This window comes from Phyllostomus hastatus, unplaced genomic scaffold (genome assembly GCF_019186645.2).
Source record: "Phyllostomus hastatus isolate PE091 unplaced genomic scaffold, TTU_PhHast_1.1 phas_scaffold_501, whole genome shotgun sequence".
In the NCBI taxonomy this organism is placed as follows: Eukaryota; Metazoa; Chordata; class Mammalia; order Chiroptera; family Phyllostomidae; genus Phyllostomus; species Phyllostomus hastatus.
Window position 1 is genome coordinate 16,961,467 of NW_025334033.1, and position 72,089 is coordinate 17,033,555.

The 72,089-nt window shown below is 37.4% G+C and overlaps 1 protein-coding gene across 2 annotated transcripts; it reads right to left on the reverse strand.

The window, feature by feature from the left end:
* Positions 1-2,311: 2,311 nt before the first annotated feature.
* Positions 2,312-49,074, reverse strand: SPPL2A (signal peptide peptidase like 2A). 2 transcript variants are annotated; one of them, XM_045823634.1, is made up of 16 exons: positions 48,870-49,074; positions 32,730-32,849; positions 32,217-32,399; positions 31,699-31,788; positions 31,116-31,252; positions 27,806-27,957; positions 24,227-24,323; positions 23,707-23,808; positions 22,693-22,774; positions 22,095-22,169; positions 17,293-17,349; positions 17,046-17,099; positions 16,521-16,623; positions 13,602-13,682; positions 12,013-12,173; positions 2,312-3,565 (listed from the first exon to the last, which is right to left on the reverse strand). In XM_045823634.1, exons 1-16 carry the CDS (start codon positions 48,939-48,941, stop codon positions 3,491-3,493), a joined length of 1,641 nt encoding a protein of 546 aa, XP_045679590.1. In that variant the 5' UTR covers positions 48,942-49,074; the 3' UTR covers positions 2,312-3,490. The 2 variants fall into 2 exon arrangements, with proteins under 2 accessions (XP_045679590.1, XP_045679591.1); XM_045823635.1 differs by lacking the exon at positions 17,046-17,099.
* Between the last annotated feature and the right edge of the window lie 23,015 nt (positions 49,075-72,089).

Sequence of the window (72,089 nt, forward strand, 5' to 3'; positions counted from 1 at the left end):
GCCCCTTAACTGCCATTAATACAAGACTATTTTAAAATTTTAATTTAAGAAATCACTTTTTCCCCAATGATCATTTTTGCTAATACAAAAGCTGCCCTTAAGAAACTTCAAACAAGCAAATTCACATACATGGTCTCCAACACAATGTGGCCTGTGCATTACTGTCAGATATTTCGTCCACTCCAAAAGCTCAGTAATCCAAATCATGGATACTACACAATTTATTTCAAATTCCAAAGGGCTGAGTAATTTGATTCAGAGCCCTTGAATTTATAAAATATTTTTCTTTCAGGAAGTATAACGTGATTTATAATCAGTGTTTTTATTTTATTTGCGTTACCCCAACCTGTTTGGAATTATACTCTAGGATAAATAGGTCACTGAAAATAAATTTTTTAAATTGTAGTGTTTGTTGTTTGTCATCACCTTGAATAAATTCAACTCTTTTCCTTGTTAATGGGAAACTACACAGCCTTTCAAACTAGTACATCACACCATTCTGAAATGCAATCTTTAATGTTTTTGAATCTCATTGGTTGAGAATAGCCTAAAATTTAGAGACCAAGCTTAAATAAAATAGTTGAAACATTTTTTTAGGCAAACATAAGCAACGTTTGCTTATATCTAAGGCAAAAATTGAAAGAACAAAAAGGAACTAGAAAGCTCATTTGTTTTTACTATAAAATGTACCAATTCACCAAAATCTCTATGGGCACTAAAATTTCATAAGAGCCAACAGTGGATGGGTTAATTTTTTTTCAAAAGAGAAATAAATCCTGGATTGTACTAATAAGGTATTGCTAATCTAAAAAAGAAATACAAGCTGGAAGAAAATGTAATGTATTAGGATAGCAAGGTATTTCCTTACAAACCTCTATTAAACTGAAATAAAAATATCATCTACATTGCAATTTGAGATATTTAGTGATTTCTGTCTTATACAAAAATGTTCATAGAGAATTTCTAAGTAGTCATTTTTCACTAAGTAATAATACAATATATCTTATTTTTGTTTTTAAATGTTTTTAAGGCATATTTAGGAATAAAACAACTTCTCTTCTCTTTAAAGTTATTGGTGGTAGGAAGGCAAGAGAGGAAGAAATGATACAACCTTTTAAAGCCAAATTTTCCTCTTCCCTTTCCTTTATTTTGATTCCCAAAAAAAACATTTCTGTACTTTACTGTAATTTCTCTAAGCATTTTCAGCTCAGTTGGTAGAAGAATCATTTAAGAACAATGTAAAAATCAACAATGAGGATAGAGAAACTTAAGGAATTTCATTATTTATTTGTATTTAATCAATAAGATTTTAATAGTAAACTAGAACAAGGTTTTACCTCCTCAGTAACTAATGGTTGGATAAAATAGAGAATCAAAATTTCAGATTTCTACTTGTAAAATTTTCTTTAACATTCTTTATAAACTATGGTTGAGACTTTTGAATATCACAAAGCTAGGATAAGAATGCAGATCATTTTACTAAAAAAGCTATATTTTGGCAAACATTTTATTGATATTATAAATAAAAATATAGTTGGATCTTTAAAATGGCACTTAATCTGTTCTCTCTATCAGAGTCTGCCAAATAAATTAGATTCTTTGGGAAAAAATTCAAACTTGATATTCAGGAGACAAAATTAGGATTAACCTCCACTTGCCAGATACTTACTTGTCACTTACCAACTGATCCACAGTGTGCTAAGTGGAAAGAGGGCTGTTGACGGAGCTTCTCTATCTACAATTTACTCAGTGGAAAGTTAACAATTAAAGAAAAGTATCTAACTCCCTCAAATGCTAAATTTAGTTCAAATACCAAAGCTCTGATCCATTTGAAAAGGCAATAAATAGCTTTATCTTTTAATCAGTTGAACTGGCCTTAGAATGAAAATAGAGTTGTTCACATATCCTGAATATTACTTACAGAGAACGCAGAAATCTGCTGCCTTTGCAATTACTTGTCATTTGGAAATTTCTTAAGAGAAAGTAAAAGAAAATGAAAAGGTAATTTGACCTCTCACTCCCAGGAAAATGTTCAAGGTCACATCTGAGATTTAGCAAAGAATGAGAAAGATGTTTTTTCAAGTTGGAAGGTACCAGTGATTAACTGGTTTAACCCATTGATTTTCAACCAATGTGCTGCAAAAGGCACACTGGTGTGCCATGAGAATTTTTAAAACATGCAATACTGACTATTTAGTCAGGGGCACTGACCCCTTTTCCCTTAGATTGTCAAATTAAAAAATGACAACAGCCAACACAAAATAGCTGTCCAGTGTGAGTGAATCAAAGCTATACCTATTTTTTTGTCAGATCAGCAGCAAATATATTTTTTGGTGTGCTGCAGAATTTTAGTAATTAGTTTCTGTGTGTCAGGAGATGAAAAAGGTTGAAACTGCTGGTCTAACCCACTCATTTTGCAGATGAGAAAACTGAGACACCAGTGTCTTGTGCTAAGACCATTTACTCACACTCTGGTAATGTAATTTAATCGACACTAACGCCCAGTCTCTTGTCTTTTTCTGCAATGTTTTCCTCTGAAACACGCCTGGTATATTGGTATTCTGTTATCCACCAAAATATCAAAAAGTTAACAGTGGTTTCCTTTGAAGAAAGGAGTAGGAATCAAGATGGTGGCCAAGAGGACTGTTAGGGGTGTTACACTCAATGAGTCATATGTATCAGTATATAATTTTGTACTAAATACCAAGTCGAAACAGCAACAGAACCAAACTTCAGAGATCAGAGATTCTATAGTGAAACTGAATGTTAACACAGAAATTTAAGTTATACCTTCAAAGAAAAAACAGTCCACTGAAAACTGAGGATGCCAGTTTTTGTGTCCTTTTAATGACTAGTTCTATATGTTATGTTTCTCTCTACCTAGAAAAATATTCTAATATAATACATAGAAATTTGAAGCAATTTGGGTTCTCAAGTTTAAAAAAGAACCGGAAATTTTTTAAACTTATGCTATAAAAATATGCACTGATATATATTTCCAAATTATATTTTTCTAACCTTTGCAGTGATAAAAGTCCAAAATTTCATTGTTGAACTGTGTTCTTGCATAATCTTAAATATTCATTTCTATAGAGGATAAAATTTGCATAATTCTTTTCAGTAAAATCTGTTCAGAAATTCACTTTGACAGAAATACTTTTATCTATCATTAGAGTTGAAAAGAAATTGATTTCAGTAAGAAAATCCAGGGATGGATCAATACTTTTTCTAAAAAAATATACTGTGTATAATACATTTTGAAAGTTATACAGACCATATCCTTTTATTTAATGTGAAGGCACAACTTTAACATAGTTAAAAGCAAATGTATTTTAATTACTTATGATATAATTGTCAGTACCAGCTCTTAAAAATGTGTATTTGCAAGTATGTCATTGGAGATTCTTTCAGATTGTCAATTCAAAAGTCCATTTAAGATGTCAAACACTCTTTGCAGAAAATCAGCAGACACGGATGGCAGGTCCACTTGTTACTGTGGGAGAATCTGCTGACCGGCTGCCTCAGGGTTTTCTTCACTTGTTGCGTAGTCTGGGTGGTCCATCATCTAGGCAAAAGAAGAAGTGTTAGGAAATGGAAATTTTTCAATTTGCCCTCAATATTCATTAGTGTAGCAAAAGGATTCTCAATTTTTTAAAATGACAGAGTGCTCTATGGAACTGAGCACTCCTTTCGGAGCATGTACTGGTTCAGCATCCATACTCTTGGGGACATGGTCAAAGTGAGACTGAACCTTTCAGAAAGCCTCCTCATTGGATTGAGTGCCAATCTGATGAGCGTCTTCTCTGGGTCTTCCACTATTTCCATTTCCTTGCATGAACACTGCCCTTCACGGCAGTGGGAGCTCCACCACAAAAGGAAGATACTCCTGGTGCTTATTCCAGGGTACTATTCCAGCCAGTGTACACTCCTGGAAGTGACAAAACGATGAGTGCCCCCACACGTCACTGTGAGAATACCCGCTGGCTTGGGGACAGTGTGACCTGAATGACATCTTGAAAGGACCTTAAGATAATTTTAAAATATGTGACATTTTGGAAACATTGCATGACAAAAATTTCTACTCAAAACAAATAACTTGAAGGTACTTAATGGTCAAATGATATCTGAGAACAAAATCAGGAACACATATGCTCTAGGCTAACTTTAGAGGAATTACCACTTTTCTCAAATGATCACTTTGGCTCTGCCCATATTCTCATGGAAAGCTTTCTGTATTTGGGAAAGAAGATAGAGCTTCAATGTTTTCAGTGTTTTCCCCTGTTAATCAGATAAAATTACTTAAAAACAGAAAAATATACCTAATGTCTTTGTGAATATTGTCAAAGATTTTCAGATAAATGATTCAATTTCAGTATTGTGATGGACTTTTTGCCTCTTTTTTTAATCAAGAATTAGAAGACCAGCAAGATAAATATTCTATTTTTGTAAACCGATTCTAAAAGTTTTCATGTTTTTTTGGAAGTAGAGGCAGAGTAATAATTTCTAATAATGGGGTCTCAGCACTTGCTAGATAAGAATAAATCAGAACTGAGTCTTTCAGCTGACAACTGTTTCAAGTAATAGAGACGGCTTTGAAGACCCAGACCTGCTGATGCTCTATGAGTCATCACAGATCCCCAAACAATCAGTTTTGAGGCCCTTTATTTGCCAAACATACCCCCTAGATGAAGGTAGTTACGTGTTCATAGCACTTGGAAGAGGGGAAAAAAACCAAATCAAGGCAGGCAGCATATTTATTAAGCATTTCGCTACATGAAATATAAGATGAAGTTGTTAAAGAGTTGATTTTAGTTACTATTTGAATAAAGGAGGGAAAGGAGAAGCATGGAAGACATATTTAGCCCCTCCTTTCTTCTAGTAACTTAGAAGCTCTGGGTGAAAGAGGTCACCTCAGAGCAGCCTCAGCACAATGGATGGTGGGGGAACCCTCTTTCTTCACCAAGAACTGTTTACCCTGGCAACTGTAATCTAATGAAATAGTAGCCTGCATACTCTAAGAGAGAACATGCTGCTTCTTTCTGAATGTGCAGGTACTTCATTAGCACTTTAATCAAATCCATAAAGACAGAAATATATTAGTTAAAACAAATTAAAACACACTTTCAGCCCTGGCCGGTGTGGCTCAGTGTGTTGGAGCATCATCCTATAACCAAAAGGCTGAAGGTTTAATACCTGGTCAGGGCACATGCCTGGGTTGCAGGTTCAGTCCCCAGTCGGGGCACACTCTGAGAGTCGATCAGTGTTTCTCTCCCTCCCTTTCCCTCTCTAGAGTCAACAAGCATGTCCTGGACTGGGAAAACCCCCCCCCCCAAAAGAAATCAACTTATTGAGAAGTAAACATCTCTGCTCTATATTCACTTTTTTTTACTGACTTTTTTGGTAAAAACAATATAGAAACCTATGATTCACTGACAGCTCTGTTTATTTATAATTGAACCAATCTCTAGAAAGTCTAATGAAACGCTCATCACAGTGGGGTAACTGGAGAGCTGTTGACACAAAAGTGGCGTTGTTCTAAGTGTCTCTACTCTGGCTTGTCAGTCACAGCTTGTGACTTCTAAAAATAATTAGAAGCTCTAGTGACATTTAACAGAGACAAACCCACTGTTTACAGAATATCAATAAACTAAAAACTTACTTCCCACCCAGAGTAAAACTGTTCATTGGAGATGTTTGCATAAACTAACTTTACCAATTTAGGATTAGAAAGAAACAAAAATCCCCTAAAACAATGATTCCTTTTAATTGTTTTATGTGCCAAAGTAATTATGCCACTGCTTGATTTTTCTTTCTAGAGAAAATACACCTTTATTTACACTAATTAGAACTAAGACTTTGAGGAAAATTAAATAAACGGAACCAAATACTGTATTCTGGAAGCATTCTAGAAAAAAAGTTCATAGAAAACACTGAGTTAAATAGCTTCAAGCTATGGAGAATATACAGTAAGTCTTTCCAAACTAGTATTATTTTAGTGAAGTCCTATAGAAATGCTACTTCTTTTGATCAGAGAAATTCATGGAATGAAGTTTTAAAAGACTCTGTAAAATGCCAAAGTATTGTATTTCCATGAAGTGTCTTAAGTTTCAGCAACAAACAAGGTGCAATCTGATCGTTGAAAATAACATGAAAAGGCTGCTGGGGCCGCCCAGGATGCCTGGACGTCTCCCGTGGGGAGTCCTGCTTTCTGCTGCTTGTACCCCACCCTCATATCAGACGTTAGAGAGAGCCAGATGATTAACACCATAAACATGCATGCTGTCACCTTTGATTCAGACTTTCTTTTATCTCACATGTGTTATTTGATTATTTGAAAACAGTAGCAAAGACTTTTGGCACTTGGAAAAAATGATTATGTAAAAAGATTGTAGACATGTAAGTCTGTCTAATGTTTTTAAAGTGCCTATTACAATACCGTATAAGAATTTTGGTAATTTTATGAGGGCTGCTGAAGTACAATCAGGAAGCTTGTAGACACACACACACACACACACACACACACACACAAGACTAAAGGTCAGTGGATTAAGGGTTGAATATCACGGCCGTCTTACCTGAAGAATTTCAATAGCACCGACTGAGAGCTCACAGTGTATAAAAACACTGTTGTCAGCACTGTGGGCTCCTAACACTTGGGCATTAATAACTTAATGAGGCAGGCATACTCAAATATCTATGCTACAAGGCAATGTTAATGTGTTTAAAGTACAAAGTCTAAAAAAATTATGGGGAAAGGTAAAATTAATTTCAACTGGAAAACTCATATATCTGCTTGGAGAATGCAGCTTTTGAGTTGGGAGTTACATAAGGGATATTCTGGAAACAGAAACTGGCAATGCGATAAAGATAATGAAAGCAGGGGGAGAGGAAGGAAAGGATTTTTATTACGCTGTTATCCTAAGAGATAAGCCAGTCACTGCCCAAGGGTGGTCTTCAGGGCTGACCCTCAGCTGTCCTACACTGGGTCCACACCTAATTTCCTCCCTGTTTTACCAGGCTTGTTGAGGTTCCTTGTTCCACTTTCCAAGCATCTGCTTAACTTTATCTGATTTCAATATCCAGCTGCCTCACCAAGTCTTGGGCTAACTCACCACCATGGATTATATGATCTCCTACCTGCCTGTAGACTCAACCTCATTTTATGGACAAGGAGACAATTTAAAGAGATTGAGTAATTTGCCAGAACTGATGCCAAAGCCTATAGTATATTGTCTATATATACCTTATAATATACCACAAATGACAATATTCAAGTTAAATTCATTTTGACTTTGAAAGTTAGACAAAAGCAATGAGAGATTTTCTTTTTTCAAAAACCTTAACTGGGGAATAATTTTGTGAAGGCATTGCATTCTTTAACTTTCAAAAATGCTAGTTTTATAGAAAAACAGATTCTCTCTTGACAGCAGTTTACAATATTCTGCCACTAGCTTCATTAAAATTTCAGCAAATATTCATCCTTCATATTTAAAGAATCTAGTACACAGTGGGAAAATGAAAGCATTTAATAGATTTTTTTCCCTCTGAGGTTGTGATAGCTATCACATCCTTTTATAAACATCAAAGGAACCAGATTTAACAAAGACCCAAAGTTTTAATATCCAAACCAGGAAAATGTAAATCTAGTAAATTATCTGCAAAATAACAGCCAAACCACCAAATAAACCAAAACAAAACCCCCAATTCTTACAAATAATAATAGCAAATACATTTATCATGTTTATGTTGCACCAGGCACCATTCTAAGCATTTTGCTTATATTACAACAACCCTCTTAAGCACGATGATTTGTATCCCATTTTACACTGGAGGAAACTGAGACACTAAGAAGCTGAGTAACTTGCCTAAGGTCACACAGCTAATAATTAACAAAGTCAGAGTTACTACATAGTCAGACTGGCAGTGGGCTCCACTTTTTATTACTGTGTTACTTTATATTCTGAATGTCTTCACCTAATAAAATTATGACACCACATTACAAAAGTGAGAAGTGTATAGCCAAAGTTGTCCTATGTTTTCAGATACTTCTTAATGGACTTTCCTACAACTGATTGCCTAATTTAGCTACTATGTCATGTGATCAGAGCCCTGGAGCCTGTCGTTCTGGAGCATTTACTACTGCTTTGCATTCAGCAGGAACGATCTTTCCCTTTCTAGGCAGCTGCTGTGAAGCAGAATCATACTTTTTTTTTCAAGATCATAATGTTTCAGAATGAAACAGCTGTGGCTGGAGGGGCTCAGCGCACTGAGCTCCAACCTGTGACCCAAAAGGTCACATATGCCTGGGTTGCTGGCTAGGCCCCTGGTTGGGGGCTTGTGAGAGGCAACTGATCGATGTATCTCTTGTACACTGATGTTCCTCTCCCTTATTTTTTCCTTTCCTTCTCCTCTCCTAAAAAGTAAATAAATAAAGTCTTTAAAAAAAAAGAATGAAACTCAAGATGGTGAGAGCAAAGCACTTGTTCAAAGGCAATATAAAGGCATCTGTTAGTTGAATTCTTTCCTTACCTACCACCCCTGTTCTTTTCAATAAATATGGAGAGAGGATGAAAGGTGCTAGAATAAACCTTAGAAAAAAGGAGCTGTAGAATACTTCCAAAGAGACACAATGTTATTACAGCTTTGCATACAACATCTCTAAGCATTCAACTATTTATAGTATGAGCTGGCATAAAAAGATCTGGAAGCTCCACATAAACTGTTCAAAGTAGCTTCCTCTTCAGAGTGGGTGCAGGGACAGAAGTGTTAGAAAAGGGAATTCCATGTTTACTTTACACACTTCTGTACTGCTTGTTCAAAAAATGCAAACATGTATCACTTTGTAATTAAAACACAAAAAAGAAAAATAATCAAAGTAAAAGCAGGGTTAGGGTCTATATAAAACTTTTTGTTCAGTAACTGCCAGTAACACTAACCTACAAGTCATTTATTTAGAATAAAGATGATCAGAAGTACTCTAACGAACATCTTTTCACAAAAATTTCCTCCAATTTTTATTATCTGGACAATCCGCCAAAGAGAAATTACTGTGCCAATAGGAAATGGTAAAATAAAGTATGGTACATGCATATGTACAGCCAATAAAATGGTTTTTACAAGAAACTTAACATGAAATAACACTAACATGCAATGTTGGATAGAATGATTTAGAGTGTGGTTTCATGCAATCACCAGCCCATTTATCTAGGAAGACATACAAGGAAATGCACTTAAATCTTAAGAGTGGCTATCTTTAGCTGGTGGGATTTATGGGTAAACTTAATTTTATTTTTCTACAAGTTCAAATTTTTCTATAAAAGCACATATTTTTATAATAAAATACCTTAAAAATGTACAGGGTGCAGCAAAGTATATTTACAGTTGTTCAAGTGGAAAATAATGCAATAATTAATAAACAGTAATATAAAAATAAATTGTGTTTTGCATACAACTATAAACCTATTTTTGTACCACCCTGTATTAAAGGGAAAGGAAAAATTTTATAAATAAAAATAAAATGACATGATAAAACTAACTAAAAATATATTTAATTCTGTAAGATATCACATGTGCTCCAATAGTCCCAAATTTAAATTCTAACCCAGGATATTTAATGCTAACCCTAAACAAAATTTCCCCGTGTTGCTTATCTTCCTTGTCCTTAGGTTATAATCGGTTAATCAGATAGGTGCTCTAATTGTAGAAACCTGTTGCTCACAATTCTTGTTGAGGCCCGTTTTCTCCCTCAACACTCTCACTCACTCACTGAGTGTGCTCGTGTCACACCCAAGTTTCCATTTCTAGCTAGTTCTGTCTCCTCAACATAAGGGGACATTTATTCAACTACCTATTATCTCCCTCTTTCTTGGTATTTTGAAATGTTCAAAATTGAATTCATAGCCAACATTTAACTTACCCAACAATGAATTTATCATATTCCTCCTCAAACCTGTTGTACCCCTTTATCTCAGTGAATAATATCACCACCCACCCACTCAGTTACTCAAGCCAGAAACCTTGGACTCCACTTCCGTCTCCCCTCTCTACATTGAATCTATTATCACATCCCATTAAACATGACTCTTAATTTCTCTTGACCTTGTCCATGTTTCTCAGTCTCACACTACCTTCCTAATTCTGGGTTCTATCACCTCTCATTGTGAGAGTTGCCTCAAGTTTTGCTCCCTCCTTTAATCTATTTTCTACGTTTCTTAAAACCCTTAAAGGGTCCCTAATGTTTTTAAGATACAATCCAAACTCTTTACCGTGGCTGACAAGACCCTACAGGCTCTTACCCTTGCTTCCTTGTCCAGTTTTCACTGCCTACAGCTCCCCTAGGCTTCCTCAACATTGCAGACATCCTAAACCTCATTCGGCTCCCAGACCAGGGGCCATGCTCTCTTCCCTCTGACCTTTGAAGACATGGTTCCCTCAATGTGGAACACATGGCTCAGTGAAAGTCTCAACATAAATTTAACATTCTTTCAAAAGCCTTCCCCAAATCACCTTGATTGTAATGAACCCACAAGCACTGGGGTCCCTGCTCTGGCTTTCATGGCCACCTACCATAACTAGTACATTTATCACACTTTGTTGTTGCTGACTCTATCTGCACTCCCACTACACTCCAACTTTTAAGAGGCCATGAGACTAGATCTGTTTCTAACTTGTTCATATTTTATCACCAGCTCCTAAAATAATATCTGGGTCATAGAACTACTCTATAAACATCTGCTAAGTGAAGAAATGTAAAACTATTTTTTAAATGATGGCAAAGAGCACTCCTTGGGATGTGGCCTTCAAAGGCTGGTATAGTAGTAGAGTATGTGATGTAGGACACACTTTATTTTTTTGAATCTCTTACAAAACTTTATACGGGAGTCCTCTTAATGGAAAAGTTGCAAGCTGTCTCACTAGTTTAGTCATGAACCTCGTGAACATAAACTAATTCCATGTGTATAAATACATATTGAGATAATGGCATTATGAGGTAAGCAGGGATGATATTGTTATTTTTATCCAAATCTTAGAGAAATTATAAGATTTACCCCAATGAATTCTAGACCAGTGCTTTTCCCAGTTATAGTAGTCTTAACTTAACGTGTTAATCACCTCTTGTTAAATAAAGATGATACTACAACAGACCAACCACAAGATGGATATGAACTTTGAACGGTTTATCTACTAACAATTACAGCCATCCACCCAAAGTACCTCTGTTTTGTTCATGTGACCACTGGCACGCATGAATGAGGGTGGATGGAGGATGGCAGTTTGTTGTAACAGGGCAAAGCAGAGCTAACTGCCTCGTGAAGGGATCAATGCCATGACCCTGACCTCAAAGGCTAGGGTTTCTCAACCCTCTTTCATTTCAATGCAAACAAACTTTACTGGAATACCAAGCGCTTTCAGGAAAAAAAAAAAAAAAAAAAAAGGAAAGGGGTTTAACTTTAATGGAGAAACAAACATAACTGAGTCTGGTATTAAGATTTTCTGTTTTGTAATTTTATAGAAAGGTCAATCTTGATCCATTTAAATCTGAAACAAGTGCCCTATTTATTTCATTTAGGCCCATTTATTTGCTGAAGAAGTTATATTTTTCATTAGCAAAACCTTAGGACCCTCACTATAAGTAGCTAATGTCAGTCTCAAAATTCAGTAAACACAGAATTTTATATTTCATGAAGTCTACTTTTGTGTGGATTTTGAAAAGTCACGCTGAAATGTGTTTTGCTTTTCTCTGATGCCCTCCCACTCCTTCCTGGTAGTTTTGTCTTGCGTCACCAGGATTCTGGCATCAGATTGCAGTGGTGGAGAGAACTGATGATGCAGCAGGTGGACAGGAAGGGGGCAGTAGTGGAAAAAACTTAAAGGACATTCTGAGATCCAAGATAAATTTTTGGCACATAAAAGCTTTGAGATATATATAGTCAGTTTCTAGAGTCAGATATATAAAGTCAGTCAGTGAATCATTTCATAAGATAACTTGGTAGCTCAAATATAAGCACGCACCTGATAGCTGTTACCTTTCCAGAACTTTTTCATTTCCTTACGTCTCCAAGCAACAACTGAGGCAGTAATGAGCGTGCAGGGCACTAAATAGAGGAGAGCAGGTTGCCCCTTTTTCATCAGCACCAGAACAACAAACGTGAGTATCATGCCCACAGCGTAAGCTGCAAAAAAGAGCACCAAGTATCAGTCATTCCTGAATGCTTCCAAAGAAATATCCCCTCAGGCCACGAGGTTATTTAATCAAGAGCAATAAAATCATTTTGTTGACTTATCGATATTTAAGGGCTCGCAAGTACAAAAATATGCTGAAGTACTGGTTTTTAAATAAAACATGTTGGAGTACTGGTTTTCAAATAAAAATACGCTGGAGTACTGGTTTTCAAGTATCTGAGGACAATTCTCCCCTATGACTCCTTTCATAATTTCATTATGTTCCTAAGAAAGTAATTAGGAAAGATGTTCTATGGAGCTTTTGAAAAATTTGGAAAGTGGTTGGTATTTCAATTATAATTATCCTAGTCATCAACTATGGGTCAAGATAATTTAAGAAAGTCTCATGTATCTGTCACCATTAAGGTTTCTGAGTTGTTCCACATTTTAGGTAACAAAAAATTTGTACCTGTAGGTGCTAATGGTTGCATTGGAAAATCTTCCTAATATTGATTATATATTTCATGGACTTATTCAACAAAAGCATAACAAATATCATTTGATCTTTTCTTAATGACTCATGGTCTCATTATGAACAATTTAGTCTACCTCCTCATTTTACAGATGAGGCCATGGAGAACCAGGAGAATTAAGTGAGTTGTCCAAAGTGACACAGCAGAATTGACAGACAGTCCTATTCTATGCTTTTTCATTGAGGATTCTTTTAATGATCCACACTAACTGCTGCTAGACTCTTAATGCCCTTACAAAGTAAATACTGAATGGCTTCAGATTGCTTTTCTTTTTTCATCTCTTCATTCACTTAGCTATTCTTTCCTATTGTCAGGGTACCTATTTTTAGCAACACTCTACTATAAACCTACACTTTTAATTTACTAGCTTTAATTCTACTGTGCAATTGAAAACTTAGGTAGAACAGTATCTAAATGGTTCTGGTGCAGGTTATTTACCTAAAAGAAATTTGGTTTTTGGACTTTGAGTTATTTATTTGATATGTTCAGTAGTATTTATTAGCTTCCTTCCTGCTCTTGTCTGTTCTCAATAGAAACAGAAGGATAACTAACAACTACCTCTATTGTCCTGGGTGAGATGTTATTGTACCATAAATTCATTTATATATAGTTATCCATGCAGTATTTTTTAAAAAATCTAGCATTATGCTATGTATTAACTACTTGTGTGCCAGGTGCTCTAACAAGCATTTTATGTATAGAACCTAATGTTCTTCTTTCACATATAATTTCCTAAACTTCAAAAACTTTGTGATGTAGGGAGTAAAGTATAATTATTTCTTTTTTGATGGAAAAGTTGTCTTCTAAATTAATGGTAAAGAATTAGAATTCAGAGTTCCTTGTTTTTAGATCTTTTCCCTTTCCTAAGGGTTATACAACATAATAAGAAAAAAATAAAAAATTTACCAATTGTGGAGGAGACATAGTATATAGAAGAAGAAGAACCAGTCTGCTCATCAAATCTTCTACAGTATGCAATCAATAGGCCTTAACAGAAAAAACATTCCATGTTATTCTCTTAAACCCACAACAGCAACTACCTGTGGCAGCAGTACATGTTGTATTGTATTTAACCTTCACTTTTTGCATCATGAGAAAATTAGAGTACCTCAAATTGTGGATACAATTCTATATGCTAATTTTTTAGCATAATGCCATATTTTAAACATTTTCTCCATACATTAAACCATCTTTTTTTTTTTTCTTTTTTCAATATGTGTGGTTGCCTCTTGCATGTCCCCTCCTGGGGACCTGGCCCACAACCCAGGCATGTGCCCTGATTGGGAATCGAGCTGGCGACCCTTTGGTTCGCAGCCTGCACTCAATCACTAAACTACACCAGACAGGGGTAAATGGTCTTTAACAACATGATTTTTATTAGCTGCTTACTATTCCATGTTATGAAGAAATTTTTTTGCCCTGGCTAGCGTAGCTCAGTGGATTGAGTGCAGGCTGCGAACCAAAGTATCGCAGGTTCGATTCCCAGCCAGGGCACATGCCTGGGTTGCAGGCCATGCCCCCAGCAACTGCACATTGATGTTTCTCTCTCTCTCTCTGTCTTTCTCCCTCCCTTCCCTCTCTAAAAAATAAATAAATAAATCTTAAAAAAAATTTTTTTTTTATATTTCTGTAGTACCAGTTGTAATATCTCCTCTTTCATTTATAATTTCATTGATTTGGGTCCTGTCTCTTTTTACGTGGTTTGTTTAGCTAATAGTTTGTCAATTTCATGTTTTTAAAGAACCAACTCTTACTTTTGCTAATTTTTCTATTGTTTTCATGTTCTCTTTGATTTATTTCTGTCCTAATCTTTATTATTTTCTGCCTTCTGTTAACTTTTTAGTTTGTTCTTCCTTTTCTAGTTTCTTTATGTGTAACGTTAGGTCACTTATCTGTGATCTATTTTCTTGATGTAAATGCTTATCACTATAAACTTCCCTCTTAGAACTGTTTTTATAGCATCCCATAGGTTTTGGAATGCTGTGGTTCTCTGCTTGTCTCAAGATACTTTTTAACTTCTCTTTGATTCACTGGTTGTTTAGGAGTGCACTGTTTAATTTCCATGCATTTACAAATGTTCCAGGTTTTTTCCTTTTATTAATTTCCAGTTTCATACCATTAGGGTCAAAAGATATTTTTGTCATTATTTCATTTCTTCTTAAAAATTGGTAAGATTTGTTGTGTGGTCTAACATATACTCTAGAAAATGTTCCATGTACACTTGAAATGTAAGTATACGTGTTCTGCTGTTACTGGTTGTAATGTTCTGTGTCTGTTCGATTCATTTAGTTTTTAAATGTACCATCTAGAAAAATGTATTAAAAGAACATCAGGAAGGCAATTTCAAATTGTGATCAAAGTCTCCCTTTCTAGTAGAATAAAATGAGTTGGAGCTTTAATATAAAGAGCTCGAATAAAAATTTCATATAAGCTCTCATTTGTAAAAAATGCAAGTATGCAAAAATAACCCATTTTATTACCTCTTTTAAAAACCTTGTTGACCTCTACAAAGAAGTTGTTTCAGATTATATTTACTAATTAAACACTGTTATGAATCAGTTAGAATGATATTTAACTATTTAAGAATCATCAAATAACTACTATTTTTATTAGTTGTTTGAAGTAACTAATGTATTATTTTTATCAGTAGTTTGGTCCCTACATAACGAATCAAATAAGTTCCTTGATAGTTCCTTGTTATTTTTACTATATTTCCTGTTTAATCACATTTCTACATGTTTAAAAAATGTTACTTCCTTTCCCCAAATTATAATTTAGCTTTTAGAATTAAGTCATGTATTGTCCAAAACTTTACTCTTTGGAAAAATATTTGAGATGTTTTGACATTTACCTCAAGAATGCAATATTTATATATCCCCCCGCCCCCAATTCAGTGCTAAGTGCTACATACAGGATTTTATACAGTACTTGGTGTGACACTGGTAAAATTGTGGATAAATCTAAATAAAGGTGTTTAAGAAATCTTAAGGTTTCTCAATAGAATGCTCTTCCTACTTTATCAGTTATGTGAATGGAAGAGACTCACTGAAATAAGACTATTGCTATGCTGGACTTTGCCACAGTGACTCAAAAGGCAACACACTGTTAAATTTTCTCTCTGCCTGGCTTTACTATGTAAATGAAAAGTTGTTTTTCTTCTTCAGAGGAGGCGGCAGTACTCTTTACCGATGCACAGGCAGGTGATATACCCAGGGAGACAGTAAGTGAGGAAGGACAAAGTGTCAGCTGATTGAGAAATATTAATTACTTCTAAACTATATTATTAATGGGCTAGGATTAAGTCTAATCTACAGGTAACCCAGTGAAGAAAATAACATGGAACTGCAGTAACTGTCAGAGAAGACATGTTAGGAGAAGGATCTACCACACACTGTATATTGTTTTGTGTAAAAGGGCTCTGTCAGGTGGTGTTTACGATGTTCCCCCTCTAAACCACTTCCCCTAAAACACAATTATTCTTTTAAAATAGAAGTGACAAGAACTGTAATACATTGATTATTATTAAATTCAACTTTTGAAAGGGGTTTTGATATATATTATACTTTCTTAAGGAAGGTCAAACTGATCCTAATTGCTTCCTCTTAAGACACATTTGAGCCGTGGAAGATATACTTTGGTTGTAACACACTGGGCTTTGTCTTCTAATATTCAAAAAGCTTTTTCCTTTCTTTGTCACTAATCCCAGCTCTAGTGATAGCCAGAAATACTTCAAACAGAGTAGGTAACTTTTAACAGATACTATACATTTGACAAATTTCAATGATCAGTATATTTTTACTGAAATTGTTACAAACAATTGCTTACCTGGTACAATAATGTCTCCAAAACCCAATATGGAAACAGGCATGAGGCATACACTCATTACTGAAAAATAGGCCAGCTTTGGTACTTTGATGACTACTGGTAACTGTAAATATTTAAAAAAAAAGGGGGACACCAATAAACATCATAGGAATCTTTACCTGTATCTTCTAGAAAGGGAAGGATTAATATTAGAATAATTGTTTTAACATTTTAAAATTGACATTTAGAAGAACTTGAAATAAGAGAATATAAACTAAACACATATAGACTGAGTACACAGAAAACTTGAAAAAAAAGTTTTGGAAAAATAAAACACATGTAGGGGTAACTATTAATGCTAGTATCCCCACATCTAACCTTTTTTCCCTTTTTAGCAAAAATAGGACTCAGGCTTTGAAACGGATATTTTTTTGGGGGGGAGAGTGCAATCTGGATTTTTTCCCCAAAGAAGAATCTTGTCTCAGAGGGTATAATTTAAAGTCCAATGAATATATCCTTACTTAGCCAATGAAATACAATCCTTACTTTCTCATGGGGAGCTGAGGGCTGAGCAGTGGCTTCCACCAAGTTTCCATCATTCTAGGATGAAACCCAAGTCAATAGGTGTTTAATAGTTTAGAATAACTAAGAAAAGGGCTATATTTTGTGAGAAAAACGTTTTACAATACCTTAACATGCACTACATGACCAATGACTTACACAGGGAGGCAAATAATTAACTGGACACACATACACACACTGGCAGCCATTTCTGTTTAACGGCCATCGCTACCTTTTCGTTATTCCCAAAGGGTCCAGCGGCAAGTTCAACCATGATACTCTCGCCATTCTAGAATAGAGAAGAAAGAGGAGAGGAATTGTCCAATCATTTAAAGGAAACAATCTGCCCATATTTAAGAATGATTTGGCCCCATGGCTTATGGCCTACTATAAACTGATAAAAAATGTGCCATAAACTGCTTTTTTCCTAAAACGGTCTGTGTAGATAGCAAGAACTGGAGTCATCTAAAACAGAATCCACCTAGCACACTGTTCCACTCTACGAGAACTCAGCAATTTTCAGAAACTGACAGATAAACCACACACAGCTTATTCAAGTGAAGCTTTGAGCACTGATCTGTATTGACAATATCTAGCATTTCTAATGGGCTATAAATGTTTGTGCTTTTAGTTATGTCATAAGCTGCGTGTCCTTAGTCACTTTCAGCAATAACAATTAATAGGGACACAAGATATACTAAGTTTTCCAATATTTAGATTTGTAATACATCTGGGTAACTTTATTTGAATAAATATACATCTGACCTCTGGCTACTCACCACAATGACAAAACAATGAAGTCAAACCTGAGGAGACCCAGCCCTAAGGAACTCGAGAAGCTTCTACAGACTAACTCCTGTCCAATGTCAGCCCTGCCTGCTGTTCTGTCCCAATCAAAATATTAACCTTAGCTGAATTTCCTCCCTTGTGTCTGGCTCAGGCTTTTTTATGTGGGCTGTGAGGGGTTCACTAAAAAGTTCCTTCCTGACCACAGCTAAGTCTGTTGTGGAAAGGGGAAACATTTTCAGGTAGCAAGCTTCACATCATGATAAATATAGCACCGGGACAGGTAGTGGGAAGATAAATAAATGCTGAATTTTAGGAAAATTTGATTTACTAACTAATATTTTACATGTGGGTGGGGTGCATAAGGGAAATCACTGGAGTGTTTTTAAGAGGACTTCACTGACACCTGAGCTAAGTAGAAAGAAGGATGCAATCACTGGCTACAGAAATCTTTTCATGTTAAGCTTCAGGTTACTGAAGGGTTAAGTTACAGAAGTTTAGGAAAATAAATATTGAATACAGTTCTTTACAGAGAACTCCCATCATGTGATTCAATTTTCAGATGAAGACTTTGGTTTGTTTTCTAATTGTTATTTAAAACATTTAACTAAAGACCATCACTGATATTATCTCATACATTCAAAGATATCTGAGTAACTATTATTTGCAAAATACTACACCAAAACAATAGTGGGTGAAATAAAAATGAAGATAAGCTCTAACTGCCTGTACTCATAGCCACTGGCCCTGCCAACTCCAAAAGTTACTAATACCATGGTCAAGAACATGTTTAGAATGTCTGATGCTTTTTAAAATTTTCTTTTGGAGAGAGGGAAGGGAGAGAGAAAGACAGGGAGAGAAACATTGATGTGAGAGAGAACTGTCAACTGATTGCCTTCTATAAGCGCCCCAACAGGGAGTTGAGCCAGTGACTTTTTGGTTTGCAGGAAAGATGCCCAACCAACTGAGCCATATCAGCCAGGACTAGAATGTCTAATATTTAAATCTTGACATTTTCCATAAAATGGAGCAAAAATAGCCTCTCAAGAAATGGTGTTGGGAGATGTGGACAGATACATGCAAAAAAATGAAACTTAATCACCAACTTACACCATACACAAAAACAAATCCAAGGTAGATAAAAGACTTAAATATAAGTCCTAACACCATAGAAGTCCTAGAGGAAAACATTGGCAGGAAAATCTCAGACATTCCATGCAGCAACATCTTCACAGATATGTCCCCTAAAGCAAGGGACATAAAGGAAAAAATAAACAAATGGGACTACATCAAATTAAAAAACTTCTGCATGGCTAAAGAAAACAGCATTAAAATGAAAAGAGAGTCAACCATATAGGAAAACATATTTGCCAATTACACCTCAGACAAGGGCTTGATCTCCAAAATATATAAAGAACTCACACAACTCCACTCCAGGAAGACAAAAAACCCAAATATAAAATGGGCAAAAGACTTGAACAGACACTTCTCCAAGGAGGACATACAGAGGGTCCAGAGATACATGAAAAGATGCTCAGCATCACTAGCCATCAAAGATGGCTAAAAACCACAATGAGATACCACTTCACACCAGTCAGAATGGCCATCATAAACAAAGCAACAAACAAGTGTTGGAGAGGTTGTGGAGAAAAGGGGACCCTGGTGCACTGTTGGTGGGACTGCAGACTGGTACAACCACTATGGAAAGCAGTATGGAACTTCCTCAGAAAACTAAAAATGGAACTGCCATCTGACCCAGCAATTCTACTGCTGGGATTATACCCTAAGAGCCCTGAAACACCAATCCAAAAGAACCTACGCACCCAATGTTCACAGCAGCACAATTTACAATAGCCAAGTGCTGGAAGCAACCTAAGTGCCCATCAGCAAATAAGTGGATCAAAAAACTATGGTACATTTACACAATGGAATTCTATGCAGCAGAGAGAAAGAAGGAGCTCCTACCCTTTGCAACAGCATGGATGGAACTGGAAAGCATTATGCTAAGTGAAATAAGCCAGGTGGTGAGGGAAAATACCATATGATCTCACCTTTAACTGGAACATAATCAACAAAAGAAAAAAGCAAACAAAATATAACCAGAGACATTGAAATTAAGAACAATCTAACAATAGCCAGAGGGGAGGGGGGAGGGGACAGTGGGAAGAAGGGTTTTCAGGAACTACTATAAAGGACACACGGACAAAATCAAGGGGGAGGGTGGAAGCAAGGGAGAGAGGTGGGTTCAGAGGGGGTGGGGGGTGAGGAGAAAATGGAGACAACTGTAACTGAACAAACAATAAAATAATTTAAATTAAAAAAATAAAAAAATCTCGACATTTTCGATGAGAACCACAAAAATCAGAAATTATGTATCTGATTTTCACTTTGAGTTACCTACTAAAAGTAAGGTCTATACCCTCAATAAAAACAAACCAGAATGCGAAGACTGAGTTAAAGTAAACCTGTAACAGAGAACAGAACAAAGAGCACTTCAATTTCTTCTACCTGATCAGATTGCTGGAAGTCCATTCCTAGTCAGTGGGAACTAAGATGGAAAAACAGAAGATGCCTAATTCCCTAAGTGCAAAAGGAAGAAAGAGAGCTCAAAGACATCTTTATTATTATCCTACACCTTTAAGATTTTAAAATGTTTTTATGGGTAAGAATTAGAAATTGTTTGCTGGCAGACATGTTTGGCATTTAAAAAGTGAATCCAGTGTTAAAACAGAATGGAAAAATTATTTTAAAACAACAATTTAGCTACCGTTTATAGCTGAAGCCCCTGTAAACTATGTGTCACATGCCATGATAGTCTGTTGACCTATGACAATTGCTATGCAGAGAGAATGCTTTACTTTCATTATGAGATCTCTGATGGAGTGACTCACAGAAATATTTTATTGCACCAATATAAACTGATACAAGCTAAGATAACATTATTTAGAACTTTAAAAAATCCTTTAATAAGTTAACAATTTTTGTTATAACCTAATATTTTGTGATAATGTAACACTAATTCTGTGCTTTCATAGGGTTCTATTCTAAATGGAGTTAATGAGTCAAATGGCTCATCACCAAGGCACAGGAAAACGACTGGGCGCCCCAAATTTGGGGCAGTTAACTGCATTTGTTACCTAGTTGCAATTTTTGCTCCCCAGTGGGGCACATGCTTATGCTGTTATATTGTAGAAGTAAAGAGTTTACAGTGATTTCATAGATAGCCGTGGCTAAAGAATGGATAAAGAACTAATGGGAAAATAAAGTAGTGATTATATTAAATATTCAGTATGTGAGAGTGACAAAAGATAACGAGATGATAGAAAGTTACAAAGTAAGACACAAAATAAAATAGGGAAAGTGGGAGAAATAAACAATAATTAATAGATTTCTGAGGCAGGAATAGGGACAAGGCAGAAAAACTGTCTATGGTATGAGAGACTACTTCACTCAACCAACACCTCCCCCTTATTCTGAGAACTGCACCTTCATTTTGTTGAGGGGCTAGGGGCAGAGCTGAAAATTGAGACCTAGGAGCTGCCAGGTGCTATGACTCTAACCTCATGGGAAAAAATAGTCTGAGACAATAAACAAATGAACAGAGGTAGAAAAGGATCATATGTGGCCCTGTGTCTAATTTCTCCTGAGGCCAGACCCACGCTGGCCTCTCCACAGCCTAGAGAGAGATGGGACCTTTTCAGTATAGAGAGGATAAGTTGGGTTCTGTCAGTTGCAACCAAAAGAATTTTACTGATGGAAGAGGAATAATGAAATGCTAGTAATACTCCGCACAATGGATTAGGAATACTCCTGACTTGTCCGGAGTGAAAGGTTACAGAGCTACACTTCAGGGCTTCGGATTTCCATGGTGGTGCTCCTTCTTCCTCTCAGAGGAGGAATCCAGAAATGAAAGTAGCAATGAGACATTTTCATTATTTTTGCTGTCTATAGCACCTACAAAAAACATTTATTGTTTCACAATAAGAAAATTTACTTTAAAAAGGGTAGGAAGCAAATTTATGGACATTCTTGCATTCATACCAGTCAGGACACATGTTTTATTGCGCAGAATGGCTTAAAAGCTTGAAAATATATCCTATTAAAAGGCTAATTTCAATGACAAGTTTCTTAAGAATTAGAGAATTAAAACTCACTCAGGGATAAACATCTGCCAAACCAATCACCTAACAGCAGGTTTAAGATTCTCACGTTTTAGCATGTTTCTCACGGATTTCAAAAATATCATACCTTTGTGATGAATGGTGTTATGAAAACAAAAAACACATCATAGAGAAGGAGAAGGCCTAGAAGTATCACACATGACTGTTGAAAGAAACAAATTACAGGTCAAACTTCCCATATCTTATTTAAGAGATTGCTTTTCAAGTTATAAACAAACATGTGAGCATACATTTGAACACTATTTTTTAAAGCATTAATGGTTATTGCTATTTGTAGTTTTATTCTACAAATCACATTAAAACTTTTATCTTCTTTATCCCATTTGCTTTAAGAAACACATCAATCAAACAAATGTTCTTCCCTGATATTTAGCCCTGTAAGAATTTTATGAATTAGGCATATTATATAAATGATTAAAAACACTTTAGCTAGCAGTGGTTACTTGGGGCTGGAGTTTAGGTTTGACTGCAAAAGGGCATGATAGAGCTTTTGAAGACATGAGAAATGCTCTTTTACTTGACTGAGATGGTGGTTACAAAATTCCATATTAGTAAAATTTCAATAAACCTCACAGTTAAAATAGGTACATTATATAAAAAATTATACCTTAAAAAGTTATTTTATACAGAAAAATTATTTTAGCTAGCAGAGTAGTATATCTTACCTTGAAGTTAGGTAACTTCAGTGTTTTAATTAAATTCAGACAGAAAGCAATCCCCAAGATATCCTGTAAAATCCAAGCCCACCTAAAATCAAGAGAATTTACTGTATTATTGTTTTATCCAGTTATTTTAGATGGAACTTTAAAAGAGTAGATCACTAAAGTAATACTGTTCAATTATTATGATTTGACTACTCAATAATGAAGCATCAATCATAATAATAAAAAACCCTCTCATATTATCCATATTTAGTAATGTACTGTCCTAGTAGAATAATGAATACTACTATATTAAGACAAAGTGGAAAGACTACCTCAGACATATGAATATATATCAGACGTAAGGGCATATTTTTCTTTAATCTTTGAATTTGTCAGAAACTGGTATGCATAATGAGCCCTTGATTTATCATACCTGAAGCTGCCTAAGGGTGTATGAACTTTGTTCCAAATTTTAGGCCATTAAATCCATTGGGCTTTAATAATTTCATGAATAAACCATTAAATGAATTTAAATATATACTTTTTTCTGGTTGTCCTTCCTGCAAATGGATGATATGTCTATTTTCTTATATCTCCTTCTTTATTAAATGAGAGGTATTATACTCTAGCATATCATATTCTTTTGTGTTTTGTTTCTTTCACATAAAAATATATTCTTAAAATCACTGCATATCAATTCATAGAGATGGTCTTCATTCTTTATAGCTGCAGTGGACTCCACTGTGTGTCTATACCAGAACTAAGTACACTGTACTGTACTTTATTAAATGCTGAAATCTATTTCAGCTTAGATGTTTAAAACATGGTTCATATTTCCTCCTCTATATGACCTCAAATCCATTAGCACAAGATCTGCTTATTTAACAAGTAACTTTTTTTAAGATGATGGTGCCTTAGGATACAAAGCAAAGAAATTCCATAATAATCATTATTCCATAATAATGAATAACTATCAGGGAAAGACATAAAATAATCCATCCATGGGCTAAAAGCAAATACACCAAGTACTTATACCTATCTTCATTTCTAAACACGGCCCAAACAGCAGCTACTGCTATGCACAGTGCGGAGAGAAAAATAAGTCTCACTTCAATGCTTCTGTCACGACACACAATCCTATAAAAACAAACAAACAAAACACACACAAAAAAACAGATGAAATAGTTTATGCTGCAGATGAAATAAAATACTCACTTAATATGAGAAAAGACAAATGTTAACCACAGTAACAACAAAACTACTGAAATACCAATTTAAGAGTCTTGATTTTAAGTACGACATAATAAAATAAATTAATAAAATGTTAACAGAACTTTCTGTGATGCTAGAAATGTTCCACATTTCTATACCGGAGGCACCAGCTACATGTGGCTAATGAATCTGAGGAACTGAATTTTAGTTTAATTTAATTTAAATTTAAATAGCCACATGTATAATGAAATGCACAGGTTTAAAATAAGACTCCTACTTTTTCTTGAATTGTTTTAAATTACAAATACCAATATTACAGGGATTCCTCATAAGAGATACATACGTGCATTGTCCATATGGTATTTTATGAATTAGTGCAGCAAGACAGTTGTATAGGCTCATTGCTGATGCGATGCAGAAAATTGCTATCATGACATAAACTAGAAAAAAACCAAGACACTAAATTACATGAGAACAGAAAAATGTAACAAGAAAATATTTACACAAGCAATATTAGTTCTTTAGATTTCTCATTGGATCATGATACTTCCAATTCACTGACTATGTTATAATCTGAATTGGTTACTAAACTGAAAATATTTAGATCTTGAGTTTTAAGAGTATTTTGTGTTGCTTTTCTTCCATTATACATTGGTAGCATTGCTTAAGGGGCTGAAGCTGGCTCTCTATTTACTATCATTCAATGATTCACACTGACATGTTTGTTAAAAGATTTCTATGAAGTGAGTTGCAGACAGTTATAAATATTTAACTTTAATGTAAGAGATGAAAGAATTAATAAATCATAAACATTAATAAATTATAAACATTTTTTTAAATGCAGCTTATGAATGAGAACTGACACCTTAGACATTAGCCATGCTATCTATATTTTCCAAAGGTAGAATTTATCTATACCTTGACCTATGGTAAAACCAAATCCATTTAAACAAACCTCTTTGTTATGATACAATACTAAGGCAGTTAAAATTGACAAGTGTTTTTCTATAGTACCTATACTTATTTGAATATTCTTTAAAATTATAAACATTTGATCTCTTTGTTGTTAAAATGGGGGAGATTACCGTATTCTAAAATAAAATAAAAATATTCATTTTTCTGAACTTAACCAAAATTTCACAATGAAAACAGAAATTTTACCTAAATTTTTCAAGTTTCACTCAACTGCAGAAAACTATAAATTGCAAGTAAGAAAGAGATCTAGAGACAGAAAATCAGAAAGTAATCTATGGCTACTTTACAACTGGTGACCTTGGACAAATTACTTCTTTAGTCCCTTGAGTCTCATTTTTAAAATGTGAAATGTAGTAATACCATTGTCGAGGTTACTGTGAGGATTTAGGTAAGTAAATATTGAATATACATAAGATGCTCAGAATAGTATCTGGCACATAATATGCTTTATATAAAACTGTTATTTGATGTTGTTTTTAAAATAAATTTTTTAGAGTGAGGGGAAGGGAGGGAGAAAGTGAGGGAGAGAAATGTTGATGTGAAACATTGATCGGCTGCCTCTTGCATGTACCCCAACCAGGGACTGAACCCATAACCTAAGCATGTGACCTTGACTAGGAATTGAATTGGTGACCTTTTGCTTTGCAGAATGATACCCAACCAACTGAATCACATCAGTCAAGGCTGATGTTATTTTAATCACTGGTTATATATGGTAATATGAACAGTAAGATCAAGAGTCAAGGATTGCCAACTTAAGTATGATAAGTCATTCACCAAAGGTCTCCAACACAAGTTTTAAAATAGTGGTGGAAATTAGGCTCTTGAGGCCCTACCAGATTTCAGGTTATCTCATTTAGTATCACATTATAGCTAAGAAAATGATTGGGCTTGGAGAAGCATATGGTTAACATAACTGTCTTTAGTTACTTCCTTGACCATGACAATCATAAAATGGTAAGCTGAATCCAAACAATTACATGCTAAATTGCTAGGATTCCCATTATTTAATCCCATTATTTAATACATTAAGAAAAGACAGCATATTTAGCTATAAAAAACCATTTGGAGGTGAAGTAAATCTTGCAATATCACATAAGATATTCTCAGAGTTATGGCCCTGGCCAGGTGGCTCAGTTGGTTAGAGATTCATCCCACACGCCGAGCTTGCAGTTTCAAGCACCAGTCAGGGCACTTACAAGAAGCAACCAATGAACGCATAAATAAATGGAGCAACAAATCGAAGTTCCTCTCTCTCTTCTTCCCCTCTCTAAATAAATAAATGAATTAAGTAAATGGCTAAGATAGATAGATATTCTGAAGAGTTATAATTAAATCCCATATTCTGGGATAACTTTGAGGTTTAATAATTTTTCTCCTACATCAAAAATTACATTTATAAACAGGGTCAACTTTTAAAATAGCAATCAGTTTAAGGAAGTATCACACCCAGAATTAAAACATGCTTTAGGACAGGGTACAAGAGTCTCTTAAAGATTTTATTCATCCATTTTTAGGGAGGGAAGGGGGGGGAGAGAGAGAGAGAGAGAGAAACATCAATGTACGGTTGCTGGGGGTTATGGCCTGCAACCCAGGAATGTACCCTGGCCGGGAATCGAACCTGGGACACTTTAGTTCCCAGCCTGTGCTTAATCCACTGAGCTACGCCAGCCAGGGCAAGAGTCTCTTTTTTCCTATCAACGACCACTTGATACTGACTGAAGGTCAGACAAAAACAATTGAAGGCTAGTAAAACAGAAAAATTAGCCATTCAGTGACAACATAATACAAGTAACACCCTAGAACTCACTTCACAGCAACAGACTGAAATATGAGTGATACTCAAAGAATGATTTTTTTCTAACTGGAAATATATGTCATAGGTCATATTTTTAAATTTCTGCCACAGGACAGCAAAAGTTGAATAACCTGAAACTAACCTTAGGACCTCAGTTTTCTAGTTCAGAAAATTATGCTAAGGTTCTTCAAGTAAGCGCTATAGCCTTTGGTGGCTTTTACAAAGGGTTTTTGCTAGTTTTCATGAGGCATATTCCCCTTTTGCCTGGACTTACCACCTCCTCTTTGTGCTGTACATTGGCCGGGATGTCAAATTTCCATCCTGTCTGATAATTCAGACGACTATCTAGGGGATGGACAAGCCATTATAGCTCCTACCCCTACCTACTTAAAGGAAGAAGTACCAGTTATTCTCTAGATAACAGGCATGTACCTGTGTGTCTTTAGGAGTATCGATAATCTGATCCTAACTGTTTATACAAATGAAATCAAATTCAAGTGATACATCTTGATTTGCAAACTGACAAAAGAATAAACTACACTTTGGAAGTAAGCAAAGGCCATAAATCAGTAATTTGAATAGTCGTCTATTTCATGTAACTAAATATAGGCCCCAGGAAGTCCTGCTCTTTAGATACTAGTCTGTCATGCTTTATCTGCAGAGAGGGAAATTTAGGAACCATAGCAGTTCTTTCAAGTCATCCATGAAGAAGTCTTCCAATCTCAAGACTATACATACATATATACAAACATATTTATTTATTTACTTTAATTCTCACGAGGATATGTTTAATAATTTTAGAGAGAGAAAAAGGGGGAGAGAGAGAAAACATTGGTGTGAGAAACATCATCAGTAGCCTCCTGCACGTACCCCGACCGGGAATCAAACTCACAAACTTGTTGTTCAGCATGACGCTCCAACCAACTGAGCCATGTGGCCAGGGCTCAAGACAGTATATTTTTAATCTGAATATTTTTTTTATTTCAGAGTAATGGGGACCTAACACTTCTAACAATTTAAAAAGTTAATACCACTTTTTAACTATTCACTTAAGTTTTCCAGGTAGAATGCCTTAAGGAAAAAGAAATCTGGCAAAGTAAGTGAAAGATTGTATGCTAAAAATACCAAATACAAAACATGACTTCTTACCCAACCATTTGTAGAAGAAATAAAGCAAGACCATCATAACACAGCAGATGACCACAAATGCTACAACTGTTAGAGGACTAAAAGTTAAATAGTCTTCCTTCTTTCTCCTCCTGTCACTGTCTTCAGTGTCTGCTATGGCCTTCATGTTTTCCCTAAACAAACACACACAAAACTTCAGCAAATCTCTTCCCAGTGCAATTATTTTTAAAATCAATTTTTAACACCAACTTAAATGTCATTGATTATAAAGTAAAACACTTAAAAAAAAACTGCACACCAAAGAGAAGTATTTAAGCCAGAAGTAAAAACTCTCTATTATTCTACCCTCCAGAGATAACGTTATTAGCCATTATCTTTGACACGGCCTTTTCTTCCTGGCGGCGAAATTGTTGAAATGGATGACATATATAAATAAATTGTTGTTTGTGGATGTTTATATCATCTAATTTGGAAATTCCAGTGAACGAATAAATAACTAATTCTTCTGACACTCTTAATATTATCAATTTACACACAGTACTTCTAAAATTAGCTTCTTTTAAATGGAAACACTAAATTATTCTTTCCATCAACTCAGTGTTTACCATAAGCTCATCAGTGTATTATGAACTCACAGGAATTTCAAGACATAGCTTTGTCCTACCTTGATTTAAGACAGCAAAATATTCTTTTAAGTCTTCCAATAATCCTTGCTAGGTCACACAGTTAATAAAAGGAGAGACTGAAGTTGAAGAGGAGTGAGCCACAAGTGCCCCTGACTGAGCAGTCTCTGTTCTGTCACCTTCTATCTCCTCCCAGGTATAGGAAGCCACTGCATACTTTTCCAGCTCCAATTTCATCAACGCTGGTCTACTAAACTCTGTTCCCTGTGTGCACTCCCTGACCCTTCTCATCAGGTCTCGGCTCAACACAAACTTTAGGTTAAAAAATTTATTTCTACCAAATTACACATTTACCAAACTGCTTATTTACCAACATGCCATTCTCTTATTAGAATACTGTCAACTGGGATTGGCCACCATATTAAGCACCTGTGACTTTAGGAAACCTACCTCTATTAAAGAAGGGAGAGAATTTGGGGAAAGACACACCAGTACCTCCTTGAAACTGTAGAGCTACAAGGTTATTAACATAAGTTTTAATAAAAGTGATACCCAAATGTGCCAACCTATGGTATCTGTCATTACAAATATATGTTTAAAGACGTTTTTATCAGAGTACACATGTAAGTCATAATAAAGAAAGATTTATGTATTTGTATTCAGTATAATAGAAAGCACCAGGCAATTTCTTGAAGAGAAACCGTATACTAGATTTATATCACACTAAAATACTTTTTTATACTCTTAAATTGCTCAAGAGTCACATGCAATAGTGGGGAAGCTAAGCTTTCTTCCATGTCATCTTGAGTTTACAAAGCTTGGGGACCAGTGGTCTCATCATAATAATAAGACTTGAAGTCTTTACTGAAAAGTCTTCATATGGAACCAAATCATCTTTCCCTTTTGCATAAGGGGCAACCTGTGTGGTTGCTGGCAAGGTAACTCTGGGTTATGAGGTCCTGTTCTGGCAAAACTTCCCTGTCCTAAGCTTTATTCTCTTTCCCCTTCCCTTTCGATCTTACTCTTTACATATGAAATGATGGTCCTTACGTTCTTAATAACCCTACTTCTCATGGAAATGTTTTTGTTTTATCACTGCTTCATATTCTCTTTCTTTTTATTTTTTTTAAAGATTTTTATTTATTTACTTTTTTTTTAGAGAGGGGAGGGAGGGAGAAAGAGAGAGAGGGAGAGAGAGAAACATCAATGTGCAGTTGCTGGGGGGTATGGCCTGCAACCCAGGAATGTACCCTGGCTGGGAATTGAACCTGGGACACTTTGGTTCCCAGCCCACGCTCAATCCACTGAGCTACGCCAGCCAGGGCCATATTCTCTTTCTTTATATTGTCACGTCCCTACCCCCAAACACAGACACTTTTTTCTATCTTTACCTTACTCTTAGACTCACCCACCTCAATTTTAAAATCCACAAGCTTACAGGTTAGGGACATCTCTCCCAACCTAGCTATCTAAGGCAACAAATTCTGTCTCTGCCTATCAAGATGTTTTATGAATAAAATAACTTACATGTACTCCTTTCCCATCTCCAGTTTTCCTGAGCAGCCTGCCCTGACGTGTATATAAAGCTTGCCTTGCTATCTCAAAGTGTGGTCCATGGGTCAGCAAAATCGATTGGGAGCGTGTTAGAAATGCAGAATCTTGGTCCCCATTGCAAGCTCCCTAAATCTGAACTTCTATTTTAATGAAATCTTAAAACAGTTTGTATGCATATCACAGTTTGAGAAGCACTATTCTAAAGAAACAATTTAGATAGTAATGGTAGTATAGGGTGAATCCATATTAAACAGGAAAACATTTTTAATGAATCAGTAGCTTTTTGGAAATTATTTATAAAGTTTCAAGAAATAATCCAGAAAACAACTGAAGATCTTCTTATATACTATGCTTTATATGGAAGAATATTAATGAAGAAAAAAACAATGCTTACATGAAAACATGTGACTGATACATGTTGAAACATGTTTTCCAAATATGTAAAATATTTAAAGCTCAATACTGCAGGAATCTACACTGTTAAACCCTAAGATTTCTCTCTTGATGTAAGTCAGTCAAATTTGAGTATTTTAAGAAATTACAAATAAGCGTATGAGCTTCATTTATTTCCAAATAAACCCTTTTAAATGAAATCTAAAGATCAACTCACAAGGTAAATATATTGTCCTTTATGGATGAAATAATATGCTCTGTGCACATTTTTTAAATTCAGAATTATAATCTGATCTTTCTCTACTACATTGCCTGCTTTAATCTAGAGCCAAAGGTACATAACTGTAAGAAGACTGGGTTTAGGTTTTTATTAAGTAGAGAAATCCAAATTTTATGTACATTTGAAATTTCTACACTTAAATTAAAATATAAGCATGATTAATATCCTTAGAACTCCTAAAGCATGGAAAAGCAATGAACAGAAAGATTAGGTCACACTGTAATGACTCAGCCCAGGAGGGGCTGAAAAATGCCCCACCCTCTCTTGCTTATTTTCTTCCAGGCAAAGAGTCAGAGGAACCAATGACTCCCTTCCCAGTGCAAAGTTAAATGACCAGTATGAGGGCAAACTGCAATCTGATCTTAATGGCACTATATTCTCAGGTAGAGTAGAATTTTAAATATTGTTACATGATTAAAATTATTTCAAACAATAGTTTTTAACCATTTACCACAAAACACTAAATTTAAATTAAACTTACAATTCAATCAATCCACTCCAGTATCCTCCTAATGCCACAGTGAACACAGCAATTGCAAAAATAACCACCATAGTATAGTCAAAGTTTGGCCATGATGGAGGAGAATACATTTGCACAATAATGTTATCTCCAAGAGTCTGAAAGGCAAAAAATGAGAGTTAAAGCCCTGGAATGAGTTTTCTGTCCACTATAGTGTATGGCAGCAACACTCCAATTTCACTCTGAACGGACACTATACAACAGACAGTCAAGGACACCAGAAGTAGTTTTGACCGCATGATATACTCTCCTGTCGAAATCATGAGGCTATACTTTGGTTTATTAAATCTTGCAAGTGCAGTGTTCCACGCAATCAGAACTTTTTAAAGAAGTCAAAGCAAGTACATAGCCTTTCTAAAGTCAGGGCTCTGAAATGCCTTGTGCTCAGTGGGAAATGAATACTTCCCAAGGAAAGACCTGATGGCCTTTATAGCTTCTTGTTAGCAAGTAGAGCATGTACAATAGTTTAAATTGAGTATCAGTAGTCAAAAGTAAAGTGTTATAATACTTATGAACTTTATCTAATATGTAATTGCTGATTTACCTGCTTCATATCTTTAAAGTCTCTGTGGTTAAAAAATGCAATCAGTACTTTCACATCATGAAATTCAGATTTGTTCCCTAAGGGAGGAAACTAAAAGAAAAAAACATATTATGAAAACATATGAACTACTCATATATTTACAGAATAAAATCCAAATCCATTATTTCATTAGATATATTACATCTTTTTAAAATTATAAAACAAAGTTTCATGTTTTTAATATTATAGCAAGAATTCTCAAATTTTTATATACAAGTATATCATAAACATGTAACACACACACACACTTACACAAACATTTGTTCCTAACAAAGTCTTGTCTACTTTAGGAACAGAAAAGAAACAATAAAATTTTCCCATTAAATGCATATCATAACCAGAATGTTTATTTAAATAGAATCCTATCAATGAAATTATTCAAAACTCAGCCCCTAAGCCACATACAAAGAAGATATAGTTCAACCTGTGAAATTTGATATCATGAGCTCAAAAGAAGTTAGTATAGTGTCATGACTTACTAGGACACTGTTATTGGCAACCAACAATGCTTTAGCACCTCCTGTTTGTGCAATTCTGGCTTTTTCAAGAAAATGGCAGGTTCCCCACTGAACCACAACGGCTTTGTTCTTTATTCCATCAGGAGGAATATCAGAAATGTTGCACAGCGGTGTGGACGTCAGATTCATCAAACTAATGGCAGTCTGAAAAGGAGAAATATCTTTAACACAATAAACATCATATTTCACCCTAAATGCATTTAGTGACAAAGTTATCTACTGCTTTAATACAATGTTCTTTTAAATTAAAAATATTTTATTTTGATCAGGCCTTCAGGTATTTTAAAATTCCCTAATTTGTTTCCCCAGAGAGAAAAATACTTAAGGTAAAGCAATAAAACAATTATTACTTATTAATCATGTATTACAACTGGTTCATACACTAAAACATAATGCACACTCATCTTCACCTTTCAATATATTTTTATGTTTATAAATAAACAGCAACTAAGTATTATGGTTTACAATACTTACTGCATTTTCCAGGGTACTTGGAAGAGCTGTCCAGTGAGGGTTATAGAGCATGCAGTAGTCCTTAGATGGGGAGGACGTGCCATTTGCAGACGCATGCAAGATTGCTTCCTGAGCAGCTGTCTAGGACATGAACAATAATTTTTACACTGGCAATGACCTGGCTTGCTGAGAATTTAAGATTTTAATAAAGCCATTTATACACAGGTTTGAACAGAGGGAAGGTTTTCAAGTGAATTTATTTTCTCTTGCTTGAGGAAATACTGAAACTCGACACATCTGCTTAGAACACATTTTTTGAGGGAGTCCCTTTCTTATGGAGATACATTATGGCCCTTGTAATAAGAGCCATTCCCATGGAGGATTCTTGCTATAATGTGATAAGTTCAGTACAGTACTTCCTTTACAGCCTGAAACTTTCCTTTCCAATCCCTTAGGAGCTGTTACTTAATTGCTTATGTTCTATAAAAGAAAATACACTTGAAATCCCTTAACCTGTTGTACCTTCCGTATTCTGGGTAACTAGGGTTAAAAAAAATATACACTATTTTTTTTTAAAGAGAAGCAATTCTTTTTTAAAAAGATTTTTTATTTATTTTTATTTTTAACAAGATGGGAAGGAAGAAAGAGAGGGATGGAGGGAAATATCAATGTGTGGCTGCCTCTCACGCACCCCCCAACTGGGGACCTGGCACACAACCCAGGCACGTGTCCTGACTGGGAATCAAACCAGCAACCCCATGGTTTGCAGGCTGGCACCCAATCCACTGAGCCACACCAGCCAGGGCAGTATGTTATTATTTTTAAGTGCTCCCTTTGGAAAATAATCAGAGAACTCTCAAGTTTTGAAGATTCTGTAACTACCTATTCTAAAAGACTAATTCAGAGTTTAAAGTGAGGAAAAAGAAGAGCTAAAAGCATGTTCTTTCCTTTTGCCTTGTTTCCTACTACCTGGGGAAAAAAGAGGTGAGAGGTAAGAAAGGGCTGAAAACAGCAACTATTTATACATGGGGCTGGGAGTAGAGAGTATGAAATGATGAAACATCCTAAGATAATTATGTAGAATACCACTCCACATCATGATTCCCTTCAAACGTGGATCAATCCAAATCCTTCCTCCTGCCTCCTCTGAGCAAATCTTTCTCTAAAACAAGAGGGAGAAAAACATTGCTTGGCAAATGAAGACAATGGACTAAGCCTCTGCCACTAAAGCATGGATTAGGTTGAGCCCCATCAAACTGCTGATATTTGACCATTTCGATATATAAAATTGGTGATTCCATATAAGACAATCTAAATTTTCATCAGTACAAAAATACTCTAATCCATGCTCTCCTGTCTAAAAACTCCCTTGAACATGTGGAATTTAGAAGGCTTTCTGGCATAGCAGGAGCTTCATTAGCTTATAGATCTAAGCAAGTATAGGGAATTCTTTTAAAATGACATCAAATTACTCAGAATAATTAGATAAAGATATTATTTGTGGGAAAAAAAAACAGACTCGTAGTTTCCATTCAGCTACATACTTGGTGGCCACAAATAGATTCTGATGGCAGAGATGAGTCAATATGTTAAATTTTTACTACACACTAAATTGTTTTTAAGTTATTAACAAATTATACAAATTAAACAAAGTATATTTAGGTTATTTTTATGCATTTGTCTGATTCAATATCAATTTTACAAATGAGACCTCTGAGACTCAGAGAAATTACTAATATAGTCTACCTAAGGTCATACCATAGATTGATCCACAGACTCTCTCCATATCTTTAGTCTTGGCTAATGTAATTATGATGTGCCTTGGTGCGTTCCTCCTTGAGTCTAACTTTTTTGGGACTCTCGGAGCTTCCTGGACTTTCTGGAAGTCTTGTTTCCTTTGCCAGATTGGGGAAGTTCTCCTTCATTATTTTTTCAACTAAGTTTTTTTCAATTTGTTGCTCTTCCTCTTCTCCTTCTGGCACCCATCTTATTCGGACGTTGGAACATTTAAAGTTGTCCCAGAGGTTCCTAAGCCTCTCCCATTTTTTTTGAATTCTTGTTTCTGTTCTGTTCTGTTCTGTTCTGGTTGAGTGTTTATTTCTTCCTTTTGCTCCAAATCATTGATTTGAGTCCCGGTTTCCTTTCCTTCACTGTTGGTTCCCTGTATATTTCCCTTTATTTCACTTTGCATAGCTTTCACTTCCTCTATTTTGTGACCATACCCCACCATTTTTGTGAGTATCCTGATTACCAGAGTTTTGAACTCTGCATCTGGTAGGCTGGGTATTGATCTTCATTACTTAGTTCCATTTTTGGAGCTTTGATCTGTTCTTTCATTTGGGCCATATTTTTTTTCTTTCCACGTGCCTGTTATGTAATAAGGGGCGGAGCCTTAGGTATTCCCTAAGGTGGGGCAACCCACTTCAATGGCTTGTGGTGCTATATATGGGGGAGGAGTCGGAGAGGGAACAATGCCACTCTGGGTGGGTGGGTTTGTGTAAGTTCTAGGGCCCTTTGGGTCTTTCCAACAAACTCTCCTGTGAAGCTAGGAGTTTCTTGTGCCGCCGCAACCCCCACAGGTTTTTTCAGCCAGAGGTTTTGAGGCTTTCTTTTCCCATGCTGGAACCCTAGGTTGCACAGTCTGTCTCACTCCCCAATTGTTCCTTCCAGTTTATCTGCACACAAATGTGGGACCACCCGGTCCACCAGGCCTGCCAGCTGCCATCTTGCCGCACATCCTCTCTGCCCTGGCTGTCTGTCTCCGCCAGTCTGAATGAATGTTTCTTCTTTAACTCCTTGGTTGTTGGACTTCCATACAGTTTAATTTTCTGGTAGTTCTGGTTATTTTTTGTTTTTAAATTTGTTATTGTCCTTCTTTTGGTTGTGCAAAGAGAGGCAATGTATCTACATATGCCACCATCTTGGCCAGAAGTCCCCTTTGTGAATGTTAAATAAGCTGCTGCACCATGTGAACAGTTCAACAGTCTCTCACCTAATGTTTCAGCTTCCATGAGGATCCATGCCTGAATTTTATTTTACATACTACACAGGGGATTGCAAAATGGTGGGTTTTTAAAAATACTTCTATTCCTTCTACATTTATTAGCTAGCATTCTTCTTTTAAAAAGTTTTACTCTCTCCCTCTACCATCTTTCATTTAGTATCACAAAGACTCATTCATTTTTAAAAATCCAATACAGTGTAATTATAATTATGCATTTGATTTTCAAATTGTCCTAAATTTGGCCAGTAGAAAATCTTCCAGCAGGCTCTTTGTGTCCTTTTGACTAGACCCCAGTGGTCTTTGAAGGTTCCATGTGTTTTTTTGGCACAAGATGTCCTAGGCTGACTTTATCCTTCACCTGCCACAGATCTGGAGCCAGTCATTCTACTAAGCTCCTTTTGGAGAGGAATAACATTTAGATGAGGATTTAAGTTATTGTGCACATTGCTATTGAAGTGGCATAACCTTTACAACAGACGATTCAAAAATTTTAATATACAGAATCCTTAATTCATATCCTAGAGATGTATAAACAAATGCACAAAGATAAATGTATAGGGATATTCGCTGCAGTATTATTTGTTATAGCAAAAAATAAAATCAACAAGTCTACCAATAAGGAGCCCATTACACTATGGTATGCATAGTACACAGATATTAAAAAGGAACAACCACAAATATCTGGAACAGATGTCCACAATGAGAAAACCAAGTTCCAAGGAAATATTTCTAATGTAATCTTATTTTTATAAAAGTAATGACACCCAGACCTGGCCAGGTGGCTCAGTTGGTTGGAGCACTGTCTGGTACACTAACGGGTGGAAGGTTAGATTCCCAGTCAGGACACATACCTAGGTTGTGGGTTTGATCCCCTGGCAGGGCATGTACAGGAGGTAACTGATCAATTCTCTCTCTCTCTCCCTCCCCCTTCTTTTCAATAAATATATCTTCAGGTGAGGATTATAAATAAATACATGTATACTAACAAGTAATGACTGATATGCCCCCGAAGCTCCTTACATCTGTCTGTACATTCACATGAGCTTGAAGAAGGATGTGGAGACACAACAGACTATTTTTAAAAAACCCAAAAAACAAAGAGTGAAGGAAAACAAAGACAAAGATGAGAGTGTGAAAAGACTAGAAAGAGAAACTTAAAAAAAAAAAAAAGAAAGAAAAAAGGAGAACAGAGAGGTATATGTTCCCTCCCCACTTATTCTGGCTCTCACAGCTACACGTTTAGGGGTTTCTTTTATCTCTTGCCAGATACAATCTATAAATATCTAGGATATATATATATTATATCAAATATGTATTATTTATTTTATACATGAGATACATGAGATCATATTACATAGTGCTCTGTGGCTTTTCTAAAATTTAAAATTTATAAATTAGATACAGAAGCACTATCTCCTTTCACATAACTGTGTAATATGCAGCATTACTAGTAATACAAAAACAAAGAGATTAAAAAAATCTTGTGTCCAAGGAAGTAAGATGTCTAAGTAGGGGTAAGATTTATTGCTATAAAGGGATTAAAGTATTTCCTGCAATAGTAGAAAAGTCATTACTGACAAAGTAGAAATAAAATCCATTGATATGAGAATTACTAAGGCAAAACACAAATTTTAAAGGGAGATGATTATAAAAGGGGAAAGTATAACCATATATATTGTACATTAGTTAGACTGAATTGTAACATGCAGCAAATTTCATATGCAAGTTAATAAAACTAAACAACTTAAGCATTTCTACTACATTTAAAAATAGTAGTTTCTCATAGAGATTGCATAGCTTCAAAAATTTAGTTTATTAAAACTCATAACAATATATGTTATGAGTTTTGGAATGAAAGACCTGGGATAGAATGGCACTTCACCATTTACTGGCCATGTTACAAGTCATTTGACCTGTCTTAAGCTTCAAGGTCCTTGGTTTTGAGATGACAGTAAATGTCAACCTCACAGAGTTGTGATAAAGATTAAGTTTGATAATGTAATTGTTTGCACACATTAAGCTCTTAATAATGGTAACTAATATTAATAATACACCTAGCACCTTGCTAAATACTTGTACCATGCAGAAAAAATACAAGGTAATTAGTGGTTGCTTGGGTTTGGTGGGATGTGGGGCTGGAGGTGAGAGCTAAAGGGTATAGGGTTTCTTTCTTCTTTAAAAAATTGACTTTATTCTTTAGATCAGCTATAACAAAACTGAGCAGGAAGCACAGAATTTCCACATACCCCCTTACCATACACAACCATAGCCTCCCTCATTATCAACACGTGCACCAGAATGGTACATTTGTTACAATCAATGAATCTACACTGACACATCATTGCCACCCAAAGTTCACAGTCCACTTTTGTGTTGTACATTCTGCAGGTTTTGACAAATGTATAAGGACATGTATCCATCATTACTCTATCATATGAAATACGTAATAGTTTCACTACCCTGAAATCCACTGTGCTCCACCTACTTGGCTTCTTTTCAAGGTGATGTAAATGTTTGAAAATCGACTACGGCAGTGATTGCATATACCTGTGAGTATACTAAAAGCCAGAGTTGAATACTTTAAATGGGTGAACTGTATGGTATGTGAATTATATCACAATAAAGCTGCCCCCCCCACCCAAAGAAACACTAAACTGAATATGAGAGGATTAAGAAGTATAAACTGCCAGTTATAAAAACAGTCACAGGCCCTGACCGGGTAGCTCAGTTGGTTAGAGTGTCATCCCAATACCCCAAGGTTGCAGGTTTGATCCCAGTCAGGGCACATACATGAAGCAACTAGTGAATGCACAAATGGATGGGACAACAAATTGATGTTTCTCTCTCTCCCTCTTCTAGAATTATCAGGGTAATTATTTCGTAAGATATAATGTCTAATCACTATACTGTACTCTTGAAAGTAATATAATATTGTATGTCAACTATAATTTAAAAATAAATTAACTAAAAAACTGAAACAGATAATCACAAACAAAATGTAATTAAAGTAAGAGTCTATAGTAAAAGCTTTAGTGGTGATGAGGGTGTTAACAATGCAAATTTTTTACCCTTATTCCAGACCTAGTGAATCAGAAACCCTGGGCAGTTTATTTTTAACAAGCCCTTCTGGAGATTCTGCTTATTAAAATTTGAGAAGCACAGCTATGGGAGAAGTGCCTCTCAAGATTTACTGCGCATACAAATCACTTAGTGATCACATTAAAAAGCAAACTTTGAGTCAGCAGGTCAACAGGAGTAGCAGATTCTACATTTCTAACAAGTCCCCGGGTGATGCTGACGCTGCCCGTCTTTGAACCGCACCTTGAGCAGCGGAGACCACACGCTGCTGTGGGCCAACTGAGTCAGGAAGCACAACACAAATGGCTTGAAATTCAGCGTCCCTTCAAACATTGCAACTGTAAAATTAAGTGAGACTTGTGGTCCACCCCTGCTAGTGTTACGTCATCTGACAAAGACCTTATGGTGGAAGGGCAGGACAACTTCCTTTACATCTTCCAGGTTAGAGACATGCTCCAAAACATCTGAACTGTCCCCTGTAAGCAACTGGGGTCTGGTCTTCTATGGGGTCTGGTCTTCTATTTTACTCAACTTTAATAAAAAGTTTATACTTTCAATCACTAATGACAATATTCTTAGTAAAAAGCTCAGTATCGAGAGCTTAACAGAACTTAGAACTAACATAATCAAGTTCCTTCGTTTTCTATTTCCAGCAGTTCCAAAATGATTACAATGGAGTGGTCTTTGAGGCCAGGACAAGAATTGAGCTCTCCAGAACCTAGACAAGCAGTCTTTCACCTCTGCTGTCACTTCATTTCCTTCATGCAACCAGATCCCTGAGTGGCTTAGTGCCCAAACATCACCCCCCAGTTTTAATGTTGCTCACAATATTATATATCTCTGTATTAGCTGTCAATTTCCTCCTTCACAAGAGTATCCTACCACCTCGTGTATTCTTCCAGAACCCAGTTAGCTCCTCCCACGTCCTAAATATCCCTAACTCTGAGCTCTTTCCTTATACTCTTCTAAACACTGCCACTTCTAGGACCATAGAGCTCCACGGAATTACTTTCCCTATGTCAACTACTCGCCCCAATCTCCACTCCACTTCTCCCTCTTCACTCCAGCTCTTACAACCACTGGTGGTAGAATCAGGTGTTTTCCAGGGCCATCGAACCATCAATCTCACACCAGTGCCATTATTTTCTGCATTTTACTTGAGCCTCGCAGGCAAGTAAAATAGCCCAGACTATAAAGTAGTACTTCCTTTTTGGTACTTCCGTTTTGTCTCAAATGGAACAAAAACTCGTAAAACTTCACATAAAACTTCATGGGACACCTGTTGTTAGTGAACAAGTCCTAATTTACTTTATTCAGATCAATTGACTTCAATTGACTTCAATCATATTCCATCACTGTTTCAAATCAAAGAGTACTGATGTTTAAGCCTACCTTAATGTTGTAGCTGCCTACTTTTTTGACCATTTTTCTCCTAAATAGTAGTCAAATGATTAACAAAAGTCTAAAAAAGAATTGTAATGATGTACACTATACTCACATCCTTGCGGATATACCATCTCATTTTCCCAGACCAATCAGACCCTGAAGAGGGACATGTGTAAAGACTTTTACTCCGTAAGTGTACTTACAGCATCAGTCTTGCTCTGACCTTCAAAGCCCTGCCTCTTGTGGCTGCATTCATGCTTTACCCTCCAGTCACTTGGTAGTTCCAACCACCGGCATTTGAATTCCTGGCCTCTGTTCCAGCAGCCTTCTGATGCTGACTCATCAGCCCAATATTAACTTACGGGGAACAGGCCTGTTCTACTCCTGTCCCAGCCAACGGCACAGTTCGAGGATTCTTCTTTGACCTTGCCTCTCAGGTTCAGTTTATGTGGCGTATACCCTTCTTTCTCCTTCAAAAGGTATCTTCCAGCACTGGATCTATTTTGCAAATTTAAATCTTCACATATTTCTTTTGAAAATAACCACTCTGTGGCTAAAAATTTATCTAACATATCACCCCCTACCCTGTATTCAGGCCATCTTTTGGGTCTGCCAGGACTCTGTATCTTGGACTATTTTCATCTGATCAAGATTAAACTCTGAACAATGAAGTGTTAACCCTTATCCATGTATATATTTAATTCCCTTTAAAAAAAGGAATTAGTCAAGCAGGCTCTGCTTTCTTTCCTGGAGTTTATACTTAGTAATCTGTGCAGCAATTTCTTACTCTTTATTATAGGCCAGTGCTTCTTGAACTTTAGTGTTCTTGTTGAAATGCAGATTCTGATCCAGTAGAACTTAGGTGGGGCTTGTATAGATTATGCATTTCTAATAAACCTCCAGGTGATGCTCTGATATTAGTCCACAGAATACATGGTTATAGGCTTCATCATGAATAGCAGTGAAACTCGTCAGTCTTCTAGACATTACTGGGGTTCTCCTAGGAATTTCTCAAGAGGTGAGAGTCACACTGTACCTGCAGTCTGCTGGTACAGCCAATGTTCAAGTTTCGACCAGAAGTGTCCCCACTTTACTCTTAAGTTCCTTTGAGTACATTACTGGGTGCCAGCCTTCCCAACCCCACCCCCTACAGACTGTCCATTGAACCAGCTTATGTCATTTGTACAGTTATCCATTAGAAACACTTAATCCATCAGTTTCAATGGGGCAGTATGTCAATGTGACTGTAACTCTTCCCAATTAACCCCCTGCAGTCTTCATAAAACCCACAAATTAAACTATGTATTCTATTTTTAGACACCAAATATGAAGACTGGGGCTTTGGGGCAAATTTGGTTAACAAACAGACTTTACTTATAATGAGAACTAGTCAATTAAAAAACAAAAACAAGAAAAACCCCTTTATTCCTAAACCAGAAGACACAAAGTTGCGATGTAATCACTGAATGGGAAATGCTGAGGAGACACAGTCACCTACATCATCCTTATATCAGGGCAATGTAGGAGGTGTCCCTTCCTTTACAGACATCTTTCTCTTTACATAGGTGTGCGTTTTAAGTCAATAGCAATACAGTAAAAGTAAGGGGCCTCTACAGGGAAGGCGGAGGAGGGATGTCTGTCTGAATGACACATGTTCATGTCAGTCGGGCCTGATAACTTTCTGACCACTCATTATTACATATATTCTATGCCTCTTTCCTCCCTAATAACTTATGCATTGGAGACAATCTACATCATTTCTACTTCTATATCTAGTATTCAAGGTTTATGGAAATAATGCACTAAAAGTGACTAGACCCAGGCTCACAGAGATTAAGTGTAACCTTATTAATTAGTGGTTCAGTGGGAGCTAGGGCATCAAACAAGGATTTTCAGGGTGTGTGGCCCAGGGAAAAAGTAGAGCCAGGACCATTCCTTGCACTTGGAGAACCTGGGGACACGTAATGCACAGGCTAAGATGCACTAGGTTGTAGGGAGGAGACAAGGCAGCCACGCATTCATGCAACACTCCACAGTCCACAAGGTGATGGGGAGACAGCAAACAATGCGTCGGGCAGGGTTTCCCCTCTGTGGGGCTTATATTCTACTTGCTGCCTAGATCCAGCCTTCTTCCTGGTTTTCCCTCAGTCACCTTACTACTTAATGATGTGTCTCAGCTGTTAGAGAATTTACGATTTACACTAGAATTCACAAACTTAAGTGCTTACAAGGGCAAGCAGGTAATATAAATGTACAAATCAGAGTTGATTTAAGACCACAGAGCATGGTAAAGTTTGGCCAATTCTGGCCTAAGGTAATCCAATTTTTTAGAAAAAATTACTTATCTTGGGTTAAAGGCTTATACCTGGAGACTTTATGTCTAGATTTTTGTAAACAGACCCAATTTCAGGTGATTTTTTTTAACAAAAAATTTGTCAAATGTATATTAAACACACCCTGGCTAGGTGGCTCATCCGATTGGAACATTGTCCCATACACCAAAAGGTTGTGGATTCGATCCCTGGTCAGGGCACATACCTAGGTTGTAGGTTCAATTCCCAGGGAGCATATGGGAGGCAACCAATTGATGTTTCTCATATCAATGTTTCTCTCTCCCCCTTCCTCTTTCTTTCTCAAAAAAAAAAAAAAAATCAGGAAACATATCCTCACGTGAGGATTTAAAAAAATATATATATATAAAATAAACATGACTTCTTCTATCTTTAAAACCTTTCCTTATGAATAAATTCACAAATTTATCCAGTCTTGTGATCTATTTTTCATTCACACACACACAGAAAATAATTATTACATGATTTAGTGAAAAAATATCAAGAAATTTCTAGAATCCCTGTGTTCCAGTCCTCATTCTCATGACTTCCTCTATGATATGGAATGCCATAATCTTCCTGAATGTCCTCAGAATTATTTGGAGTTTCAAAGAAGATATATATATATATATATATACACACACACACACACACACACACACACACACACACACACACATATATATATATATATATACACACATACACATACAGAAGTTGCATTCTGGGAAGATACACACCTATCAGTAACTTAGCTCACAATGAGATGCAGATTCCACAAAGACAGCTCAGAAGAAAGAAGGTAAAAGAAAAATTGCAAAGAATCTCAAAATTAAAGGAGGGACGTGACAAAACCAGCATGTCTAATTCTTACACTACCATAACAATACTATTAACTGGGTGGCTTAATCAACAGAAATGTATTGTCTCACAGCCTGGAGCCTAAAAATCCAAGATCAAGATGCTAGCTTGGCTGATTTCTGGAAAGAGCTCTCTTCCTGGCTTGTAGATGGCAGCCTTCACACTGTGTCCTCACCTGGTGGGAGGGAGCAAGGCAGCAATCTCCTGCTAAGGGCCCCACCCAGATGACCTCATTCCAAAGGCCCAATCTCCAAATACCACCTCATTGGGGGTTAAGGCTTCAACATAAGAATTTGGGAGCAAAAAAAAAAAAGCAGTCCACACCACTCTGTCTCTGGGCCCCCAAATTCATATCCTTCTCACACACAAAATGCATTCACTGTACCCCAATAGCCCTAGAGGTCCTAACTCATTCCATCCAGTATCAACTCTAAATTCCAAAGTCTTACCTAAATACCATCTAAATCATGTATGGGTGAGACTCAAGCTATAATTTATCTTGAGGCAAAACTCTTTTCTGTCTGTGAACCTGTGAAACCAGACAAGTTATGTGCTTTCAAAATACAATGGTGATCAGGCATTAGATAGACATTCCCATCACAAAGGGAGAAACTGGAAGGAAGAAATGGGTGACGGGACACAAGCAAGCCTAAAACCTAGCAATACAAATTCCTTTAGATCTTAAGGTTCAAGAATAATCCTGTTTGGCTCAATGCCCCACGTTCCGGCCCCAAAGGGGTGGCAGCATCACTCCCACAGCTCTAAGAGTCTGTGGGGTGGCCCTACCCCCTTTGGTTCTGTGGAGTCCCAACCCAAAGGCTCCCAGCAGGTGCCTAGGGCTTGTTGAAACTGAGGCAGTGGCCCTATGACCTCTGAATCGCCTTTGGGGCCACTTCTCCCTGTTCTTAAAGACTAATGTATGTTCACAGCCACACACCTCCATATCCCATCCTGTCAAATCCAAGAAGTCCAACAACCTTTCTTCATTGTGCTCCATCTCTGTCCCCTTCAGTTCAAACTCACAGTGTTTCTGCTCATACAATCCCAGAAACTTGTAATCAAATGGTCATCCAGCCACACCCTTAAGTGTTCTTTTCAGAAGCTTTCTCATATTTTGCAATAAGGAAAGGCTGAGAATTTTCAAATTTTCAATTTCTGGCTTGCTTTTGCTTAACAAGTCCTTCTTCAATTCCTCTTGCTCCTTCTGCAGTCAGGAGGAACCAAGCTGCTCCACAAATGCTTTGCTTAGAAATCTCCTCAGCTAATATCCAGTTTCACTGATCAAATTCTTCTTTCCACAAACCACAAGAACACAGCTCAGCCAAATTCTTTGCCGTTTTATAACAAAGATTGTCTTTCCTAGTTTCCAATGACATATTCCTCATTTATGCTTCACACCTCACCAGAATCACTCTTCGTGTTTATATTTTTACCTCAAACATCTTCTAGCCTCCACCCATTTCCCAGTTACAAAGCTGCTTCCACATGTTGAGGTATTTATTTCACCAGCAGCTCACTCCTGATACCAAAATCTGTCTTAGCCTGGGCTGCCGTAACAAAATACCAAAGAGTGGATATTAAACAGAAATTCATTTTCCCACAGTTCTAGAGACTAGAAGTCCAAGATAAAAGTGCCAGCAGGGTTGGAAAGCTTTGTGGACACCTCTGTGGATTACTTTGTGGTTTCTGTTGAGAGCTTTCCTTCTGGCCTATAGATTGCTACCTGCTCACTGTGTCTTCACAGGGTTGGAGGAAGGGGGCAGGGAGGAGGAGCAGATAGTAAGCTTTCTGGCATCTTTTCTTATTAGGTCACCAATCCCATCACAAGGAACCTACCCTCTGACCTTATCTTAACCTAATTATCTCCAAAAGGTCCCATCTCCAAATACGATCACATTGGGAGTCAGGGCTTTAACATGAATTGGGGAGGGGGACACAATTCAGTCCAGAGCACAGCAGCTCAGACAGCCTGGGTAGCAGCACGCACTTGTTTTCCCCAGGAGGTTGAGAGTGGAGGGCAGAAGAGAAGGAACTAGGGAAGATTCTCTGAGTTTTTGTAATCTACCAAAGAAATGCAAATTTCAGCAAGAGATTTTTCTGCTGGGGATCCTGATTATCATTTCATTGTAATAAGTTCAAGATGTGGTTGTGTAACACTTCAAATTCTTTTAAGTTATGAAAAAATGTACAGAACTTTTGTAAAAACATTATGAAAAAGAGTCAGGATTCTTCAGAGAACTTTGAAGCAATTTTAGGAAACAGATCCAGGCTACACTTATTCATTCACTTTGAAACAGAACTCTGCGACTGTGTCCAAACAACCCTGTGAAATAAAGGTCTAACAGCTGGGGCCAGGAGTTGGGGGTTGCGCTGGGGAAAGATGAGTGTGAAATAGAAAATGGCAAGGCCCAGAGAGAATTAACCACCTGCCAGGCACTCTTTTTAAATCTAGACTGAATGTTTAATGGGTTTAGAATTCATTAAAATGGCCAGAAGTGCAGTAGCTTGATTTCGATATACACAGTGAGGTTACTGACGTGAGGGAGACAAGACCAGGAGAGTAGAGTAGGCCACATGGCATGAAGGGTCTTTCCAACACTAAAGGCTCTTCCACAGGAAAGTGGCAGAGGTTTCTGGAGATTATGTACTGCCTCTGGATGAGGACATTAGCCCTGTTCTTACATGACTAAGAGGAAAGATGCCCAGCAGTGCCCGTTGCAAGACCCAGAAAGGAGAAATGAAATGATTAAGCTGACATATTAATTCAAATGAACTCAGAGAGACACCTAGAGGTGTATTTTTGGGGAAGAGTAACAAGCAGGGGCTTCAGGGAGAAAACAGTAAAAAAACAAAACCAAAGAAACAAAACCACCACCAGACAGAGTTGTAGGCAAGGAAGTAGGTATGAGTAAGTAAGCCGAAGGGAGAGAGCTCCTGCTGCAGAAAAGGACACCAGACTTATCTGAATTCCCCAGAAAAGGAAAGGTTTGAGAAATAGATCATTTCGGGAAATTAAAGGAAGGAAGAGACAAGAGGAAAACCACTGAGAAAGCAATAAGAAATAGAAAATCAGTAATACTGGTTAGCACTGAAAAAGGTCTTCACAATTTGAAAAAGATCTTTTCAGTTTACTCAGTCACCAGCACAGTGTCTGGCATATAACAGATAACACACTAAATATTTGTGAAGTGAAAGAATGTTACTGGCCGGGTGGCTCAGTTGGTTGGAGCATTGTCTCATACACCAAATGTTGTGGGTTCAATTCCTGGTCAGGGCATATACCCAGGTTGCAGATTCAATCCCTGGTCAGGACATGTAGGAGAGGCAACTGACAAATCTATCTCTCTCATCCATGTTTCTCTCTGTCTCTCTCTTCCCCCTCCTCTGTTTCCCCCTACCCACCTTCCTCTCCTAAAATCAATAAACATATCACCGAGTGAGAGAGTAAGAGAAGGAAGGAAGGAAGGGAAGGGAGGAAGGACCGAACTAAGTCCTGTGGGGGTTCAGAGCTAGTCGTCCCAAGGTGTGCCTGTGTGGTATGTGTATTGTTTTGAGCTAAGGGCAATTTTACTGGTGGGCCAGGATAAACTTCTACTCTGCCCTTGGCTACCTGGAAGAACTTGAACTAGGGGCCTTGACTGTAATGGAAGACATCACAGATAACCTCTTTTGACCTGTCTGTAGGGCAGGAAAACCTTCTATTTGCTAAACATCTGTTCTTATCATTCTGCAACAACTCTTTGAAGGCCTCAACTGACCGCACCTCATCCCTAGCTGGGAATGTGTTACATGCCCATTTTCCTTTTCTGTCTCTGAACTTCTCATGCACATGGGCTCCCACACATACATATCTACTAAATTTGGTTATTTTCTCTGGCTAATCTGTCTTATGCCTCTTTGATTATTAGACCAGCCAGAAGAAACTTGAAGAGATTAAGTTCTTCCTTCCACAGTCCCCACAACCCTGGGACTGAGGAGTACAGAACCCAAGATTAATGCAGTAAGATATCACAAAGCACACATGTGCAATATAAAAACTAAAATCTAGACTGTGGGGTCGACAGGTTAGCTACAACTTAGAACAAGAACAGGCTTTAGATGTATTAAGCCCTTGAAATGATATGAAAATTCTGCTTATATTTTTCTATTGAGAGGGTTCAGAGCTTTTATAAGAATTTCAATGTGAGTTTATGAACAACTAATGTATTGTTAAATTAATTATCAATTTGTGTTGAGAGAGGATTAATAGGAATGTGATATAGAAGATACATACCTACAATCAGCTTAAGCTCAAATGAAAAAGTGCAAAAAATTCAGACAACTTAAATGTATGTATAGTTTTATGTCTATTTACATAATAGATGAATTGTAATCTTTTGGACAGATCTGGTTATATAACACCTCAAAGATTCAGTGTAATACTGCTATTGTATTTTCTTCACATTGTACTCCCCCCACAAGCAATTTTTAGATTCATTACCTCATTCATGTTCCTAATGTTGCCTAGCAAATTATGAATACACCAAAGGCACTTATCCATTTTAGGTTTTGATTTCGGTTTCTTAAATGTTACAGGCACTTTCATACTGAATATACTCACTAATAATAATCCTTTCAACTGGAGAATGTGCAAGTAAACTTTCAGATAAGTTGCACATCCTAATGGTAAGAACTAAACAGGCAGACATCCCACAGATTTTGTGTACATAAAGCTCCAAAAGTTTCCAACCTGGAACTCCCCAGTGAAATTTACGAAGAAACAAAAACTGAACCACTGGGCACAAGCTCCAGAACGCCCACGGAAGCTCCAGTGGTGTGATGTTGAACTTTAAAACATTACCACTTTTCTGTGATTATGAAAACTTGTAAACGCGTTCTTTGTTAGTCCTTTCCCCTTTAAAGTAGGCAGAGAACGAGAAACCACTAAAGGCATTACACTTTTGTGTTCTTTTAAAAGCCATTTGAAATTATTACTATTACAAAGCCCCCCTAGAATGGAATCAAAGGAGCCCTACAGCGAAGGAGGAACTACAGAGGAAGAGGAAAAAAAATCTCTATTAGAGCAATTAAACTATAAAAGGCAGTCCTTGAACGACCGCTGACCTTCCTGGGACCGTGTACATTTTTTTTTCCCCTTTCTTCCCAAGGAGGAAAGAGGTTAAGAAGCTACAAAAAAGGCTAGACGATAACTCTCAGAGGTCATTTAAAAATGTTCAGAGAACTATAGAGGAGCTCCAAGATCAACGTAGCATGAGGGGCTCCGCAGAGAGCTTTCTCGGGATTAGGTACTTCGGGGGCTGCGAAGGACAGGCGTGGGGACAGTGGAGGAAGGCTGGAAGGAGAGTGAGTACTGGGGAGGGGAGGGGACGGAAAGGAAACACGCGAGCTGACCGCGTCGTCGCGGGCACCGAGGTCGGGCAGCAGGGGAGGGTGCAGAGGGGAAGGGAGCCCCAGCCTCGGCCCCGCCCCGGGGAGGACCCAGCGCCCGCTCGCCCCCCTTACCAGCCGGAGCAGGAGCAGGAAGCCCCAGAGCAGGGCGGTTGCAGCGGAGGGCAGCGCTCGCTGCGGCCCCATCGGACTGCTGGGCGCCCGGCGGCGCGGCGCTGCTCGGCGGGGGGAGGCTCGGGGTCCGGCCTCTGCGCTGCCTCCGTGGCCCAGCCGGACAGGGGCGGGTGGCCGGTATCGCCGCTGTTGCTGGGGAGGCCACTGCAGCGCCGACTTCCTTTTCCGGCCACGCCCGGAGGACGCGGAAACCCCCGCGCGGAGCACGTGGAGTCCCGGGTCCGCGCGCCAAGTCGGCGGCTAACTCTTCCTCCAGGGCCGCTGGAGGGTCTGGGTGTGACTCTTTCCAGGTGCCTGACCCACATTCTTTCCCGAGTCGGGGGAGGCAGGGGACTTTTTCAAGATCCTCCTTTTAGAAGTCGCCCAGCACTGCACTGTCCCCAGTAACTACCCAGGCTCTCTGAGCCTGAATCTATCGACTCACCATATATTCCAAGTCCGTGCACATTCTCCTCCAAACTGGTCTCTTTTTCCACTCCTGACAGCCTATTATCTACGGAGCAGTCCTGGAGAGATCTTTTTAAAAGTATAAATCAGGTCATGTCACTCCCCGGCACACTTGGAACAAATCAAAACTCTGGTCTGGCTTACAAAGTGTACATAATACGGTCCTTGTCTTCTTCTCTGACCCCAACTTCACTGCTTCCCCACCTTGCCCCTGGGATGCCTTTGGTTCTTTGTCCATTGTACCGTAGTCCTACCTGCTGCAAAGCTCTTCTCTGAATACCTGGTGCATTGGCATTCACTGGTCAGCTATTGTCACTTCCCCAGGGGGAACTTCCTAACATCCCCATTCTAACATAGCCCCCCTCTCACCCTCATATCATATGGTTTATTTTAATTCTCTACATAGTACTTCCATATTCTCTTATTTATCTGTTCATTTATTTTTTATGTCACCTCCCACTTGATAACAAGGAGTAACTGCATTCTTCACTGCTATACCCTTACACCTACAACATATGGCATAAAGTAAGTACTCACATATTTTTTTAATGAATATTCAATACCAAACACTGAATAGGATGCTCTCCCTGCCACCCCACAGGTCAGTTCAGTGAGGGACGCTCAGTTTAGTCCAATGGGGCCGCAGCAGCCACTGCCCTCAGTCAGACATGTGAGCAAACAGTTCAGGGTGAATAGGGACTCCGCACAAAATGACTTGGGAGCATCAAAGGGACCTATGAAAGGGGTGCCAGGAAAAATTCCAACTTAAGCTGAGTCTAGAAGGGTGAGTTAATTTTAGCCAGACAATGGGCAGGGGAAGGGGGGAAGTTCCAGGAAGAGTGAACCATTAGTGTCAAAGCCAAAGGTGACAGTGGAGGAACTGCAAAACTGGAGCTTGACTGAAGTTATGAGTGGTGAAAGATGAAGTGAGTGAAGGCAGAGACCAAATCAGAAATGGATTGGATGGTTTGCCTGGGACTTTAGATGTTGCCCAGTTGGTGGTGGGAAGCAAATAAGTAGAGCAAGACAGACAATTTCAGTTTTACAAAGCTCTCGGTGGTGGCAGGTGAGGTGACAGAAGTCCTGAAACAACAAAAGAGAAGGAAGTCAGGAGATGTTACACAACAGCAGTAACCTAACCCAGGCCAGAGATTGTGAGGGCCTGAACTGAGACAGTGGATCTGAAAGATTTGTAGCAGAATTTTGTAACTGAGAGGACATGCAAACGGAGAGGAGGGATGAGTCCCAGGATCTTGTCTTCCAGCCATTTATGGAGATGATCACAACAGGTGACAGTGGTGGTACAATGGGTGAGGGAGGGGAAATACTTTTGGGCAGGAGTTTGGAATGCTTGTGGGACATCCAAATGTAAACTGTCTGTAGGTTGTTGGCTATGTGGATTGACCCAGAGCTTACTGGCAACAATGAGGCCAGAGCTCAAGTGTCCTGTCTGTCAAGCCTACATTCTTTTCACACTTTCTAGTTGCCGAGGGCAAGCCCGGTACCCCTTTTGTAAAATGGTTAGATGACTTTAACTCTAAATATCCTTTACTGCCAATAGTAGCCCTTTGCCTAGTGAATCTCCAAGGCGGCTCCCGAGGCTGTCTGAAATCTGTTTTCTCTTTCTACATTTATGCATATTTTTCCTTCCCCTCAGTTCAAGAAAATTTTATACCTGGAGACAAAGAATCTGTGTTATGCTCCAGTTCCTTGTGCAATTTCTTTGCCTGCTTTTGTCTCAGCTGAAAAACGTGGACAGCAATGCCAGTTCTGCCTGCCTCACATGGTTATCCTAAAAATTACATAATCCATAGTTTGGTAAAATTACTCTGAAAATTTTTTTAGAAAATTTTAAAGGAGGAGGTGGGGGGAGGATGGAAAGGAAGAAGAGAAGAAAAATAGAAGGCTGTGGTATTGGTGTAGTCCAAAGTGTCAGCACTGTTTGTCGTAATTCTTCTGCCAGAATGGTTTCTCCTTGGTCAAAGTCCCTGTGCAGGATAAAGTGAAGGAAAATAGGAGGGTTAATGGAATATTAAAAGATTCCTGATGAATGAGTTTACTAATGGAACAGTTGTTCAAGTTTATTTGGAATATACCTGTGTTATGCATGGATTTCCCTACAGGTATTAGGTAGGATAGAGGGTACCTGGATAATTTTTAGTCAATACATTTCTTATCTAAATAAACTACTTATACAATCCAATTATGGAAAATAAGTATCATTAAAGATTGTTTTAATTTCCAAGTATATTTAGTTAATGGATTTTTTTTACCAGTGTTAAAAGATAGATGATATTGGTTGTCAGAACCTTGGTAATTGTAGGAAGTGACCAGGAAATATTGGCTCCATTTTACAAAAGAGGAAGCGACTAGGTTGACAGCAGAAGGGAGAGAAGTAAAACCCAGTCCCCTACCCCAGCACACTAGATCTTTCAGACAGCCTCTGTGTGGTGGTGCTGCTGCTGCTCCCCCTCAGTGTTTTTCTACTCAGGGGATACTGAGGAAGTGTTGGTAATGAGCCCCAAAGACCTTCTTGGGCACTCTGGAGAATTCCTTTAGGATAGAGCAGTGATTCTCAGTCTTGACTATTTATTGGAATCACATAGAAGAGCTTTAAAGGATACCGATGCCTGGGTCCCACTACTCTCCCTTTCCCCGTGCAGATCCTAAATTTAATTGGTTTGGTCGCAGCCTGTGTGTTACAGTTTTTAAAGCCCCTCAGGTTATTCTAATATGCAACCAAGATTGAGAAACTTTGGCTTAGTCAGTGATTCTCTCTTAAAATAATTTTTATTTTTCAATTAAAATTATATTAGTTTCAGGTGTACAACATGGTGATTAGACATTTATATAATTTATGAAGTGATCACTCTGTTAAGTCTAGTAACCATCTGACACCACACATAGTTATTACAGTATTATTGACAATATCCCTTATGCTGTACTTGACATCCTTGTGACCTTTTTTATACTGGCAATTTGTACATCTTAATCCCTCCCCCTTTTTCATCCATCCTTCCCACTTCCTTCCCATCTGGTGTCCATCAGTTTGTTCCTTGTACCTATGAGTTTGTTTCTGTTTTGTTTGTTTATTTTGTTTTTCAGATTCCATACATAAGTGAACTCATAAGGTGTTTGTCTTTCTAGTCAGTGATCTGAAAGTGTGGTTTCTATACCAAGCAGCATCAGCATCACCTGGGAACTGTGAGGAATTCAAATCCCTCCAGACCCACTGAACTAGAAAACCTGGGAATGGGGCCCAGCCATCTGGTTTCCATAAGCCCCCCAAAATTCTGATGCATGATAAAGTTTGAGAGTTATTGGTTTAGAGCAGCATTCCTTAACTCTGTGTGCAAAGTTAAAATGAAAAACAAACCCTATGTTCCAGTAACAATCAAACTAAAAGGAAAAATAGACAAATCCATAATTATAGTTGAAGATTTCAACAATTTTCCCTCAATAATTGAAAGAACAAGCAGTTAAAACATTAGTAAGGATACAGAAGTCTTGATCAATGCCATTAACCACCTCACCTAACTGGCATTCATAGGACACTCCACCTGACGACTGCATAATACATACTGCCTTCACGCGTACACAGGAGCTTTGCCAAAATAAACCATTTGGCCATAAAACAAATCTCAATGCAGTTAAAGGTTTTAAACCATACAAGGTATATTCTTTGACCACACCAGAATTAAATTAGAAATCAATAACTGAAAAATATCTTGAAGGTCCTCAAATAATTAGAAACTAAACACATTTCTAAGTAACTCATGGACCAAAGAAGGAATCACAGGGAATTGAGAAAGTATTTTGAATTCAAGGAAAATACAAATGTGACATATCAAATATTGTAGGGTGCAGATAAAGATTTTTTTAGTGTCTTAAAAGGAATATGTAGCACTTATAATAAGAAGGTATAAACATTTATGACCTGAGCTTCTACCTTAAGAAACCAGAAAAAAAGCCAATTAAATCCAAAGGTGAGCCGAAGAAAGGAAATTAAAATATGAGCATAAATTAATAAATAGAAAACAAAAAAAGCAATAAAGAAAACCAGTGATGCCAAAAGACTGGCTTTTAAAGAAAACTAATAGAATTGGGAAACTGTAGCCACACTGATTAAAGGAAAAAGAAAGAAAATACAAATTATCAATATTAGGAGCAAGAGAGGAACTATTACTAAAGGTCTTCAAGACATTAAAAGAATAGCAAGTAAATATTCTAAACAACTTTATGCCAATAAAATTGACAACTAGAGTGACATGGGGAAATTCCTTGAAAGACCAGCTACTCAAAAAGAAATAGATAATTTCAGGCTCACAATAGTTTCAATGGTGAATTTTACCAAACATTTAAAGAAGTAATATCAATATACACAAATATTTTCAAAACTTGAAGAGGGGATAATACTCACTAGCTCATATTATGAATCCAGCAACCCTGATACCAAACAGATGTTGAAAGAAAACCACAGACACAGAGAAGGAAACAACCAACAAAATGGAAAGACAACCGACTGAATGGGAAAAGATTTGAAAATGGTACATCATATAATGGGAAATCATACAGTTTAACACTAAAAAAACCCAAACCCAACAAAAAACTCAAACTGTCCAATTAAAATATGGGCAGAGGACCTGAATAGACATTTTTCCTAAGAAGACAGATGGCTAGCAAACACTGAAAAGATGCTCAGCATCAGTAATCATCAGGGAATTGTAAATCCAAACCACAACGAGATACTACCTCATATATGTCAAAAAATCATATGATGATTTTCATCATTATAATCATCATGATTATATAACTTTATGATCATCAAAAAAATCAACAAGTAACAAGTGCTGGCAAGGAAATAAAGGAAAGGGACTCCTCTTGGTGGGGTTGTAAGTTAGTGTAGCCACTATGGAAAACAGTATGGAGATTCCTCAGAAAACTAAAATTAGAGCTGCCATTCATTCAGCAATACCACTTCTGGGTATTTAGCTGAAGAAAACAAAACCACTAATTTGAAAACATATCTGTACTCCTGTGTTCACTGCAGCATTTTTGTACAATAGCCAAGAAATTTAAGCAACCTAGATGTCCACCAACACATGGATGGATAAAAAAGATGTGGCACATATATACAATGGAATATTACTCAGCAATAAAAAGAATGAAATCTAAGCATTTGTGATAACATGAATGGATCTGGAAGATATACTAAGTGAAGTAAGTCAGACAGAGAAAGACAAATGGCGTATGTTTTCACTTATATGTTGAATCTAAAACAAAACAAAACAAAACAAATGAACACAACAGAAATAAGCCCATAGATACAGAGAACAATCTGATCGTTGCCAAAAAAGAGGGTGTCCAAGAGATACGTGAAAAAAAAAAAAACTACAGACCAATATCCTTCATGAACATAGATGCAAAAATTTTTAGTATAATTTCAGCAAATTGCATTCAGTAAAATTTAAAAATAGTGATACATTAATTCTAATTAGGATTCATCTAAAATATGCAAGATTGGTTCAACATTTGTAAATTAATTAATGTAACCTTTGACATTAATGCTACAAGGCCAATACTTAAAAATCAACTGTATTTCTCTATACTAGCAACAAACAATTAGAAATTGAAATAGAAAAACCATTTATCATAACATCAAAAACTATCAAATACTTAGACATAAATTTGACAGCAGATGTACAAGACAAACATTGAAAACTACAAAATATTGCTGTGCAATATTAAAGGGAACTCTAAGTAAATGGGTAGATACACTATGCTCATAGATTGGGAAAGTCAGTGTTCACTTCTTTCTAAGTTGATTGTTAGAAAGAATGCAATTCCGATCAAAATGACAGCAGGTGGGATTTTTGTAGAAACTGGGACGCCTGTTACAAATTTATATGGAAATTTAAAGGTGCTAGAATAGCCAAAATAACTTAAAAAATTGAGGACTTTACCTAATTTCAAGACCTTTTTAAAGTTGCAGTCATGGAGTGTGATCATGACATATATATATATAGACCTAGATCCATGAAATAGCAGAATCTATAATTAGAACTATAAATGCATAGCCAATTGATTTTCCACAAAGGCCAAGACAATACAATGAGGAAAGGCTAATTTTTTCCACAAATAACTGGGGCTGGAACAATTGGGTATCCATGTCCCCAAGATGAAACTTCCCCCCAAATGAAACACAATTCTTACTTTATGACATACGCTAAACTTAACTTGAAATAGATTTATAGACCTTGAAAGAAAGGCTAAAACCAAAAAATTCCCAGGAGGAAATCTCTGTAACTTTTTGTTAGACAAGGATTTCTTAACTACCCCCCCAACACACACAACACCAGAAAAGAATAAAAATTGATAAATTGGACATCATCAAAATGAAAAACTTCTGCTCATTGAAAGGTACTGTTAATAAAAATCTAACCACAGACTGAGAGAAAATATATTTTTTAAAGATTTTATTTATTTATTTTTAGGGAGGAAAGGGAGGGAGGTAGAGAGAGAGAGAGAGAGAGGAAGAGAGAGAGAGAGAGAGAAACATCGATGTGCGGTTGCTGGGGGTTATGGCCTGCAACCCAGGAATGTACCCTGGCTGGGAATCAAACCTGGGACACTTTGGTTCCCAGCCCACGCTCAATCCACTGAGCTATGCCAGCCAGGGCGAGAGAAAATATTTTTAAAGCACATATTCAACAAAGAACTTTTATCCACACTATATAAGGAACACTTATAATTCAATAATAAGTTTTGTCCTCAGCTATCAGGCAATAAAAAGAAATAAAAGCCATCCAAATTGGAAAAGAGGAAGTAAAACTGTCATTATTTACAGATGGCATGATAGTGTACATAGAAAACCCTAGTTTCCACCAAAAAAAGTTACTCCAGCTAATAAGCGAATTTAGCAAAATAATAGGCTACAAAGTCAATATTCAGAAATCAATGGCATTTCTGTACACAAACAATGAACTATCAGAAAGAGAAACTAAGAAAAAAAATCCCATTTACTATAGCAACAAGAAAAATAAAGTACCTAGGAATAAACTTATCCAAGGAAGAAAAAGACCTGTACTAGGAAAACTATAGAACACAAGAAAGAAATTGAGGAAGGGACAAATAAATGGAAGTATATACCATGTTCATGGATAGGAAGAGTTAAGATCATTAAAATATCCATACTATGCAAAGCAATCTATAAATTCAACACAATTCTTATTAAAATACCAATGACATATTTCACAGATCTAGAACAAATATTTCAAAAATTTACATGCAACAAAAACTATCTCAAATAGCCTCAGCAATCTTGAGAAAAAGGAACAAAGTTAGAGGGATCACAATACCTGATATTAAACAATACTACAAGGCCACTATAATTAAAGTCTGTAATTAAGTCTGGAACCAGCATAAGAGAGACGCATAGATCAATGGAATAGATTAGAGAGCCCAGAAATAGACACATGTCTCCATGGTCAATTAATACTTGACAAAGGGGGCAGGAGCATACAATGGAGTAAAAATAGCCTCTTCAATAAATGGTGATGGGAAAACCGGAGAGTTATGCGCAAAAAAATTGAAATTAGACCACCAACTCACACCATATATCAGAATAAATGCAAAATGGATAAAAGACTTAACTATGAGTCATGACACCATAAAACTCCTAGAGGAAAGTATAGGCAGTAAAATTTCAGATATCCCATGTAGCAATATTTTTGCTGATATATCTCCTAGGGCAAAGGAAATAAAGGAAAAAATAAACAAATGGGACTACATCAAATTAAAAAGCTTCTGTATGGCCAAAGAACCCATCATCAAAATGAAAAGGGAACCAACTGTATACGAGAACATATTTTCCAATGATACATTGGACAAGGGTTTAATCTCCAAAATATATAAAGAACCCATATGGCTCAACACTAGGGAGACAAACAACCCAATTAAAAAATGGGCAAAGGGATAGACACTTCCAAGGAGGACATACAGAGAGCCCATAGACATAAGTGTATGAAAAATGTTCAACATCACTAGCCATCAGAGAGATGCAAATTAAAACCACAATGAGATACCACTTCACACTGGTGAGAATGGCCATCCAAAACAAATCAACAAATGCTGGCGAGGATGTGGAGAAAAGGGAACACTTATACACTGTTGGTCCGAATGCAGACTGATGCAGCCACTGTGGAAAACAGTATGGAATTTCCTCAAAAGACTAAAAATGGATCTGCCTTTTGACCCAGCAATTCCACTCCTGGGAATATACCTTAAGAATCCCAAATCACCAATTCAAAAGAACTCATGCACACCTATGTTCATAGCAGTGCTATGTACAATAGCCAAGTTTTAGAAACAGCTCAAGTGCCTATTAGTAGATCAAAAACTGTGATATATTTACATAATGGAATATTATGTGGCAGGAAGAAAGAAGGGATTTCTATTTTTTGTGACAGCATGGTTAGAACTGGAAACTATTATGCTAAGCGAAATAACCAAGCAGTGAAAGACAAATACCATATGATCTCACTTATAAGATGAATCTAATGAACAAAATAAACTAACATGCTAAACAGAACCAGAGACATGGAAACATGGAACAGGCTGACAGCTACCAGAGGAAAGGGGAGGAGGGAGAATGGTGGAAAGAAGAGGAAGTGATTAGTCAAAGACCAAGTATGAATGACCCATGGACTTGGACAATGGTGTGGGGATTGACTGTGGGAGCGGGGTGCAGGTTGGGCAGAGGAGGGCAAAGGGCGACAAAGTGGTACAACTGTAATAGAATAAACAAGAATGATAAAAAAGAAAGAAATTTAAAAATTAAAAAAAGAAAACTACCCAATTAAAATGAAGAAAATATTTGAATAAATATTCACCAAAGGGGGATATGTGTGTGTGTGTGTGTGTCTGGAGAGAGCAAATAGGTGCATGAAAATATGCTCAGAATTGTTAGTCATCAAAGAAATGCAAATAACAAACATTAGATACCTACTAGAATGGCTAAAATGAAAAAAGCGTCAGCAATGGTATGGAGGAACCCAAACTCTCATACACTGCTGGTGGAATGTAAAATAATACAATTGCTTTGATAAACTGACAGTGTCTTATAAAGCTATACATGCACTTACAGCATGATCCAGCCATTTCATCCCTAGGTATTTATCCAAGAGATGAGAGCATATGTCCATGCCCTGACTGGTATGGCTCAGATGGTTGGGTATCATCCTACAAAGCGAAAGGTCACCAGTCTGATTCCTGGTCAGTCCACATGTCTCAGTTGGGGGTTTGGTTCCCAGTCGGGGAATATAAGAGGCAACCAACTGATGTTTTTGTCTCACATCGATGTTTTTCTCCCTTTCTTTCTTCCTCCCTTCCCCTTTCTCTAAAAAATAAATAAATAAAATAAATAACAAGGAAAGCACATGTCTATGTAAAAACTTGTACATGATTATTTAAAGCATTCTATTTGCAATAATTCAAAACAATAAGCAGTCCAAATATTGACCAAGTGAATTAATAAATAAAATGTGATAAAACATATAAGAAATACTACTCTGCAGTAAAGAGGAATGAACCATTGGTGCCCATAACAGTGCAGATTAATCTCAAAATCATGAATCTGAGTAAAAAAGCCGGACCAAAAAAAAAAGAGTATATAGTGTATGACCTATTTCTATGATATCCTGGAAAGTATAATCTTACCTATAGTCACGAAAAACAGATCAGTTGTCCCCTGGGGAGGGCGTGGATGGAGAAGGAATGGGATACTAGAGTATATAAGAATATTTGGAGAGATTATAGAAATATTTGTTGCCTTGATTGTGGTGATGATCTCACCAATGTATACTTAGATCAAATCTCATCAACTCATACACATTAAATGCATACAGTTTATTATAGCCAGTTATACTGTAATAAAACTGTAGAAAAAAATAAAACAAGAAATAGTAGCCAAAAAGATTCTGTACCCAAACCTCATCACCAAGAAATTCTGATGTATGATCTGGAGCAGGCCCAGATATCAGTATATTTTGAAAGCTCCCTCTGTGATTCTACTGTGCAGCCAGGGCTGGGAAAGACAGGTAAAGATAAATCAACTTCTTATAACTAGTAAATCCAAGAATTTCTAGGCATTTCCAGTCAAGGAAGCTATGGGCCAGATCTTACTCCTTCTTTCTTCTCTTCTCTACAAATAAAAAAAAGTATCCCACCAGTTCTCATTTCATGGTTTTGTTTGTTGGGGGTGAGTAAATGTGTTGGTATCTATCTTTAACACAAATTTTAGGAGACAATGTGCTTATCACTTGCTTTTAAAAAAAAGTTCTATGAAGGTAAAATTGGCATATAAGCATTGTGTATGTTTAAGGTATGAATTGATGCTTTCTCATATATACATTGTGAAATGATCAGCACAATCAAGTAATTAATATATCCATCATTTCCACACAGTTACCATTTTCTTCTGTGTGTGTGTGTGGTGAGAAGACTTAAGGTCTGTATACTCTTAGCACATTTCAACTATATAGCACAATATTGTTAACTCTAGTCACTGTGCTGTACATGAAACCTCAAGGACTTACTCACTTTTGCATAGCTGAAATTCTGTACTCGTTGCCCAGCACCACTCCATGTCCCCCTGTACCCCAGCCTCTGGCAGGCACCCTTCTATTCTCTGCTTCTATGCGTTGACTATTTAGAATCACATAAAAGTGAGATCAGGCAGTATTTGTCTTTCTGAGTCTGACTTATTTCACTTAGCATACTGTCTTCCAGGTTCATCCATATTGTTGCGAATGACAAGATTTCCTCCCTTTTTAAGATTAAATAATAGTCTTAAATATATATACCATGTTTTTTAGCCATTCATCTGTGGACAGACATCTGGCTTGCTTCTGTGTCATTGCTATTGTAAATAGTGCTGCTATAAATATGGAGGTGCAGGTATCTCTCTGAGATCTTGATTTCAATTCTTCCGATATATATCCTGAAGTGGGATTGCTAGATCATATGGTAGTTCTGTTTTTAATTATTTTTATTCCTCACTTGAGGATATGTTTATTGATTTTAGAGAGAAAGGACAGGAGAGGGGGAGAGAGAGAGAGAGAGAGTGATGTGAAAGAGAAACATCAATCGGTTGCCTCTCTTGCATACCCCAACCAGGAATTGAAGCTGCACCCCAGGCATATGCCCTGACCACAATCCAACTGGCAACACTTTGTGACAGAACCATGCTCCAACCAACTGAGCCACACAGCCAGGGAGATTTTTAATTTCTTGAGGAAACTACACACTTTTCCATAAGGGCTGCACCATTTTACATTCCTACTAACAGTGCACAAGGGTTCCAATTGCTCCACACCCTTGTCAATACTTCTTATGTTCTGGGGTTTTTTGATAATGGCCATCCTAACAAGTGTGAGGTAATAACCCATTATGGTTTTGATTTGTACTTCTTTGATGATTAATGATTCTGAGTATCTTTTCATATATCTATTAGCTATCTGTATGTCTTCTTTGGAGAGATGTTTTTGTTCCAGTCCTTTACTCACTTTAAAATTGTGTAATTTTTTTTAACTGTTGATTTGTAGAAGTTCCTTACATATTTTGGAAATTAACCCCTTATCAGACATATGGTTTGCAAATACACTCCTCCAATCCATTGATTGCTTTTCACATTGGTAATTGTTTCCTTTGCTATGCGGAAACTCTTTAGCTTGATGTGGTCCCACTGGTTTGTTTTGTTGCCTGTGCTTTTGGTGTTCTAGCTATGAAATCATTACCAAGATTAATGTCGTACGGCTTTTCCCCTATGTTTTCTTCTAAAAGTTTTACAGTTTTAGGCCTTATGTTTAACACTTTAATCCATGTTGAGTAATTTCTTGCACTTATCACTTTTTTAATGGGAACAATCAGTGTTCCTATTTCAGTCTCAGTAATTATCTTGTCCAAAGAATAAAAAGCTGCTTAGAACTTCCTGGTTTTGTTTTTCCGTAGAGACTACCCACCTTTGGTTAAATGCTTTCCTCCCCTAATACCTGTTTATGAGGCATTTCTCCTTGAGCAAAACTCATGCCTCGAATGCTTCCTGATTCACAAGAGGTGACTAGTAGCAGAGGTGAGCTGTCAGCTAGGATTTCATTACTAGATCTTCCCTTTACCTGTTCAACATATACATTTATTACTGTGCTTGACAGACCTGCCTCTCTACTGGAATTTTGTAAACTGATGAAACATGGTAGATACTCCCTACATGAGAGGTGAATTTAAACATTAACCTGAATCTTGGCATGCAGAAAAGAAGAATTCACATTGAAATATTGGGAGAAAGGATTTCGAGAAGCTCAGAGTTATGGGGTGGCACGTGACTAAAGGTGATACACCACAATTCTGGCTCTAGTCACTTTCTCTTAGGAAATCTTTGTAAGCTCTCAGGAAGGGAACTTCTTGAATACAAAGGTATGTGAGCTTTAATAATAACGTCTTATAAACTATTGTTATTACTATTTTAAAGTTTGCATTTATGCCTGTGATAAGTACTTTGTGTACATTAGCTAATGTAATTCATTTAAAGCAATTTATAAAATAAATTAGTATTCCCATTTGAAGATGAGAAAATTTAAAGGTCAAATTATGCCTGTGAAATCTCCTAGTAAGATATGGAGCAGGAATTTAAGCCTTATCAGATAGGATTCTGGAAGGATGGCAGAGTGGGAAGCACTAGAAATTTGCCAAGGGGATTTCCATTTGTATCATTGTAGGTGCTCAATAAATATTTCGTAAGTTAAGAAAATTTGGCAACAGTTAAAAAGCCAGTTCTGCAATTTTGCATATTTTTTGATTTGACCAAATTACCTCTAAAATGTCTTCTACAGCTTAAACAAATCTAGTCTTTTAAGGAATAGCTGGATCGAATTTTTCAAACAAAATCAGTTCTTTGGGTTTTGATTTGTCTAGAAAATTTGAGTCTTCTCACTGGTAACAAGGAGGAAGAAATTTAAGCTGAAGGTTCAATATTAAGATCATTTCTTTTGGCCATAAGAATCATTAAACTCCAGAAATATTTTTTAAATTTATGCAACTTTCTAAACTGTTTAAATTGACCAAGTGAATCCCTGATAATATCATGATTTTTTTTCCTTCTAGGACATATTTCCATATTAAAAATGAATAAGATAACCTGAAACATACATATGAAAACCTTAAAGATAGATTATATATGTGTGTGTGTGTGTGTGTTTATCTATCTACCTATATATATCTCCTTTATATGAATAAATGATTTTATAATAAAATTTCTAAAAGAGATAACCTATTGTAAACTACAGTTACATTGTTCTTGGTGTTGAGGCCTCCCAAGAAGCGCTATTTTCTGTGTAAGTCAGTGTGACTGTGAGGAGCAGTGATTGATTTTAGATGTAGCCAGGAAAGGCAAAGCCTGGCTCATTGCCAAGCTTCCCAGGCACAGCAGTTTGACTCACGTGTTACTAAACCTCCCACTGGCTCCAGATGAATTGATTGATTTACGTGGCTTTCTTGCTGAACACTACAGTATTACCTATTGGCATGTTGAGACTACTCTGGGCTCTTTGCTATTTCTGTCTGACTTATTTCACTTAGCATGATATTCTCAAGATGACTCTTAGCTTTGAAAAAACAAAGTTGCTTATTTATAGGAGCTGCCAGATTAATAAACTATCACCCACAGCAAGTAAATGTAATCAGATACTTTTCAAGCACAAGATACTTTCAAGCTTCTAAGATGTCACTCATTATACAGCAGAGTATATTCCACATGACCTTTCTGGCTCTGTTTTGCTATGATTCTATGAACTATTAGTTGCTTGGGGAAAACAGACTCAGGATTTTTGACTAATAGTGCAATTCAACAAAACTGTATTGAGCCCTTATTATGTATAAGATGAATAAAGGATATTTTTGGTGATAATCGGTGCTTTTCTTCCCCCCAGATCAATGATGACATGAATTCACAGAAAGAAATTAACACTTTAAGTCAGTAATTTATCAACTGTCTGATTTAGCAGGAATGTTAGTTACATTCATAACCATGTCTGCTAACCCCATGAGTTCTTTGCCGAAAATACAAAGTATATAATTATATTTTCTCATTAACAAGCCTTGGCAGGATTAAGTCCCCTCTCTCCTTGTTTTTCATTAACTACACCTGGCATTCTGTATCAGGTGTACATACCAGAGATCATGGTGATAGGGCCACATAGTATTGCCAGCCCGGTCAGGCATTAGTGTACGAGCCGGTCAGCAAGTGCAGCCGGTTGTTTCCAGCCACTTGGATCAGCTGAGGTGAGAACATCAATTTAAATGAAAGTGTAGTTAGGGTGGCGACCCACTGTCACAAGACACAGGCTTGACCATTAGTTTAAAATTCAGTAATGAAAGCGTGAACACAGGAAATAAGAGTGAGAGAAGTATTTTACAGTTTATGAAACTAAAAGAGCATTATATGTCTTTAGATTAACTTCTTCCTGAAGTATAATACATGGACAGGAAAGTGAACAAATTGGAAGCATATACCTCGATCCCACACATCTGTGTATCCAGCACCCAATCAAGAAGCTGAGTATGACTAGCTCCTTGAAGTCCCTCTGTGTTTTCTTCTAACTAGTATTGGCTAGTAACTACCATCTGGCTCCCTTTTTCCCCAGTGTTAGTGAAATACAATTGACACATACCATTGTGTATGTTTAAGGCATACAATGCAATGACTTGATATACGTATATATTGTGAAATGATTACCAGAGTAAGGGTAGTTAACACATACGTTACCTCACATAGTACCTAGGGTTTTTTTTTTTTTTTAAAGATCTCTCTTATCACATTTCGAGTATAAATACAGCATTCTCAACTAGAGTCATTATGCTGAGTATTAGACCCCAGAACTTCTTCATCTTATAACTGTAAATGTGTACCCTGTGACCAAAACCCCTCATCTCCCCCCGCCCCCAGCCTCTGGCGACCACCAGCTGACTCTCTGTTTCTACGAGTTCGGCATTTTTAGATTCCACATATAGTGAGATCATCCAGTATTTATCCTTTTCTGCCTGACTTATTTCTCTTACAATGATACTTACAAGATTCATCACTAAAGTCACAAATAGCAGGATTTCTTCTTTTTAATGGTTAATAATATTCCATTGTGTATATTTGCCATGTTTTCTTTGTTCATTTACCTGTCCACGGACACATAGACTGTTTATGTGTCTTGCCTATCATGAATAGTGCTGCAGTGACCATGGGAGTGCAGGTGTCTCTTTGATATCCTGGTTTTATTTCCTTCAGGTACACACCAAAGAGAGGGATTGCTAGGTCATATGGTAGTTTTCTTTTTTATTTTTTTAGGAACCTCTATACTGTATTCCATAATGACTGTACCAATTTACATTCCTACCAACAGTGTACAAATATTCCCTTTTTCCTTTTTGATAATAGTCGTTCTCACAGGTGCTTTTCATTTGCATTTCCCCAAGGATTTGTGATGTTGCTCACCTTTTCATAACCTGTTGGAATTGCTTTCTGACTTCTATCACCAAATGCTAGTTTTGTCTCTTAATATCAAACTATAGGAATCATATAATTTTTACCCTTTTGTGTCTTGCTTTTCTCTCAACATAATGCTTGTGCAGTTTATCCATATTATTGCATATGGTGTAGATCTGTCATTTTCATCACTGTATTGTATTCCATTTTGTGAATGTACTACAATTTATTATCCACCCTTTGTTTCTGAGCAAAAGTAGCACCATTTGCTACTTTTGATTAATACAAAAAGGAAGAGCACATATTTTAAACAGCAAAAAAGCTTAATTTTACAAGGCCCCCATGGCTTGACCCAAACTTGTTCCTCTAGTTTCAAGTCATTTCCTGGATTTCACGGAATGTTCCAGTCTTACTGTTGTAAGAATCCAGCTATCTAACTCTTACACTCTTCCTGGCCTTTGAACATTACATTATCTCTTCCTAGAATGCCTATTTCCCACCATTTTTGCCTTAATGTGGGTAATACCCACTCCCCCTTTGAACCTCAGTTTGGATGCCCCTTCCTGCAGAAAGCAACCCCCCTGTTCTCAAACCACTAATACAAGTTATCCTTCTGCATTGCCCACTTGCTCGAATGTGTCCCCAGAAGACTGTGGGCAGAAACTGTGTCTTACTGTGTATACCAGGGCTGTCAAACTCATTCTCACCGGGGGCCACATCAGTCTCTCAGTTGCCTTCAAAGGGCTGAAATAATTTTAGGGCTGTATAAATGTGACTACTCCTTAACTGTTAAGGAGTTGAAATTACATTCGGCCCTTTGAAGGCAACCGCAAAGCTGATGTGGCCCCCAGTGAAAATGAGTTTGACACCCCCGGTGTATACCATCTCCAGTGTTTAGTGCAGAGTGGGCACAGGTTTGGTTGCACACATTTGTTTTTATCAATCTATTAAGTATTAGTCCAGTAATAGATAGATTAATCCATTTACTCATTATTGTAAGACTGAAAAAATTTTCATAGAAACAGGACACAATCTGGTTATAATTTTATTCCTCCTCAGTTTTAGTGAATATAGAAATTGAATGTGAACATTTTCAAAGGAAATTATATTTCCCTTTTAAATATTCTTGAAACTCAGCCTTCTATATACCCTACTTTTCAGTGGTATTTTATACTTGCTGGATTAGAGAACTGGGACGGTTCTGTGAGGCCAGCTACAAAACGTGCCCGCACCTCTGCCACGTTTCCATGTGCTCCGGGAAGAGAAGCCGAAGAGATGTGTTGACGGGTGATCAGGAGTTTGCCCCCACCCCCTGAGTCTCTCTACCTTTGTTTAGATGATAGGCTGGTTTCTCCATCCCCTCTAGCCCAAGGCTGCTTTTCAGGTTTAGAGGGCTAATGCTAGTTGGAAGATGAATATGGGCTGGGCCAAGGTGATGGTAAGGAGCACTTAGGGTATTAGTTAAAAGTATAAATTCCCAGTCCTCATTCCAGTTCCTCTTAATCAGAATCCCCAGGAAAGAAGATTTTCTAGGTTTTGGCCTGGTTAAGTTTTAAGAGCCCCAGGTAATTCCTATCAAGAGCAAAGCAGGGGAAATGTTTGAGAAATTTGCAGTGTTTTAGGAGCTGGAGTATAGCTAGTGGTATGCTGGAGATGGCTTGAATTGCAAACTCATTGTGCATATTTCTTCTCAGCTCCATGTTTCATGACTTGTTGGTAGCTTGAAATTGGTCATAGTGGGGGTATTTAGAGCACAGATTAGCTAATGCTACAAAATGGGTCCACCCCAGCCCCAGAGAACTAGTTGTTAAATATTTTTGAGCATACCACTGAACAAACAAATGAAAATCCTTGCCTTCATGGAGCTCACAGTCTAATTGAGGAGACAGACAAAATAAGCAAGTGAATTTTGTTAGAAGTATATTAGAAAGGCATAGACACTAAAGAAATGAAGTTGGGGAAAGACATAAGGAGTATGGGTGGTAATCAGCATTGCAATTCCAAATAAAGTGGTCAGAAAAAGCCTCACTGAAAACATAACATCTGAGCATGAATTTGAAGCAGAGGAGGGAGCAAGCCATGCATATAGCTAAGAGAAGAGTGGTCCAGGCAGAAAGAACAGCAAGTCCAAAGGCCCCAAGACAGGAATGTTACAAAGGGGCCCCTGGAGCTGGAGCTAAGTAAGAAGGGGGTAGCATAGTGGGAGCTGAGATCTTAGAGGTAATGGGTGAAGTGGCAGTAGGGTGGGTGGTCCGATCCTGAAGGACCTAGAGGGTCCTTGTGAAGACTTGAGAGAACTTAATAGGGACAGTTGCTTTTTTTTTTTTTTTTACACAGTGAAAATATAAGTTATCAAATGGTAACTTCTCAGATTCCCTGCTGAATTCAAAGGTGACTTCTGCACTGCTTTCTTTAGGCTGATTTAACCTCTAGATTTGCATTGGTAGCCACTAGCCACAGGTGGTAATTAACATTTACATTAAACTTAAATTATTAATGTAAATTAACTAAAATAAAGTAAAATTAAGAATTCAGTTTCTCAGTTACAGTGGCCACATTTGAAGTGTTTAAAAGCCTTATGTGGCTAATAGCTACCATGTTGGATGTGCAAATATAGAATATGCCCATCATCACAGAAGGTTCTATTGGACAGGGCTGCTCTAGACAGCAAACCTTGCTGAGGTTTGGTACCTGTAGCCCAGGCCCTGGCCCTTAGCCTTTTATGGATGGTGCATTTGCCATAGCAGACCTTTTGACAAGGACACCTTGGTGCAGGCATCCTGGAGCCATTTGATTTCTGCTCAGATTGTAAGTTTCTATTTCAGGACCTTATTTTTGAAAGTAGCTTTACATAAAACCTGTAATCTTCTCCAGAGACATCCTGCAGGTCATTTATATATTCATAAAAAGTGAGTGGTCACTGGCTATTGCCTGACTTGTATAACCTGTTGTTGTGAAAAGAAAGGATGGGGTTGATCCAAATTACTGGTCAAATGGCCCAAATTATAGCCCAGAGACTTTAATTTATTCATTTATTTATTTTGTGGTTGTTTTCAATACTAAAAATTCACAGTAAATAGTGATTAAATCTGAGATATCAATTGCCCAGAGTCAAGAAATACGAAACAATCCCTAGATATTTTCTGTAGGAAAGGATGCTTTGTGGGGTTAACTCAGGTGCTCCCACTTGGAGTGGGGTGTGGGACTTTAAAACTTGGTGGTCTGACCAGGGAGTTTTCTCTAAATGGTTTTGTGGGGTGAAGGGAAAGCAGTCTCCGAACTCCATAAAAATGGCAGTTATCCTGTGAGCTCCTAAGTGGGCTTACCCAAGCAGGATGATTCTTGAGCAGCTGGGAGCTCATTCTTTATGCTTTGCTAGATAGGATCTTTGGGGAAACATGTGTCCCCCGGGCCTAGGTGAGCATTGCTTCTTCAGGCTGAGGTGGCATGGCTGGCACCTGTGGTTCCTTGCGGGTATTTCTCGGGGTGGAGGCTGGGTCCTGTGGCCAGAGCCATCCTCAAACCACTCCACCTTCCCTCATGCAGTGTTCCTGTCCCTCTTCCCTCAGCCCAACACAGTCTGGAACTCTACACACTGGCTCTTCCTCTCCCTCCAAACTTCCCTGTGGCAAGAATCTGAAAAGTTTATTCATGTTAAAATATAAATTACTTCTCCCAAAGGTAATTTTATGAAAACTGAGCCAATCCTCTTGTTGTTTAAGACAAAGGAATAAAGCTCTAATTGTGGAATTTCAGATACCAATCAGCTAAGCATCTTCTAGTCCCCCTGAAATAACAATATACACAGGTAAGGGAACTATACATCCAGTTTGCCTGGGACAGTTCAGGTTTATACCTGTTGCACTTGCATATTTATTAACAGTGTTCTCTTTCACTCAAAATATCTGGATGATAAATTAAATAATCACCTTATTTATAGCCCCTTTTTTGCCTAAAGCCTGGAGAACAGGTGCAGGATAGAATCTTCCAAAACTATTTCCTAGCGTTGGCTTCCCCTAATAAGCTCTATGCCTTTCCCTCCTTTTTCAAAGTCATCCTCAAATTGGAAAGCACCAGGAGACACACGACAAGGCATGGAGTATTACATTTTTCCACATTTGGTTATCTAATGTAATAAATCTTAGTCCTTGAATAAAATCCCAAAGGAGCACATCTTTACCAAGCTACTCCTTATCAACTGAGTAATCCTGATTTCAAATATTTCCCTTTCTGTGTGTCTAGGAAAACATGCTTCCTCTGTGAAATTCTTCATTGAATTATTTCCTCATTTTGGCACCTTGATTACATTCGTTCCACTTCCTATTTCTAGAACTGCAGTGACTATTCACAGATTGTTGCCCAGAAGGCATGTTATGGTCTTGCCTTTGGGTTCCACATCTCATCTGAAATAAGAGCTTGGAGTGTCTGGCATCTGCAAAATCCATTCCCACACAGACTAGCCTTGAGGCAGACTGGAACAGCAGTCATTCCTGTAGCAGTGAGCTATACCAGCATGCATATAAATGACATTTTAAGAAGAAAAAAGCATAAAGCCACGAAGTCATAAAGTGACGTTAGAGCCCGACTGGAGCTACAAAAAGCACAGATGCAGGCACTTACATTTTTAGATCTCCTAAGTCTCCATTGGTTATTATGAAAGTATATGTATACTCATTTGGATTTTTATGCCAAGGGGTGTTTTAACAGTTCTTTTCACTCATGTAGCTGTTTTCCTTGAATACATTGGTTATATACCTCACAACTTACCTTTATAAATAGCCAAGCCAAAAAGAATTTGTCTTGACATTTTACTTAGCACTTTTGAGTCATTCAGGCATGACTTAAGTATTTGCATAATTTGCCCCTGTAACCCTTTGATTCCAATTGGTTAGAAATTAACCTGTTTAATGTCCTTGGGAGCAAAGGGTTAAATCCTAGCATCAGAATGGCCTGGGTCCTTTAGTGGAAGAGAATGCCTGCCCAGGAGCGCTGGCCTCCTGGGACCCAGGCCATTCTTCCCCCATTCCACTCCATGCCAGTTTACAACTCAGTGAGGGAGTGTTCTATTTAGAATGTCTTCACCTTAAATGTTATCCCTCACGTATCAGGAGTTATTTCTAAAACACAAAAAAGATATCTATCTTCATCCCCCAAAAAGTACATTGACCAAGGCAATTATTTACCGTAATAATAGCTATATGAGAACTATTAGCACAAATGAGTAGATATTAACAGTCTCCAATAACTGAAGAACTTAATTAGAAAAATAAATAGTCACTGAGTAAAGATAAAAATGAACATGTATAACTTCCCGTCTGAAGGAAAGGAAGGATTCATTCTAACTGGACAGAAAGATGATATCCAACTTTAATTAAAATCTCCCAAATTTCTGGTTGTAATCAGAGATTGGCCGGTTGTGGACTAGGAAGGCGGGTTATTCAGAGAAGCCAACTTTGGTGAGTCGTTAGGCCTGGGCTCTGGCTCAGCAGGCCTTGAGGCTCATTTTTGTCAGGACATCTACTAAAAATTACAGAAAAACTAGTGAGTGAATGACAATCTTCATGTATTCATTTTTAACTTAAAAAAAATTGTGCCTATTTGTATATAAGGAGCTCTGGCTTATGTGGCTCAGTGGGCTGGAGTGTCATACCATAACCGAAAGGTTGTGGGTTCAATTCCCAGTCAGGGCACATAACTAGAATGCAGTTTTGATCCATGGTCTGGGTGTGTATGGGAGGCAACCAGACAACCAACTGATGCATGTCTCTCGCATCAATGTTTCTCTCTCCTTTCCTTGCTCTCTAAAAGCAATAAAAAAACCAATGTCCTCAGATGAGGATTTAATGTAAATAAATAAATATATATATATCTGTATATGTGCTTACCTGCATGTGCTAATTTATTTATTTGGATCATAGGTACAGAAGGTTGAGTTAATGGCATTCTTCAGTTACCATTTTTGGTACCACCAAGATCCCTCTGTCCTATTTGCATGTCCATTCATCCATCTATCCCTTTTGCTCATCATATTCTACTCCTACTCCCTATACCCACAGGTAATTTAACATATTTAATGTGTAACTTTTTATTGGAATGTGTTATGCATATGGTATATTATTTTGTGTACTTGTATTTTTAGTTTCCATGGATATTATTGCATGCTGTATGTGTTATCACTAGCAGTGTGTTCTGCAGATCTATTCTTACTGTTATGTGGTATAGTAAATCCACTGCACCCAACCTATTGGCTCTCAGTGGTAGCCGGCCCGTTTACCTCCACCTCCCCAGCACCGCAAAAAGTGCTCCAGTGAACGTCCTCATCCACGTTCCCCGAGATACCAATCTAATTAATGTAAACTGATATATCTTTTTCAAATTTTGTTTAAAAATGTTCTCCCAGATGGGGAGCCAGTTTCCCAACATATCAGACAATTTGCTTCTTTTTCAGTGGTTTGTGTTCCACTCTCACTGCAGAGTGTTTCAGTTTGCACACGGGGCGTCTCTGAGCTCTCTCCGTGTGAGTATTCATTTCCAGTGGGAACTATGTACTTTCAAAGAGACAATAACTTGTGTAGAGTCAACCGGGGAGCCCACCCCCCTTCCTGGTGTCTGATTACTTGGCAGACCAAATGAAGAATTGAAAGCTTTCCTGGTAAGTGTAGAGTGAAGATAAGTCATTCTAAGGGACATTTTTATGTATGTGTTTAATCCAGCTGGACATCACCTGACCCAAAGAAGACACGATTCTCTGCTGAGCAGATTCTATGTCACCACACAGGGCTTATTTTGGTCTTCACTTCTAGACTCCAAACAGAACAGCACATTCATCCTTCAGGCTGGCAGGACACAAGTTGTCAGAGCTGGGCGTGTTTAGAACAGTCACATGCTAGGCTTACCTTCTGATGTGGCTCCAGGTCACTTCAGTTAATTCAACGGATGATAGGTAGTATAGCTTTGGACACAGATGGGTTTGAATCCTGGCTAAGCTATTTCTTAGCTATGGCAGACACTGTTTAATGCCTATCCATCAGATTTTTTACCCTCCACTTTCCCCACCTCCATTCCCATCCGTGTCTTCTTCATGAGATTTTTCTGAACTAGCAATGTGCCCAGCCTCAAAGAATGAATTGTGTTTCTAGCCACACGCAGATGTAACATTTGGAGCAACAATAGCTACCTTGTCA

Coding starts and splice junctions, on each gene's coding strand:
- SPPL2A (XM_045823634.1), bottom strand. CDS start 48,941: ATGGGGCCGCAGCGAGCGCTGCCCTCCGCTGCAACCGCCCTGCTCTGG. Junction 22,775..23,706: donor GTGTTTAGAAATGAAGATAG/GTATAAGTACTT, acceptor TCTTGATTTTAG/GTGGGCTTGGATTTTACAGG. Junction 12,174..13,601: donor CTATGTCTCCTCCACAATTG/GTAAATTTTTTA, acceptor TCTTTTTTGCAG/CTTACGCTGTGGGCATGATA.